Below are 72,089 nucleotides of genomic sequence, written 5' to 3' on the forward strand. Positions count from 1 at the left end.
ATTGCAAACTTTTTCACATCCTCTCTCTCTCTCTCTCTCTCTCTCTCTCTCTCTCTCTCTCTCTCTCTCTCTCTCTCTCTCTCTCTCTCTCTCTCTCTCTCTCTCAAGGTTATCTAGGTAATGCACATCGACCGCAGTAATAATAACACACAAGGTAAATACACTCCCCCTCCCCCTTACTCCCTCCAATAAAAAAGAAACCAAAAAACACCGGGATGGTTTCTCGATAAGGAACTGGAATCGATCGTGGGCAAGGAGCCATGTTGCCTTCCTTATTATCATTATCACTATTATTATTACTATTATTATTATGTCTTGTCCCTGTGCTTCCCTCAAGACGAACACTCCTCCTGGTATGATAATAAGACGCGAGAAGCTTGAATATTCAGGTGGATTAACAAGATCACCAGAGTCTTGACTTAAGATTCACTCAGCCGTAGTCTTTTAAACATTTCTTCAGCGCCAACGCACACACATTTGACAAGGCTTTCATGGGAGCTGTCGGCCCTTCCATGCGTAGTTTTATGACCTGATGGGAGTTTGAGAAAGCTTCTGTGCCATGAGCATGAAAAAACAGATTGATGAGAACTAGATAAATCTGTTCGGCCTTTGGAAGTAGTTGATGCGAGAGGCGGAAATGTCTGAGAATAATGAACTTAGCCTTGCACGATGTACCTCTTTATCTATCAAGGCAACAACACACACACCCCTGCAGTCTATGTTTATCTATCAAGGCAACAACACACACATCCCTGCAGTCTATGTTTATCTATCAAGGCAACAACACACACATCCCTGCAGTCTATGTTTATCTATCAAGGCAACAACACACACATCCCTGCAGTCTATGTTTATCTATCAAGGCAATACCCCACACACCCCTGCAGTCTATGTTTATCTATCAAGGCAACAACACACACATCCCTGCAGTCTATGTTTATCTATCAAGGCAACACCACACACATCCCTGCAGTCTATGTTTATCTATCAAGGCAACAACACACACATCCCTGCAGTCTATGTTTATCTATCTAGTCAACACCACACACATCCCTGCAGTCTATGTTTATCTATCAAGGCAACAACACACACATCCCTGCAGTCTATGTTTATCTATCGAGGCAACAACACACACATCCCTGCAGTCTATGTTTATCTATCAAGGCAACAACACACACATCCCTGCAGTCTATGTTTATCTATCAAGGCAACAACACACACATCCCTGCAGTCTATGTTTATCTATCAAGGCAACACCACACACACCCCTGCAGTCTATGTTTATCTATCAAGGCAACAACACACACATCCCTGCAGTCTATGTTTATCTATCAAGGCAACAACACACACATCCCTGCAGTCTATGTTTATCTATCAAGGCAACAACACACACATCCCTGCAGTCTATGTTTATCTATCGAGGCAACAACACACACACCCCTGCAGTCTATGTTTATCTATCGAGGCAACAACACACACATCCCTGCAGTCTATGTTTATCTATCAAGGCAACAACACACACATCCCTGCAGTCTATGTTTATCTATCGAGGCAACAACACACACATCCCTGCAGTCTATGTTTATCTATCAAGGCAACAACACACACATCCCTGCAGTCTATGTTTATCTATCAAGGCAATACCCCACACACATCCCTGCAGTCTATGTTTATCTATCGAGGCAACAACACACACATCCCTGCAGTCTATGTTTATCTATCAAGGCAACAACACACACACCCCTGCAGTCTATGTTTATCTATCAAGGCAACAACACACACATCCCTGCAGTCTATGTTTATCTATCAAGGCAACAACACACACATCCCTGCAGTCTATGTTTATCTATCAAGGCAACAACACACATCCCTGCAGTCTATGTTTATCTATCAAGGCAACAACACACACACCCTGCAGTCTCTGTTTATCTATCGAGGCAACAAACCACACATCCCGTCAGTCTATGTTTATATATCACGCCACCAACACACACACCGCGGCTGTCTATGTTTATCTATCAAGGCAATACCCCACACACATCCCTGCAGTCTATGTTTATCTATCAAGGCAACAACACACACATCCCTGCAGTCTATGTTTATCTATCAAGGCAATACCCCACACACATCCCTGCAGTCTATGTTTATCTATCGAGGCAACAACACACACATCCCTGCAGTCTATGTTTATCTATCGAGGCAACAACACACACATCCCTGCAGTCTATGTTTATCTATCAAGGCAACAACACACACATCCCTGCAGTCTATGTTTATCTATCGAGGCAACAACACACACATCCCTGCAGTCTATGTTTATCTATCGAGGCAACACCACACACACCCCTGCAGTCTATGTTTATCTATCAAGGCAACAACACACACATCCCTGCAGTCTATGTTTATCTATCGAGGCAACAACACACACATCCCTGCAGTCTATGTTTATCTATCAAGGCAACAACACACACATCCCTGCAGTCTATGTTTATCTATCGAGGCAACACCACACACACCCCTGCAGTCTATGTTTATCTATCGAGGCAATACCACACACACCCCTGCAGTCTATGTTTATCTATTGAGGCAATACCACACACACCCCTGCAGTCTATGTTTATCTATCGAGGCAATACCCCACACACACCCCTGCAGTCTATGTTTATCTATCGAGGCAATACCCCACACACCCCTGCAGTCTATGTTTATCTATCGAGGCAATACCACACACACCCCTGCAGTCTATGTTTATCTATCGAGGCAATACCACACACACCCCTGCAGTCTATGTTTATCTATCGAGGCACACCACACACCCCTGCAGTCTATGTTTATCTATTGAGGCAATACCATACACACACCCCTGCAGTCTATGTTTATCTATTGAGGCAATACCATACACACACCCCTGCAGTCTATGTTTATCTATTGAGGCAATACCACACACACCCCTGCAGTCTATGTTTATCTATTGAGGCAATACCACACACACCCCTGCAGTCTATGTTTATCTATTGAGGCAATACCATACACACACCCCTGCAGTCTATGTTTATCTATTGAGGCAATACCCCACACACACCCCTGCAGTCTATGTTTATCTATTGAGGCAATACCACACACACCCCTGCAGTCTATGTTTATCTATCGAGACAATACACACACCCCTGCAGTCTATGTTTATCTATCGAGGCACACCCCACACACCCCTGCAGTCTATGTTTATCTATCGAGACACACCCACACACACCCCTGCAGTCTATGTTTATCTATCAAGGCACACCCACACACCCCTGCAGTCTATGTTTATCTATCGAGGCAATACCACACACACCCCTGCAGTCTATGTTTATCTATCAAGGCAATACCCATACACACACCCTGCAGTCTATGTTTATCTATCAAGGCACACCCACACACCCCTGCAGTCTATGTTTATCTATCAAGGCATACCCCACACCCCTGCAGTCTATGTTTATCTATCAAGGCAATACCATACACACCCCTGCAGTCTATGTTTATCTATCGAGGCAATACCCCACACACACCCCTGCAGTCTATGTTTATCTATCGAGACAATACCCCACACACACCCCTGCAGTCTATGTTTATCTATCAAGGCAATACCCCACACACCCCTGCAGTCTATGTTTATCTATCAAGGCAATACCCCACACACACCCCTGCAGTCTATGTTTATCTATCAAGGCAATACCCCACACACCCCTGCAGTCTATGTTTATCTATCGAGACAATACCCCACACACACCCCTGCAGTCTATGTTTATCTATCGAGGCAATACCCCACACACACCCCTGCAGTCTATGTTTATCTATCGAGGCAATACCCCACACACACCCCTGCAGTCTATGTTTATCTATCGAGGCAATACCCCACACACACCCCTGCAGTCTATGTTTATCTATCGAGGCAATACCCCACACACCCCTGCAGTCTATGTTTATCTATCGAGGCAATACCCCACACACACCCCTGCAGTCTATGTTTATCTATCAAGGCAACACCACACACACCCCTGCAGTCTATGTTTATCTATCGAGGCAATACCCCACACATCCCTGCAGTCTATGTTTATCTATCGAGGCAATACCCCACACACATCCCTGCAGTCTATGTTTATCTATCAAGGCAATACCCCACACATCCCTGCAGTCTATGTTTATCTATCGAGGCAATACCCCACACATCCCTGCAGTCTATGTTTATCTATCAAGGCAATACCCCACACACACCCCTGCAGTCTATGTTTATCTATCGAGGCAATACCCCACACATCCCTGCAGTCTATGTTTATCTATCGAGGCAATACCCCACACACATCCCTGCAGTCTATTATTTCGCTGCATTCTCGTATGTCTTACTTTTTCTCCTTAGGCTTGCAGGTAGAGTTGGGGGCATACGCTATAGCTGCGCGTTGCCTCGGTGCTCATTTCTGTCGCATTGGCCCTTGAGCCTCTCACATAATGTACGAACACGACATCGAATTGATAAGTTCTTATTCTTCCTCTTCTTTTTTTTTTTCTTTTTTTTTCTTTTCTTTTTTTTACGTTGCTGCCTATTGCACCGGTAGGCATCTTCCAGGTGGGGCCTGATGGTCGGCCCAGCCCGTTCTGGCGCAGGCGATTGTTTATAGTGGCGCCTCTTCTTTTTTTCTTTTTTTTCTTTTTCTTCGGCTTTTCCTTTCTCTTTTCCTTCCTCTTTTTCTTCCTCTTCTGTTTCTCGTAAAAGACAATCAAGTGAAGCAGCTCCTAAGCCTTGTGTGACGATGGACATAGGGAGCTCCCTCAAGGTAACTATCTGGACCAAAAATGAGGCTCTTTTTTTATCAACGAATATATGTCATCGCGATCCAATAAGTCTCGTAAAACATGATCAAGAGTGAAGGAGCTCCTAAGCCTTGTGTGAGGGTGGACGCAGTGAACCTCCCTAACCATATTGACCCAAAACTCTTGTCAGCATGATGAAAAGGATTTATTAACTCCACATCCTGCCTCTGTCGGATGATGACTATTGAGGGACATCATTAGCACAGGTAACTCAGCTTTAGTTTAGACCTTCATCAACGCTAATAATGTCTTCCCACCCCCACGAGGCAAACAGGCAGGAAGTACCGCGTTTATTAAAAAAAAATGAGCAAATCGATTAATATCATCCTAGCACGAGGCATGAATTAGAAATCAGGGCAGGAGCACACACCCACGCCACCCCCTTCCCCCTCACCCCCTCCACCACCACACCTTCCACGGACAGCGCCGGAGCTTATCAGAAGAGAGGTAGAACAAAATTTAATTAAAGCAAACAGGAAAACCAATTCTCATAACTGGGCCGCCGCGACGCTCCAAACTTCCTGCCTCACGCTCTGTTTATTCCCGTCAGGAGTTTTCGGATGACAAGCGTGGCGGGGGGAGGGAGGGGGGGGTCGGTGCAGGGGGGGGGGGAGACGGGGAGGCGGTGCGGGGGGAGGAGGGGGGAGGCTCGTCGTCACTGTTCTAAAATTAACATCGCGAGTCTCTCATTACCACTAAATTAATTTCCAGCTTTCCCCTTTTACATGAGCACAGGGACGTCATATACAGAGAATACGGCTTTTTTTTATATATATATAGTGAAGGAAGCAGCTCGGGCAAAAATAAATAGGAACAAAAAAACCCGATAATCACTGCAAAATGTCCATAAAAACAGTGTTAATAAAAGTTTTTCATTTCTCATTCAGAGAGAATACATCACTGCAAAAATCGTACACACATTTATTTATCTATACATATAACATAGAGAATAAGTTAGCGCAAAATTCATTTCATAATGCATCAGCGAGAGCATTTTTAATTTTTTCACACAAAGAATGATTATTTTAACAGACAACTATCCATAGATAATACGTTGAACTTATCTCAAATCCAGAACATATAAAAGCAAAATCATAAACTTTACATTTATGCTGTTTGCAGACTGAGAATACATAGCACAAAAGGTCCACAGGGAATACTACTATCACTACATAACTACGCATGAATTGAACGAAACCATTAGTACGGAACCTAGGAGTCGCTGGTTTTAATGTGCGGTGAAAACAGACTTAAATGTTTACTCAGGGGTTGCCAGAGATTGGAAAATCGTGATGTCTCTAAAATATGAAATGGCTGGGACGAAGGATGAGAGAGAAGGGGAGGTTCCGCGTGTGTTTAAAACTGAAAGGCGTGCAAAGTAAGAAAACGAAGTAAATAAAATACGAATAGGATAACTGAAATAATAATGAATGACGAATAATAAAGAAGAAAATACAAAGAAAATATGAATAGAGTAACTGAAGTAATAGTGAAGAATAACGATTAATAACAAATAACGAAGAAAACACGGCGAAAATACGAAAGAAAAGTGAAATAATTAATAAAAACAATCAATAACGAAAGAACACAAAAGAACACAACGAAGAAAATACGAAGAAAAAGTGAATGAAGAAAAAAGAAAAAAAAGGAATAACAACGAAGGAAATACGAAGAAAAAGTGAATGAACAAAAAAGAAAAAATAAGGAATAACAACGAAAAAAATGCGAAGAAAAAGTGAATGAAGAAAAAAGAAAAATAAGGAATAACAACGAAGGAAATACGAAGAAAAAGTGAATGAACAAAAAAGAAAAAATAAGGAATAACAACGAAAAAAATGCGAAGAAAAAGTGAATGAAGAAAAAAGAAAAATAAGGAATAACAACGAAGGAAATACGAAGAAAAAGTGAATGAACAAAAAAGAAAAAATAAGGAATAACAACGAAAAAAAATACGAAGAAAAAGTGAATGAAGAAAAAAGAAAAATAAGGAATAACAACGAAGAAAATACGAAGAAAAAGTGAATGAAGAAATAATAAAAATAAGGAATAACAACGAAGAAAGTACGAATAAAATGCGAGTAGAATAACTAAAATAACAATGAAGAATAACGAATAATAACGAATAACAACCAATAGAATAGAATAACTGATATAATAATGAAGGGTTAAAATATATAACTGAAGGGAGCGTTGGTGGAAAGAGAAAATGTATGTAATGTCTGATTAAAGCGTTTTCGTCAGCATAAAGATAAACAAATAAACAAATAAACAAATAAATAAATAAGTTCAAACAGCAGCAAACGTCAGCACCAGAGATTAGCATGTGCTCTCCCTTTCCCTTTCCTTTGTAATCATTAATCTTGTTTACATAAATAATAATTTTCCTGTTCAATGATAAACGCGTCCTTTTGAACAGCTCTAGAGAAATAAGGGGTGGAGGATATACTCTCTCTCTCTCTCTCTCTCTCTCTCTCTCTCTCTCTCTCTCTCTCTCTCTCTCTCTCTCTCTCTCTCTCTCTCTCTCTTGTTTACCCCAATCCCTATGAGTTATTTCTTTGTTTACCGGAAGCTTACCGTACCTACACCGCCATTACGAGAGAGAGAGAGAGAGAGAGAGAGAGAGAGAGAGAGAGAGAGAGAGAGAGAGAGAGAGAGAGAGAGAGTTAATAACATCACTCACTCCCCCCCTTGTATACATTTCCAACACATTAATCACACATTTCATTAATATTCTCGGCGAAAATTACGAAAGGAAAAAGCAAATAAAAACGGAGAGGAAAACTGGAGAAAAATATGAGACGTGAACAAACAGCAGAAAAAAATAAATAAACTACAAGAGCTGAAGATAAAATATAAAAAAGAAAAAAATGTAAAAAGAAGCGAAAGGAAAAAAAATGAGATAGAAAATACTGCCAGACATAGACGAACATATAGAGAGGCTGATAAACAGTAATAGAAAGAAACACTGATAATCAAAATAACTGAGTATCCTTGTGTAAAATCAGGGTTGCCAAAAACCAATGGTTTTTATTTAAACAAAAAACATGTTTTTTTTTTGTTTAAACCAGGTTTTTTTTGGTTTAAACCAGGTTTTATTGGTTTAAACCAGGTTTTATTGGTTTAAACCACATTCTTTTTTTTCAGTATTTTTATTCCAGTAATTCTATCCGTATATACATATATGAGTTTGAAAAGGAATTATAGATAGATTTAGAGATGGATTTAGCAATATATTCATTTGATCTTCATACAATCTGTAAAAGAGGCAAAATGCAGCTTCTCTAACATGCTTTTTAATTGCAATGTTAAAGAGTAGTAAAACATGAAAGACCTCTTCTAATTTTCCAGTTGCATGCTACAAAAACAGAGAGAGAGAGAGAGGGGGGGGGGCGCTTTCCTGGCTATATCCCGCACCGCAGTCTGCTGCTGCATCGCGCTCCCCGGAGTTAGAGGCGCTGTTATGATGACTCAGAACAACAATGGCCGTCTTAGCATCCACAGACTGTACGTATGTACAATTTACAGTCCACAGACGCCAGTGTCACCATGCAACATGGACAGCATGCATCTAATACCTACAGTGCTAGAACCTAAGTAATACTTATTCTGAGTTATTAATGAGAATAGAGTCACTAGGACTGAAAGTCATAAGAATGGTGGTCCTGGCAATGGACCGTATTGGCTATACAGGCAGCGCCACGCGTGGCCAGTCAGTGAACTGTCTAAGCAGTACTTTCCATAGAATTCAAGTTATATACTAGAGTGCATCTGAGGCTGACTCCAGGATACAGTGCCTAAGTGCCGCCACCGCTCCAAGCCAACGACTGCATACACTTTACTCCTACCCGATTTCCTGATACTACTATTTGACATGGAGAAAAACTGAAATCGGGTAGGAGTAAAGTGTGTGCAATCATCGGCTTGGAGCGATGGCAGCACCATGGCCGTGTATCCCTGAGACAGCCTCGGACGCACTCTAGTCTATAACTTGAACTCTATGGAAAGTACAGCTTACTTACACACTCTCCATTGCACAGACAGCCAATCTTCTTCTTACCCCCCCCCCCCTACACACACACACAGACAGCCCTTCATCTTCACCATCTTCACAGACCCCCAGACAACCTATCATCTTCAATCTTCACAGACCTCAAGACAACCCATCTTCTTCACCATCTTTACAGACCCCCACAGACAGTCTATCTTCCTCTCACACCCCCACAGACAGCCCTTCATTTTCACCATCTTCACCATTTTCACCATCTTCACAGACATCCACAGTCAGCCCATCATCTTCATCATCTTCACAGACCCCAACGGACAGCCCATCTTCCCTTCAGCCCCCCACACAGCCCATCTTCCCTTCAGCCACAGACAGCCCATCTTCCCTACAGCCCCCACAGACAGCCCATCTTCCTTTCAGTCCCCCACAGACAGCCCATCTTCCCTTCACCCCCCCACAGACAGCCCATCTTCCCTTCAACCCCCCACAGACAGCCCATCTTCCCTTTAGCCCCCCACAGACAGCCCATCTTCCCTTTAGCCCCCCACAGACAGCCCATCTTCCCTTCAGCCCCCACAGACAGCCCATATTCCCTTTAGCCCCCCACAGACAGCCCATATTCCCTTTAGCCCCCCACAGACAGCCCATCTTCCCTTTAGCCCCCACAGACAGCCCATATTTCCTTTAGCCCCCACAGACAGCCCATCTTCACTTCACCCCCCAACCGACAGCCCATCTTCCCTTCAGCCCCCCACAGACAGCCCATATTCCCTTTAGCCCCCCACAGACAGCCCTGCTTCCCTTTAGCCCCACAGACGGCCCATCTTCCTTCAGCCCCCACAGACAGCCCATATTCCCTTTAGCCCCCACAGACAGCCCATCTTCCTTTAGCCCCCACAGACAGCCCATATTCCCTTCAGCCCCCACAGACAGCCCATATTCCTTTAGCCCCCACAGACAGCCCATCTTCCTTCACCCCCACAGACAGCCCATCTTCCCTTCACCCCCCCACAGACAGCCCATCGTCCCTGCAGCCCCCACAGACAGCCCATCTTCCCTTCAGCCCCCCACAGACAGCCCATCTTCCCTTCAGCCCCCACAGACAGCCCATATTCCTTCAGCCCCCACAGACAGCCCATCTTCCTTTAGCCCCCACAGACAGCCCATCTTCCCTTCAGCCCCCACAGACAGCCCATTCCCTTCAGCCCCCACAGACAGCCCATCTTCCCTTTAGCCCCCACACAGTCCATATTCCCTTCAGCCCCCCACAGACCGCCCATCTTCCCTACAGCCCCCACAGACAGCCCATCTTCCCTTCAGCCCCCACAGACAGCCCATCTTCCCTTCAGCCCCCACAGACAGCCCATCTTCCCTACAGCCCCACAGACAGCCCATATTCCCTTCAGCCCCCCACAGACAGCCCCTCTTCCCTACAGCCCCCACAGACAGCCCATCTTCCTTCAGCCCCCACAGACAGCCCATCTTCCCTACAGCCATCTTCCCTTCAGCCCCCCACAGACAGCCCATCTTCCCTACAGCCCCCACAGACAGCCCATCTTCCCTTCAGCCCCCCACCTCACCCTCCGCACCCTCCCTCCTCAGTCTCCTCCTCTCTCCTCGCTCTCTCTCGTGCCTTCTCATCCCCGCCCAGTCCGCCGCTGCCCATCAATTTTGTGTGTTTAAAGCGCAGCGCCTCGACCACCAGACCAATACCTGGCATTTTACCGTCCCTTGATGAGAGAGAGAGAGAGAGAGAGAGAGAGAGAGATGCAAGCTATTTCGATTCCTAGTTGGTGTAGGCTATCGAGAATTTCGTTTCACTTCTCGTCTTGCTTATTTGGGTTTGCGTATAGCCTTTGAACGAGTTGCGTATATATATTATTTTGGTTCTTTACAGTTTTGAGCCGTGAAAATTGAAGATAAAGTGTCGTCTAGCTAAGGAAAAGGCTAATGAGAAGAACTTAAGGCTGAAAATTGAGCTCATCTTCGTTTACATGTTCTTTTCGTTAATAAATACGAAACTAGTGGTACTCTTAATTGACTTTATAGAATGTCAATAACAGGTTTCCCTCCAAGTGCTCCGATATCCAAGTATGAAGGACAGCAAAGACAGGCAGTGGACTCTAGTTTTCCATTCATATGTGTGCGAGCCCCACAGTTCCAGCGCTGGGAGTGATGAAAAGTAGATAGACAGTATGTTTCGTGGTTTTCCAGTCCGGTTTATACATACGAGCCTAGCGGTCCCGGTGGCCTGAAGGACCTGGGAACGTCAAAGCCGCTAAAAGGCTTTATCCTGACGCGCTCTATCTGTGGGTATGTTCCGTGGTTTTGTTCGTGTTTTCCTGCACCTAAACAAATTTTCTCTCAGTAAAATATTAAAACATATAAATAACAAGTATAAGCCTTGAAGAAGTCCCGATACAAACAAGTCATTAAATACAACGTTTGCATCTTAGTGGTGTGCCTTGTTATTACAGCTGCATGCCGTAATTTCAGCAGTAATTGCAGCTGTGTACCACGGTGGTCAATTACTTATTTTAAAAGAACAAAAGCTGCATAAAAGACGAATTTATCTTATTTATCATTAACATGCATGATTTCCGCGATAGATGTAACGTACAGTAATTAAGTCTTCCTTGTAAAAATGACTCAATGAACGAATGAATGAATCCTTTCGCTAATAGTGCTATCTGTGTTAGCAGTGACTATGTAAAGAAAATATAACCATTATTGTCATAGGTCGATAAAGTGGTACCCGGGCAAGGTAAACTGTGGTAACCCGGATGTCTCACCTGCCGTGTCCCAGAACAATGGCTTCTTGCCCCCCACAGGTTCAAGGGACAATGAGACAGAGAGGAGCACCAAGGTCACGCGCAGCTACAGCGTATGCCTTCAACTTTATCATTATTGCAATTATCATCACTGCTATAGTCATTACATAATCACATTCAAAACAAACTATTCAGTATATACCCCAGAGAACAAGGCCTCCAAATGTACACGACACATTATATTTTTAACCGAAAGGAAGACCCAGAGTAGGCTTACAGGAGAAGCATAAGCCTATGGCATTATCAGGCATTACCTACAGGTAGCTCAAATTTAAATCTCTCTCTCTCTCTCTCTCTCTCTCTCTCTCTCTCTCTCTCTCTCTCTCTCTCTCTCTCCTTGATCCTGACCCCCATTCGAGGCCATAAAGAAGGCTCCCCTCCTGGCAGGAATCGCCACGCACTGATTCGCGGACGAGCGCCTATCAAAGGTTAACGGCGTGTGAATCCATTTTATTTGTGTTAATGCCCCGCCAACACGCGTTAATGGCGAGCCTTATAATTTATGACACCGCCTGGGAAATAAAGGAAACTTTTTTAATGCTTCCCGTAATAAAGGACATTTAATTCGCATGATGCTTTCAGGACTCACGCCATTGTGTCACCGCGCGCCGCTACTACGACCGACAAGAGTTAATTTCATGTTTCATCAGTGTGGCCGCGAGCTGAAGCCGGCAATTATTAAACGGATTTATGTTTAATTACTACTGAGAGATCCGCGCATCCCGCTTGTTAGCTCGGCGCGCGTGTCATCTTAAATACACTAATAAGCGACACGTTAGCGACATCTACTTTGCATTACCGCGGGTGACGCTCAGCGGCTGGCCGGCTACACACCTGAACACACATGCTGCCGCTAACGAGTGACTGACGAAATAGCAAAGCAGCTCACACCTTTCTGATGCCTTTCCAAAGACTTTATTCTTCGACAAGTGGCGTTCATATAAGGCCACCCGCAGATACTTGTGTCGTGAAAACATTCAGTGCCTTCATTTTAGTTACTACTACGCATTTCAGCAGCTGTGTTACCTCCATATTCTGGATTTTCTAGGTAACGAAGTGTTGGATCACTATTATACTTTGCCACAGTTTATTTCACACCTTGCGCTAATTTCTGACTGCATAGTGCATTACCAGAAGTGTATGAGTAAGCTACATACTCTTGACACTTGAAAGCCAAGCTGGCTTCATTTCTGTGACGTCATGTCCTCAATTCCACCCAAAACATTGTCCTATTGGCTGAACGCGCGACACCCACACACCTCAACATTTTGTCTCCATGCCGGCTTGCTCTGCCTTTGGTCACACCCACAGAGGCAGGGATGGTAGCATAACATTTCCTCGGTAAGATACACTGATTTTTGTAGCGAAACATTACATTAGAGGCGAAAAAAATGGGCTAGAAAAAGAGCGACACAAAAGAATGCGAATGATTGCCCAGTAGATATTTCAAGGAAATCATCAGTAATTCCTTTTCCATGGCTTTTATACACAAACAGATCAAATTGCTAGAATGTAGAGGTCTTTGGGTGCTATATCAGGAATGCTAGGAGCACAAAGTTATCTTCCAACACATGTGAAATAAGTACAATTGGTAGGACCAAGTCTCGCCTTCAACCACATATTCTCTCTCTCTCTCTCTCTCTCTCTCTCTCTCTCTCTCTCTCTCTCTCTCTCTCTCTCTCTCTCTCTCTCTTTTTCTTTCTCCAACATTTTCTCATTCTTTCTGACATTCTTTCTCTCACATTCTCTCATTCTCATTCTTTATTCTCATTCTCTCAATCTCATTCTCTCTCTCTCATTCTCATTACCTCTCTTATTCTCATTCATTCATTCTCATTATCATTCTCTCTTATCTCATTGTCCCTCATTCTCATTCTCTCATTCATTCTCATTTCCTCTCGATCTCTCATTCTTATTATTATTCCCTTTCTCTCATTCTGTCATTCTCATTCCCTCTCTCGTTCTCATTCTCATTCTCTCTTCTTCTCATTTTCTCTCTCTCATTCTCATTCTCTCTCATTCCTATTCTCTAATTCTTATAATCTCTCTCTCATTCTCTTTCTCATTCTCTCTCATTCTCATTTTCTTTCTCTCATTATCATTCTCATTCTCATTATCCTTCCCCCTCATTTTCATTCTCTCATTCTATCTCTCCCTCATCCTTATTCTCTCATTCTCTCTCTCATTCTCATTTTCTTTTATTCTCATTCTCATACTTTTTCTCTCATTTCCATTCACTCTCATTCTTATTCTTGTTCCCCCTCTCATTCTCATTCTCTCTCTTATGTTCATTCTGTCTCATTCTCACTCTCATTCTCATTCTCTCTCATTATCATTCTCTCATTCTCATTCTTATTCTCTCATTCTCATTCTCTCATTCTCATTCGATATCTCTCATTCTCAGTCTTATTCTTATTATCTCTCTCTCTCTCTCTCTCTCTCTCTCTCTCTCTCTCTCTCTCTCTCTCTCTCTCTTACAGGAGTTATCTTCTATTATTTATTCCACTCTTGTAAGCCTCTTTTTTTCATCACTGGTGATCAATTCATCTCCGCCACTCCACAATCATTTATCTTCCTAAAAACATGTAACCATGCAACCCCTCTCAGTGATTGGTGCCTGACCTGTATGTTGCATTTTCTCCAGTTACTGGTTAATATACCTCTAACAATGACATGCATGATTATGTTACACGGTTGGTTGACGTCGAGTCAAATACACTTACTTGCGTATGGATAAGTTTTTCTCCTTCCTGCCCCAATACTACCTTCTGTTTACTCGTCGTGAGTTTTGATCAGATCTGAGACTCTCTACACAGATGGCTGTACATGTTTTTACATTACAAGTAAGACCATGGTCAATATATAATGAACATTATACAGAGGAAGTGTGAGGTATCAAGGCGGGTGTGGAACATTTTTTCTCAGCTTCTACGAAATAAAGACAAGGAAATGCTGGCGTTTTCTATTAAAACCTGTACATACATCCTTAGTGCATATACTGCAGCAGTTGAATAACTAAAAACATATGATATGTGGAAGAAATAAGGCAGACAAGCTCATTTACGCCGACGATCTGGGAGCGAGAAATGCAATGTTTTGGGTGGAATTGCTGGCTCCGCCCACCGGCTAAGCTCCGCCGCCCCCTACCCCCCTGGCTTCACCTCACAGTGAAGAGCGACCCGCTGAGGGCCGCTCCATGTATTATTCTTCCAAGATATTTACTGGCGAGTGGCGACTGTTGTTGTTTGAACTGCCCATTGCATTCCCCGTTTTTAACCCCATATTGTCGCGCCCACACAAAATTATATTCAATTATACTTTTTTTTATTAAAATCATTGATCAGTGATATTTTTTCGAATCGAAAGAATAAATTACGTTCCCAAACCTGAACTGATTATCGTATTTTTAAATTATTATCGCGCATCAAGGTGCTCCCACCACGCGGGCAAAATATGGCATATACAGCCCCATTTCCTTTATCATATTCTCCTTGGATATGACCGGCCTCAACACGGGTCCTTGCAGCCCAAAGCGACCCACATCCAATATGACTCTAATCCGAGTTGATATGATTTTTTAATTTTATATTAAGCTGCAGTTTGCCTCGCTTTTCTCACCCCTCACCTAGAGAACCTCACTTCCCGTCTCGCTCCCGCTTAGATGTGTCGCGATACACAAAAACCTGTGCTGCACCGGCCAAGGAGAAGCCAATGTGGCGGCGAGGCGACTGAAGCGAGCCGTTGCCAGCCCAGTTTTTCCCGAACATGAGTGACGAGCCTGATTCCCCGCGCGGCAGCCTGTGAGGCCCCGGGAACGGCACGAGTGGCTGCACTCAGGTTAATCCTGTGTGTGTGTGTGTGTGTGGAGAGAGACGGGGGCAAGGGGGGAGACGCGTGTATACCAACTGACCATTAGGACGCCGCTGCCCTCACTCACTAGTTTCTCAAACATTTCAAAGATCATAAGTGTCCTAACTATCCTGATTTATATTAAGTTCAGTGACTTTAATGTGTTCAGATCGTCGTAACACACACACACACACACACACACACACACACACACACACACACACACACACACACACAGGGAGGGTGCAGGCTGGGGACCGCGAGTTCAGAGCGTGATCAGACCATGGTGAATTCCACAAACACAAAATCACATTATATGGTTATGTATCAGATCACGGCCCACCATAATATTTTTACGATACGTTCAGTATTGATGAAAACATAAAACAGACTTTTTTGAAAAAATGACAATTAACTTTTATATGCGAATAATCAAAAATTTATTAACCACAAATTTATGACCATTTATATTAGTGGGTCATTTCGTGACCAAATTACCCAGTGTTGAAATATTGTACAAAGGTCTCAGCTGAGCAAAACTAATCTAGGACTCTCTCTCTCTCTCTCTCTCTCTCTCTCTCTCTCTCTCTCTCTCTCTCTCTCTCTCTCTCCTGCTGTGAGGTAGTTTGTAAAGTGACGCCAAAACTCCGCCGCTGTGAAACTCGCAAATTAAAGTGGACCAGAGCAGTTCGCGGGGTACCACCCCATCTCTCCCCACCCCATCCCGCCCCGCCACACCCACCCTCATCCAACCAACTGTTAACCAACCTCCCGAGACTAGATAGTAGATGCAAATTCACGTAAAGTTTCAGCCAGGTAACCTCTCGTCCTCTACAACGCATAAAGCACGAAACTAACGCGCGTGATATTCATTCGTTGGGCATGGTTAGGCTAGGTGGTGGAGATTCGTTTTGGTTTTCTCATAAAAGGCTCCGACAGAAGGTAATTTTTCCCAATTTTGGGTAGAAATATAATCAGCACACAAGTGAATCTCTTGGACATGTATTATTTTGAGATTGAAGCCGAAAATAAAGTAGCTATCCAAAAATGCGCCTTGCAAGATCACGGGGCAAGATTTAACTACACAACACTTCTCGTTTTCTTAAATTAACAGAGCCCCATGCACGTCAACCCAATGGAAAGAATCCTATTGCCTCAAAAAAGTAACGTATCACCGCTATAATATGGGTTCTAACCTAACGCCGCTAAAATAAAAGCTAACCTACTGACACGAAGCGAGGGGCCGAGAAGACTGGCGCAGGCAGGAGGCAAGAGTGGAAGTGGCGAGCGGGTGAAGAGTCGTTCAGATACTCGCGGTATTATAAAAGCTTACCAGATTATTACTTCCATCATTCATACCAAAACAAGACGTGTCCAAATGACTCTGATATGAGCTGATTCGATTTCTGCAATCAAAAATAGTGAAAAATAACCTCTTAACAAAACTTAGAGGGGCCTAAAATGAAACCTAATTAGCAAGGTAAAATAGTTACTTCCTACATTTATCATAAAACAAGACGTGTCCAAACGACTCTGGTGAGAGCTAATTCAATTTCTGCTCTCAAAATAGTGGATAATTACCTACTACCAAATCTTAGAGGGGCCTAAAACGAAACCTAATAAGCAGGGTAAAACATGGGGGAGGGGAGGAGCACTACTTTACATATTAACTGGACGTTCCCCAACACAGCCATTATTACCGATCTACATTTAATGATTGGTTCAGTGTGTAGTACTTTATTTACTCATCTCCAGGAAAGACAAAAGAAAATGTGGATTTAAAAGCTTGGGCAGTGATAAGTTACTCTGCTAAGTTAGGTTAGAAAGGCAGGTCTGGTTAGTTTCATTTGATAACAGGTACTAATATATAACGGCAATAGGTCACCAGCCACTGGTAGGTTAGGTTTAGTTAGGTAAGGCAGGAAAGTTTGTTCCAGAGCCACGTTAATTGTAATTTTTCTCTGTTTTATATTGTTTTGATGGGCGTATTATGGGCTAGACACGATGCAAAATTTAACCATTCCCTCTGAGGACCAAGAGAGGGAAGTCTTGCACTTATCTTGGCAAAAATTAACCATTCACTCTGGGGAGGAAGTCTTGCATAGCTCTTGGCAAAACCAGTGACATACAATCGAGATCCTTCACCCTTTAATCAGAATAACTCTAAGAACAAACAAACTCCACAATCACCTCACGCCCTAAACCAGAATAAACCTACACAGAATAAACCTCCACAAGATAAACAGAATAAACAAAATAAACAATAAAAATAGGCAGAATAAACCTCCACTAACAAAACACACAAAAAAATAAAAAATAAAAATTAACACTTCACAGAATAAACAGAATAAAGAATAAACCTCCACAAACAAAATAAACACAAACAAACAAATAAACACGAACAAAAATAACCAATAAACCTCCACAAACACCCAACGCCCCTAACACTGAACCATCAAATCCCCGCCCAGCGGAGGGCAGCGCCGCGGCACACCCCACGTGGCCGCCGCGCAGCACGCCCAGCACCACACTCTTCGCCTTACCGTGCTGCTGGTGCCTCTGTGGACGGTCCTGGATGCCTCGCCGAGAAGACACACGCGCCTGGACACACTGCAGGGCTCCGATGACACACAATTTGACACAATACACAATAACCGAGTACTCCCCGCGGCCACACGCGCACCAACACTACACTGACCAGGGGCTCAATAAATATGGGTTGTACAATCGCAAATATTACATCTTCGCTTTATTGTAATAACTGGTGACTGTAAAAACATAGAATGAGACTTTACAAAGATTATAATAGACTATTATTTCGACTGTAAGCGGTCTTTGGTTTCATATAAAAATCATTTACATTACAATACTCCGGAGCCTCGAGTCCGCCCAGCTGATGATGACGTCACGGGCAGGGTCCCTCCCCGCCTCCCTGCCCATCCTCACCCCTGGCAGCCCCGTGTTTGGAACGACTTGCCGGCGGCTTCCCTTTCCAATCAGACATTTTATAATGATAAGTAATACCTTCCATGGCGATACAACTTTCATGAAATTACATCACGCACAATCAATGTAAAGTAATTACATACTACACAATATGAATTTGATAATTCAGTGCATTTAGGTATATCTAATAATAATGATTATTTGTACTAAATCAGAAAAAAAATATGTTCACACGACCTGACGCACATCAGTGTGATGTCAAGGAGCATGATGAGTGTTATGTCACCGCCACCACCACCACCCCCACCAGGGCCACCATCACTAGTGTGCCAGAGAGCACCACTGCAAGGCACCACGCAGTACAACACACCATCACTGCAGGGCACGGGGGGCAGTGACGCACGCCCCTCGCATAGCAAGCAAAATCATTTCCAAGGAAGAACCAACATTGCGTTGCTTCGGATGGCAGGGCCTTGGACAGGGCTGCTTCAGACGCACCCACCGCCCCCCACCCCGCGGCCCTCGTCCCCCGAGGAGTAACTGTTGCCGCGGGGAGGCGTGATGCTGCCGACCACGTCCTGTTGGTAACCAGAGTCAGACTGCGTTGGAGATTCATCCTCCGTTTCCCCGGTGGCAGCGGAGGTGGCTGGGTTGGAACTGCTGACGCTGGTGGTTATGGTGGTTGTGGCGGATGCTATCTTAGGAGCACGCAAGAAGACTGTCCTCATCCCTGCGGCCAGGTTGAAGGACTTACACTTGAGGAGGCTGCAAAGGATGTTGTGGAACTCTGGGCTGATGAGGAAATACAGGACAAAGTTGGACACGTTGCCCATCATCTGCAGGAGATTGGAGATACCGGCAAAGGTGAGCAGCCTAGAGGCCAGGTGCTTACCGCAGTGGTCCTGATTGGTGTGTAAGAAGCCCAGGTAGTACACAATGACCGGCGCGTTGAAGATGTAGAAGAGCGCCGTGAACCAGAACAGCAACAGCACCAGGCGTCGCTCTCGTTCCCGCCTGGTCGCCGGCACGCCTCGGCCGAAGCCTTCTTGAATGCTACGCAGGTGCCTCAGGCGCATCGTGATACGCACATTGCAGAAGGTGATGACGACGGCGGGCACAAGGCGGGAGAATATTTCCCTGAGCCAGGCGTAGGCCGGGTACCATGCGTGCCATTGGTGCTGCTTGGAGTAGCCGTCAGTGGGCAACCAGTCTTTGTCAACTCTGTCCACGGTACCCACCACCATGGTGGGCACGTACATCAGCAGCACCACAATTGTGGCCGTGACCACGCCGTTCCGATACATGCTGTCAGTCTGGCTGCGCGGGTACAGGTCATGGCGACACACCGCCAGGAACCTCTCGAAGGCGAACATTCCCATCAGGTAGAAGCTGAGGATCTGCGCCGCGATGCTCAGCGACCAGCCGAAGTGAGCGTAGTAACCCGCCAGGGACCGAGAGCCAAGGGGAGTGATGCCGCCCTTGGTCAGGCACACGGGCACGGTGAGCACACACAGGGACAGGTCCACACACGCCAGGGCGCGGAGCCACCTGCGGGACCACCATCACCACACTGAGCAAACCGTACACACATACACACACACTTTGGGAACATTAATATGATGTTTGAGTTTGTACATTGTTGTACGTGCATGCGTAGGTGTATATGTGTGACATGTGTGATATGATAATGCACATGACACAACCCTTCCCCCATCTTCCCACCCCCACGACAGCCCCAACAGAGCCACCTGCCGCCACGCACCTGTAGGTCCTGACGCACACAAACAAATAAACACGAACAAAAATAACCAATAAACCTCCACAAACACCCAACGCCCCTAACACTGAACCATCAAATCCCCGCCCAGCGGAGGGCAGCGCCGCGGCACACCTCACGTGGCCGCCGCGCAGCACGCCCAGCACCACACTCTTCGCCTTACCGTGCTGCTGGTGCCTCTGTGGACGGTCCTGGATGCCTCGCCGAGAAGACACACGCGCCTGGACACACTGCAGGGCTCCGATGACACACAATTTGACACAATACACAATAACCGAGTACTCCCCGCGGCCACACGCGCACCAACACTACACTGATCAAGGGCTCAATAAATATGGGTTGTACAATCGCAAATATTACATCTTCGCTTTATTGTAATAACTGGTGACTGTAAAAACATAGAATAAGACTTTACAAAGATTATAATAGACTATTATTTCGACTGTAAGCTGTCTTTGGTTTCATATAAAAATCATTTACATTACAATACTCCGGAGCCTCGAGTCCGCCCAGCTGATGATGACGTCACGGGCAGGGTCCCTCCCCGCCTCCCTGCCCATCCTCACCCCTGGCAGCCCCGTGTTTGGAACGACTTGCCGGCGGCTTCCCTTTCCAATCAGACATTTTATAATGATAATTAATACCTTCCATGGCGCACAACTTTCATGATAATTACATACTACACAATATGAATTTGATAATTCAGTGCATTTAGGTATATCTAATAATAATGATTATTTGTACTAAATCAGAAAAAAAATATGTTCACACGACCTGACGCACATCAGTGTGATGTCAAGGAGCATGACGAGTGTTATGTCACCGCCACCACCACCACCCCCACCAGGGCCACCATCACTAGTGTGCCAGAGAGCACCACTGCAAGGCACCACGCAGTACAACACACCATCACTGCAGGGCACGGGGGGCAGTGACGCACGCGCCTCGCATAGCAAGCAAAATCATTTCCAAGGAAGAACCAACATTGCGTTGCTTCGGATGGCAGGGCCTTGGACAGGGCTGCACCCAGACCCACCCTGCCCCCACCCCGCGGCCCTCGTCCCCCGAGGAGTAACTGTTGACGCGGGGAGGCGTGATGCTGCCGACCACGTCCTGTTGGTAACCAGAGTCAGACTGCGTTGGAGATTCATCCTCCGTTTCCCCGGTGGCAGCGGAGGTGGCTGGGTTGGAACTGCTGACGCTGGTGGTTATGGTGGTTGTGGCGGATGCTATCTTAGGAGCACGCAAGAAGACTGTCCTCATCCCTGCGGCCAGGTTGAGGGACTTACACTTGAGGAGACTGCAAAGGATGTTGTGGAACTCTGGGCTGATGAGGAAATACAGGACAAAGTTGGACACGTTGCCCATCATCTGCAGGAGATTGGAGATACCGGCAAAGGTGAGCAGCCTAGAGGCCAGGTGCTTACCGCAGTGGTCCTGATTGGTGTAAGAAGCCCAGGTAGTACACAATGACCGGCGCGTTGAAGATGAAGAGCGCCGTGAACCAGAACAGCAACAGCACCAGGCGTCGCTCTCGTTCCGCCTGGTCGCCGGCACGCCTCGGCCGAAGCCTTCTTGAATGCTAATCGCAGGTGCCTCAGGCGCATCGTGATACGCACATTGCAGAAGGGTGATGACGACGGCGGGCACAAGGCGGGAGAATATTTCCCTGAGCCAGGCGTAGGCCGGGTACCATGCGTGCCATTGGTGCTGCTTGGAGTAGCCGTCAGTGGGCAACCAGTCTTTGTCAACTCTGTCCACGGTACCCACCACCATGGTGGCACGCATCAGCAGTACATCACACACCATTGTGGCCGTGACCACGCCGTTCCGATACATGCTGTCAGTCTGGCTGCGCGGGTACAGGTCATGGCGACACACCGCCAGGAACCTCTCGAAGGCGAACATTCCCATCAGGTAGAAGCTGAGGATCTGCGCCGCGATGCTCAGCGACCAGCCGAAGTGAGCGTAGTAACCCGCCAGGGACCGAGAGCCAAGGGGAGTGATGCCGCCCTTGGTCAGGCACACGGGCACGGTGAGCACACACAGGGACAGGTCCACACACGCCAGGGCGCGGAGCCACCTGCGGGACCACCATCACCACACTGAGCAAACCGTACACACATACACACACACTTTGGGAACATTAATATGATGTTTGAGTTTGTACATTGTTGTACGTGCATGCGTAGGTGTATATGTGTGACATGTGTGATATGATAATGCACATGACACAACCCTTCCCCCATCTTCCCACCCCCACGACAGCCCCAACAGAGCCACCTGCCGCCACGCACCTGTAGGTCCTGACGCGCATGAGTGGCCGCGTCAGCACGATCAGGTTGAGGGAGTTGGTGACGATTCCGGTCGCGATGAGCACCGGGAACATGTAGTGGAAGATCACCGTGTACAGCTCCCCCACCTCCTGCCTCGCGTCCTCCAGGCACTTCGGGCCCTCCGCCATGGCCCCGCGCGTAACTCCTCTCGTCAGCTGTGGACCAACGTTGTGTTTTAACAAGAGCCATTCAAAGCCTGTCCCTCGTTGCTTCTCGCTGCTCCCCTTCCACCCCTCGTCCTCCTTCAATTATCCTCCTCCCAAAACCGTGTAATGCCAGTACACAAATTGCCGCTTATCTCTCTCTCTCTCTCTCTCTCTCTCTCTCTCTCTCTCTCTCTCGTGTGTGTGTGTGTGTGTGTGTGTGTTAGTATACGTGTCACAGCCTGCATGAACGCTCTGCTGAATTAAACTACTCCCCTGATCCTGCTTCCACCTCATTATTATTATTGGTGACGCGCTTCCCGCAGAGCCAGAGGAGGAAAGTAAAAAAAAAACGTCCCATGACCATCTTGACAAGTGTTCTGGACAGACACAGATAAAGGGATGCCCAGTCCCCTGCCTCACCCTGCTGTGGAGTTCGAACAATGTGTCCCTATTATCGGTTAAGTGGATCAAGTGCTGGAATATAGTGACATGTATTCATAATCCTCGTGTTTAAAAGGTATCAAGTCCACTCGTGCATAATGTTGGTGCATAAGTAAAGAAGGAAATGGGTGAATGAAGTGAGAGAAAATATCTAAATATGTTCAATGATAAAAAAAAAATGCGAAACAAATGAAATGAAATAAAATGAAACAAAACAAAAGAAAGTAAAGTCAGCACACACACACACACACACACACACACACACACACACACACACACCGGGCTGCAAGGCTTCAAGGCCACACAGGCGGCGGTTCGAGTCCCGCTCAGGCCGGATTCTTTCCGCTGACTTTTTTTTTTTTACAGCTACGGAGACAGTTCAAGGGCGTAATGAAAAAAAAAAAAAAAAAAGCACGCTACTTACTGCTCCAGAGCAGGGGTTAAAGGAGTGTTCAAAATCAGAGGTCAGTTTCGGGAGGAGAGGTGTCCTGATACCCTCCTCTTAAAAGAGTTCAAGTCATAGGCAGGAGGAAATACAGATGAAGGAAGATTGTTTCAGAGTTTACCAGCGTGAAGGATGAAAGAGTGAAAATGCTGGTTAACTCTTGCATAAGGGGTTTGGACAGTATAGGGATAAGCATGAGTAGAAAGTCGTGTGCAGCGGGGCCGCGGGAGGAGGGGAGGCATGCAGTTAGCAAGTTCAGAAGAGCAGTCAGCATGAAAATATCGATAGAAGATAGAAAGAGAGGTAACATGGCGGCGGAATTTGAGAGGTAGAAGACTATCAGTATGAGAAGGAGAGCTGATGAGACGAAGAGCCTTTGATTCCACTCTGTCAAGGAGAGCTGTGTGAGTGGAGCCATACGAGGGCGGACAAGGCCCCTGTAAATGGACAGCAACTGTGCGGAGGAGAAGAACTGGCGGAGACGGTACAGAACGCCCAGCCTCGAGGAAGTTGATTTAGTAAGAGATGAGATTATGAAGTTTCCAGTTTAGATTTTGAGTTAAGGATAGACCGAGGATGTTTAGTGTTAAGGAAGGTGATAGCTGGGTGTTGTCAAAGAATAGGGGATAATTGTTTGGAAGATTATGTCGAGTGGAGAGATGGAGAAACTGTGTTTTTGAGGCGTTGAAGGACACCAGGTTCCTCTTGCCCCAATCGGAAATAATAGTAAGGTCTGAGGCTAAGCGTTCTGCAGCCTCCAGCCTTGAGTCGTTAAGTTCCTGTAGGGTGGGTCTATTATTAAAAGAAGTTGAGTAATGCAGAGTGGAATCATCGGCATAGGAATGGATAGGACAGTTCGTTTTGGAAAGAAGATCATCAATGAACAACAGAAAGAGAGTGGGAGATAGGACAGAACACTGTGGGACACCACTGTTAATAGGTTTAGGGGAAGAACAGTGACCGTCTACCACAACAGAAATAGAACGGTCAGAAAGGAAACTGGAGATAAAGGTACAGTAGGAGGGTAGTTTGGAAAGCAAAGATTTGTGCCAGACCCTATCAAAAGCTTTTGATATGTCCAGCGCAATAGCAAAGGTTTCACCGAAACGGCTAAGAGAGGATGACCAAGAGTCAGTTAAGAAGGCTAGGAGATCACCAGTAGAACGCCCCTTGCGGAACCCATACTGGCGATCAGATAGAAGGCCAGAAGGTAGAAAGGTGCTTTTGAATCTTCCGGTTAAGGATTGATTCAAAAGTTTTAGATAGACAAGAAAGTAAACCTATAGGACGTTAGTTTGAGGGATTGGAACGGTCACCCTTCTTAGGCACAGGCTGTATGAAGGCATACTTCCAGCAGGAAGGAAAGGTAGATGTTGACAGGCAGAGGCGAAAGAGTTTGACCAGGCAGGGTGACAGCACGGAGGCACAGTTTTTAAGGACAATAGGAGGCACGCCATCAGGTCCATAAGCCTTCTGAGGATTGAGGCCAGAGAGGGCATAGAAAACATCATTTTGAAGAATCTTTATAACAGGCATAAAGGAGTCAGAGGGGGGATGAGTAGGAGGCCCAGAATCGTCCAGAGTGGAGTTTTTAGAAAAAGTTTGAGAGAAGAATTCAGCCTTAGAGATAGATGAGACGGCAGTGTTGCCATTAGAACTGAGGAGTGGAGGGAAAGATGAAGAAGTGAGGTTGGAGGAGATGTTTTTGGCTAGATGCCAGAAGTCACGGGAAGAGTTAGAGAAAGTAAAGTTTTGGCATTTTCTATTAATGAAAGAGTTACTATACCATGTTCAATTAATTAAGCTAGATTCCTGGCGCCTAGGCAGGTTGGTAAGCTTGCAGCTGATTGGCTGTACCGCTCTCTCGCAGACACTCATGTCGGACCACATCTTGCATGCTCGAGTGAGACATGTTTCTATATTGTATGCCATAGCTCACCTCATATACGAGATAGCCAGTTTTGGTTGACACCATCAGAATCAACAGTGACTGTAGAATCAAGATGTATTGTAAAAACTCGACAAAACAAAAAAGACAATGGTATTACGATGAGCTGAACCGTGAATATGTTAAAAAATTGTTTATAACATGTTTTACTTATGCTCGTTGTTTTCAACAGTTGCTCATTTACTGCAGAAATATGTTATCACGTTACGTAGGAAAATCTCTCGTGAACACGATAGAGTGATCAGAATACAGATAAAGCTCCACATATTGAAAACACAGAGTTATTTATAGCAACATGTCACTCGCCGCAACCATCACGGCGCGCGCGACACTCGGCGTGTGGAGGCAGTGAAGTTCGACACTAAACAACTGATGATCTCCCGCTCTGTTGGTGTGCAGGTGGCACATTTTCTTTTCACAAAATATCAGAATGTCACATGTAAGTGGTATTGTCAGTGATATGTATTTTCATGCTCTAGAACACCAACTCCAAAATCATTGCTCCGTTTTGGGTATTTGCAGCGATACTTTCATACATAAAAGGTGTTCAAAAGGTAGAGTACTTAGTGTGTCCATATTTATTTACAAGGAAGGAAAAACAAAGTCACAGCTTCATCATAAGATTCATCATCATAGCAAAATACACGAGTAATGTCAAATACAAAATAAAAACGAGTAAGGATAAAGATGTACATAGTATTTTGAATAACATGTTATGTAGCAATAACTGTAGCCTGCTTCTGTATATATCTTTCTCTATTCCTTCTGATTTTACTCAGAAGATAATGGCGTGTTACATACATTCATCGTCAGTTTCCTCATCATCAATACATACAATAAAACTTTCTAATCAGTTGTTTAGTGTCTAACTTCACTGCCTCCACACGCCGAGTGTCGCGCGCGCTGTGATGGTTGCGGCGAGTGACATGTTGCGATAAATAACTCTGTGTTTTCCATATATGGAGCTTTATCTGTATTCTGATCACTCTATCGTGTTCACAAGAGATTTTCCTACGTAACGTGATAATATATTTCTGCAGTAAATGAACATCTGTTGAAAACAGCGAGCATAAGTAAAACATGTTTTAAACATTTTTTAACATCTTCACGGTTCAACTCATCGTAATACCATTTTCTTTTTTGTTTTGTACATCTCGATTCTACAGTCATTGCTGAGTCTGATGGTTTCAACCAAAACTGGCTATCTCGTATATGAGGTGAGCTATGGCATATAATAAAGAAACATGTCTCACTCGAGCATGCAAGATGTGGTCCGACATGAGTGTCTGTGAGAGAGCGGTGCAGCCAATCAGCTGCAAGCTTACCAACCTGCCTAGGCGCCAGGAATCTAGCTTAAGTGAACCTACTTTTTTTATAGGAGTGGTTACTGTCCCCCCTTGAGCAAGGGGATGAGGTGTGTGGTGTGGAAGATCCTGGCAGTACCCAGAGATCGACAAGAATGAGCACTTACTCACGTAGTGAGGGTACCTGCTGGCGAAAGCGAGTCCAACTTGTGATCAGGCCGTGGTGAATAACACACACACACACACACACACACACACACACACACACACACACACACACACACACACACACACACACACACACACCTCACGAATTTTTAGATAATGTAACAAAAGAGATGCAACCCCCCCCCCCAAAAAAAAAAAAAAAAAAGAACACAGAACACAAATTCACACAGCACCGAACACACCCACGTCAGTCCCTTGCCCTCTGCCGCCTCGCCCACGCCCCTGCCGGACCAACAGAAGCACCACGCAGAGCTCTTCAGCAGCTCGACCACCTCCCTCTCAACAGCCCTCCCGCAAGTCGCCCAAGACACTGACAAGAAACACGAAAACCCAGGCTAAACAGATATAAAAATTAACAAAAAAATATAACAACATACATCCTCTCTCCTTATCCTACTCTGCCTTCTACTGTCCCCCCCTCCCTCCCTCCCTCCCTTCCCTTCCCTTTCCTGTCCTCCTCCTCCTTCACACGGGCTAAGTTGAAATTTCCTTTTTTGTAATCCGTCAGTGATACCAGATTACAAAAAACAAATCAACTTAGCCCGTGCACTGCTTCCCCCTACGACCTGGGACCAACTTGGCATCACCGACAATACAATCGACAACGCGTGGAACGTCTTCAAAGATAAGCTGTTGCAAGTAGAGAAGGCTACAGTGCCTACGAAATCCAGGCGAGTAAATGGGGCCGTAGATCCACCGTGGATGACCAGATAAATAAAAAGGGCAGTAAACCTAAAAAAAAGGAATTATAATTTGATGAAAGAGAATGCTACGGCGGAAGCCAGCACACAGTACCACAACAGCCTCAGAGCTTGTCGCAGCCTTATTCGGAGTAGCAAACGCAACTATGAAAAGCAAATAGCGCGCGAAATCAAAACTAACTCCAAGAAATTCTTCACGTACATAAGATCGAAAAAGAAAAGAAAATCCAATATTGGTCCCCTGACAGACGAGACTGGATCTGTAACTCAGGACAGTAAACAGATGGCCAGAATCCTCAACAGTAACTTCGCATCCGTATTCACAGTCGAGGACAGGACATCGAAACCATTCCCGAGAGTGGCAGGAAAAATACTCGAAAAGATTATTAGAGATAAACTTGTTAAGTTTCTAGAAAACAATAATATAATCTCCGACACCCAGCATGGCTTCAGAAACAAGCGCTCCTGCCTAACGAATTTATTAGACTTCTTCCAAGGTATATATAAGAACTGGGATGCCCACATCCCCAGTGATGTTATATACCTGGACTTTCAGAAAGCCTGAAACTGCACTCGGCGGGCATCGGAGCCAATCTGATCGCGTGGATAAGAGATTGTCTCACCGACAGAAAACAACGAGTACTACTCAACGGACAGCCTTCCGATTGGCTACCAGTCACTAGTGGAGTGCCTCAAGGGTCAGTGCTGGGACCCATCCTCTCTATCATATATATCAATGACCTAGAATCAGGACTGAAATCCATAATATCGAAATTTGCAGATGACATCAAGGTGGGTGGAGATGCCCTCACAAAGACCGACTGCGAAATCATTCAGAAAGACCTCAATCACATTATCGAATGGTCGGAAAAATGGCAAATGTCTTTTAATGTTGACAAATGCAAAGTCATGCACATTGGGTCCCAAAATAGTAACCACACATACATCATGAATGGGAGACCTCTGCAAGCGATGCAGGAGGAAAAGCAGGAGGAGAATCTTGGAGTTACTATCAGCAGTGACCTGAAACACGCGAATCACTGTAAAAAAGCATACAACAAGGCCAACATTATGCTCGGGTTCATAGCGAGGAACTTCGAGTGTAAAACACCAGACGTGATGCTATCCTTGTATAATTCCATGGTAAGACCGCACCTCGAGTATGCAGTGCAGTTCTGGTCCCCCAATTACAGAAAGGACATTGCTTTACTGGAAAGGATTCAACGACGCGCCACAAAGATGATTCCAACCTTCAGTGCTCAACCGTACGAGGAACGACTCAAGCGATTCAATCTCTTTACATTGGAGAAAAGACGCCTACGAGGGGATATGATTCAAGTCTTCAAGTATCTAAAAAAGTTCAATAACGCCGATTACTCCAAATTCTTTGAACTGCAAACCAACTCAAGAACTAGAAATAACGGTTTACCCATTCAGTCGAGTCGATGTAACACAGACATTGGAAGGAGTTTCTTTTCAAACCGAGTCATCCGCCACTGGAACAATCTTTCCTCAGAAGTAGTAAATGCGAATACCATCAACTCCTTCAAATATAGAATCGACCGTCATTTCGCTGCGTCAGGAGTAAACTGAATAACGAGGGGCTTCCATCTGCTCCTCAATATCGAGGTGCTTTCATCTGCTCACCAAGCCCCAAGTGGCGGTCGAGCAGATTAAATCACCCAAGCGGGCGACCTCGTAATGAGCCAATAGGCTTTCTGTTGCCTGCATTTCCATGTTTCCATGTTTCTCCTCCTGTGCTTCCCTCCCTCCCCGCGTCATACATCCTCTCCCTTTCCCCTACTCTACTTCCTACTGTCCCTCTCTCCCTCCCTCCCCCTTTCCCTTACCTCCTCCTCCTCCTCCTTCTCCTCCTGTGCTTCCCTCCCTCCCCCCGTCACATACATCCTCTCTTCTCCCCTACACTCTCCTACTGTCCTTCCTTCCGTCCCCTCCCCCTCGCTCCGCCCCCCCATTCCCTCCTCCTCCTTTTCCTGTCCTTTCCCCCCGTCCCCCTCTGCCTCCTCCTGTCCTTCCCCTCCTCCTCCTCCTCCTCCCCCTTTCCTCCTAGCTCCTGTCATTCGTCGGGGGAGCAGAGTTGTCAGGTGGCAGATAAGTGACTGAGCAAGTACTACTATCATATCCTGCCTACCTTTCTGCCGCCGCTGTTCAAGTTGTTTTTTCTAATAATATATCTTCGTCTCTTCCTCCCGTGGGAAAGGAAATTACATGTGCTGAGGCGAGATTGCTAACGTTTATTTTTGTGCTTTCAACGATAGCTGTGTTTACTTGGAGCTAGGCTAATAAGGTTAAAGAAATGTGAAGAACTCTATGGTCCAAACAGTCCCTACCCCAGTCCAACCAGTCCACAGTCCCTATCCCAATCCAACCAGTCCACAGTTCCTCCTACAGACCAGCCCCATCTATAACTCAGGCACACTACAGGCACACCATCAATCCAGTCATACTTCCAGCCCCTCCACACCCTAACCACATCCCAGATTCTTCCACAAACCAGCCCCATCTCAGCCCCATCTATGACTCAGGCACATCACGGACACACCCTCAGCCCAGTCACACCCCTAGCTCCTCCCATAGCCATACATAACCCCTCCCACACCTTAGCCATATCACGGTCACTTCCACAACCCTGCCACATCTCAGTCCTCTTCACAACCCTGCCACATCCCTTCCACATCCCAGTCCCTTCTACAGCCCTGCCACATCCCAGTCCTTTTCACAACCCTGCCACATCCCTTCCACATCTCAGTCCCTACTATAACCGTACCACATCCCAATCTCTATCACAACCCTGCCACATCCCAGTTTCATCCATGACCACATCCCAGACCCCCCCAACCATACCAGTCCACACCCGCTCATTCATCCACATCACAGTCCTCTACACCAACACCCAAGATGTTTTAACCAGTTCCTTCTGCATCTCCTTATACGGCCGCTTCTCTCCCCCCATCCTTACCCCCTCGCCTCCCCACACACCAGGGTACAGAGTGTTGCAGAAGGGGTACACGGCGGCGCCCTACGTGGTGTGTGGAGGTCCCGGGGGAGGATAAGGCGCCAGGCGGGGGTGTGGAAGAGACTAATGAGGAGGAGAAGGAGGAGGAGGAGGAGGAGAGTGGGTGAGAAGCGTAACTCTTCTCCTCCGCTACTGTGTCACCGCCGCCGCCTTCTCCACCGCCAGCTACAGCGTGAACAACAGACGCTCTAAGAGTGGTGGTGATAATGGCTGTTGTTTGGGGAGCTGGTGGTGTACTGTGGGTGTTGTGTTGATAGTGGTGGTGGTGATATCGGTGGTGTTAGGATATAAAAATTGTGTCTACTTTAGTTACTGTTTCTGGGATAATCAAGTTCTCTGCCACGACTACTACTACTATTACTACTACTACTACTACTACTACTACTACTGCTACTACTACTACTACTACTACTACTACTACTACTGCTACTACTACTACTACTGCTACTGCTACTACTACTACTAAATGAACGACAACCATAGCAGTCACCATCACAACCAGGAAACATCACCATGATCCATGATCCATGACAATGCAAGATGGCGCCACTATAAACACTCGCCTGCGCCAGAACGGGCTGGGCCGACCATCAGGCCCCACCTGGAAGAAGCCTTGGGCCGACCATCAGGCCCCACCGGGAAGATGCCTACCGGCGCAATAAGCAACAACGTAAAAAAAAAAAAAAAAAAAATGATCACCACAACCACCACAACCAACATCCACCACTTACCTTCAACAGCACCACTACCACACACGACCACACACACGACCACGACTAAAAATGACCAACTCTTATTTTCACACGACGTTCCTTTATTCTTGGACACTTTTTTTCCGTTCGTCCGTGGGAAAGACAAACGAACAGAGCACAGACACACCACTAACCAAACCCTGTAGCCTCATACCCTCTCTCCCCTACCCTCCTCTCCCTACAAGCTTTCCTCTTCTTTCACACCCTCTCCCCAGCCCTCTATCACCCCTCCTATCACCCCTCCCTCTTTAACATTACCCAGACCGCCCCTCACGTAATGCATGCCACGCCCAACACGGTATTACAAGGACAGAATGTTTCCTTTTCTCTCGACTTGTTGGTTTGTTTATTTTCTCTCCATGTAGGAGTTGGCGGTCAATTCATCTGTTCAGTTTTCTTTTTTTTCTTCTTCTTTTGCTTGGTTTGCGTTTGTATATTTTCTTAGGATTAATTAACCTTGTGTGTTTGTGTATGTAAAGTGAGATGCAAAAATAAAGATGAGGCATAGCTATGGAGGAGGAGGAGGAGGAGGAGAAGGAGATGAAGCACGTTTAAACAGCGGTGAACCTTTGACGATGATGATGATGATGATGATGATGATAATGATTAAGAGGAAGAGGAAGAAGAGAAGGAGGAAGAGGAAGAGGAGGAGGAGGAGGAGGAGGAGATGAAGCACGTTTAAACAGCGGTGAACCTATGACGATGATGATGATGATTAAGAGAAAGAGGAAGAAGAAGAGAAGGAGGAGGAGGAGGAGGAGGAGGAGGAGGAGGACAATGCTGGTGACTACTATGATTATAATGATGGTGGTGGTAGTGATGGAGGTGGTGCAGGCTGGAGGATGTGACACTATCAACACCTATACTTATCTTCCAACGCCACCACCACCACCGACACCACCACTACCACCGCAAACATCGCCATCATCACCATACCACGATCTCCTCACCATCATCAGCACATCCCCATACAATAATCACACCACTTCATCATTACCATTACCATCACCATCACCACACCATCACTATAACACCACGGTCCCCTCACCATCATCAGCACATCCCCATACGATAACCACACCACTTCATCATTACCATCACCATCACCACACCATCACTATAACACCACGGTCCCCTCACCATCATCACATCACCATACGAAAACAACACCACTTTATCATTACCATCACCATCACCACACCATCACTATAACACCACGGTCCCCTCACCATCATCACCACTTCCCAATACAATAACCGAACCATTTTACCATTCCTGTCACCATCATCACACCATTGCTATAACAACACCACGGTACCATCACCAATATCACCATACACGCACTATAACCACTACAGTTTCCCATTACCACCTCGCTATATTTTCCTTCCACTGTAATTGATCATCACCACGCAACAGAAACACCACTATCTCATCACCACATCACTCGCCACATCACTCGCCACATCCTCTCACCTCCTCGAGCACACTCTCATAAAACGATAACTTCAAGAGACGCTAAGCCGCAGGTGAGAAATGTTTGTTTTCCTTTCAAGATAATTACCAAGAAGAATGCGAATGTTTTTATTTCACAATGATTCTAGTTTTTTTTTTTCCATATCCGTGTTTTTTTTCTCCGTAAGTGTCAGGTAAATGCTCATCTGGTAAAATCTCACAGGTGATACTGATAGTGGTGGTGGTGGTGATGGTGGTGATGGTACTCGTGCTGGTGTTGATGGTGTTGATGGTGGTAGGAGTGGTGGTGAGTGAGATATCATCTGTTATAACCACCCTTCAAACCATGGCACACACACACACACACACACACACACACACCACCAACAAACTTATAATGAAAACGTGAAAAAACCTGTCCAGCATTCGTTTGACAAATCAACCTTCCCGCGCCCCATAAACAAAGACAAAAGGCAAGGAAAAAAAAAACTACTTCACAGAATAACCACATGAATATCCTACAGCACAAACACTTCATATATAATTACGTACACCTCCCAAACACTTCACTTCATAATCAACACACCCTCCGCCAAGACACTCAACGCATAATTAACACACACACACACACACACACACACACACACACACACACACACACACACACATATGACGCCACCACCACCACTACCACCACCTACACCACCACCTCCTTCACCTGTTTCCGCCTGCTTCTGCCCCTCGTCGCCCGCCAGGTAGCAGGTCACCTCATGTCACGCCGCCGTCACATCAGCCAGGGAGGGACCAGGCACCGCTCGCATGGTCCTCGCCGCGACTCAACATCTGCTGCCGACGCGAGAACCTCTGACTGGGCACTGGCTACTGACCCTGAGGCACCCCGGCTGGCTCTCTCTCTCTCTCTCTCTCTCTCTGACTGCTAGCCCCCACCCCTCCCCAGCAGCGTCATGTGCCACTCTTGTTTCTGATTCTTTCCTTTCTTTGTCTTTCCTTCCTCTTCGCCTTGACATTTTTAAACAAAGTCTTTGTACAACTTTTCCTTGATGCCTCTTGGAGTTCTATCTTCTGCTCCTGATGATGATGATTCACTACTACTACTTACACTACTACTACTACTACTACTACTACTACTACGTATACTGCTATTACTGCATCATTATCATAAACAAATACCATCGCATAGACATTTCATATTTAACAAAGAATCAATTATTATCATTGCCCATTTTCACCAACGCCACCGTCATCACAAACAACAACAACAACAACAACAACAACAACAATAATAATAAACCAGCAGCCGTTCCATCACTCTGTTGTGCATTTAATACATTTACATTTTTCATCGAACCCACTCTAGACACATACATAATACATTCAGTTCTATGTGTGCGGGTGTTGTTGTTTTTTACCATACGCTATACTATGTTTATCTTCATCCGTGTACGTGAGTGTGTGTGTGTGTGTGTGTGTGTGTGTGTGTGTGTGTGTTGCTTGACGTCATTCCTTGTCAGCATGTGTTTTTTCCTGTTTAGTATCCCATCATGAATGTGTGTGTGTGTGTGTGTGTGTGTGTGTGTGTGTGTGTGTGTGTGTGTGTGTACTTTCTTACTTCCATTCCTTCCGTCTGTCTGTCTGTTTGTCTTTCTGTGCGCTTGTGTCTACTCTAGCTACTAATTCTCTCTCTCTCTCTCTCTCTCTCTCTCTCTCTCTCTCTCTCTCTCTCTCTCTCTCTCTCTCTCTCTCTCTGCGCGGATCGTCTGTGCTGAGAAAACATCCGCAGCGATACAGAAGCCGGTTCAGGATGACCACGTGGGGCGCCCTACACACACACACACACACACACACACACACACACACACACACACACACATATGATCCCCCTCCCACTCTCCTTTCTCTTACATTATCCCTTATTCCTCATCTTCCTTGTTAATTCATGTTTCTTCTGCTTCCTCCTCCTCCTCCTCCTCCTCCTACTTCTTCCTGCTTCTTACACACAAAACATCCGACGTCTTCATTTCCTCTTCTCTTCCTTCATTCCTCCACCTAGCCATAATTAAACCTCCTCCTCCTCCTCCTCCTCCTCCTCCTCCTCTCTTTCTTTCTTACTGTCTTCCTTCTTTTCTGTCTTTTCCCTCTTACCTCCTACTCTTCTTTATTAACTCCTCCGTTCCTGGTTTTCTTTCATGCTTCCCTCCTACACATAAATATAGGACTCCACTTATATTCCTTTCCTTTTCCTCTTTCTTTGTCTCTTCCTCTCTCTCTTCTTCCTGTTACTCCCCCTCCTCCTCTTCCTTCATTTATTCCTCCTTTATTTTCATACCTTTCCTCTACACATAAACAGACTGCCCCTCTTCCATCCCCTTCCTTTTCCTCTTTCTTCAATGCTTCTTTTCTCTCTCTTCTTCCTGTTGCTCATCCTCCTCCTCCTCCTCTTCCTTCATTCATTCCTCCTTTTTTAATTATTTTCATGCTTTTCTCCTACACATAACACAGTGCCCCTCTTCCATCCCTTCCTATTCCTCTTTCTTCAATGCTTCTTTTCTCTCTCTTCTTCCTGTTGCTCATCCTCCTCCTCCTCCTCCTCTTCCTTCATTCATTCCTCCTTTTTTTAATTATTTTCATGCTTTTCTCCTACACATAACACAGTGCCCCTCTTCCATCCCTTCCTATTCCTCTCTCTTCATTGCTTCCCCTCTCTCTCTTTTCTTCCTGTTGCTCCTCCTTCTCCTCCTCCTCTTCCTTCATTCATTCCTCATTTATATATATTTTTTTCATGCCTTTCTCCTACACATAACACTGTGCACCTCTTCCATTCCCTTCCTTTTCCTCTCTCTTCATTGCTCTTTCTCCTCCTCCTCCTCCTCCATACAACAACACAAACACCAAACAACCTCCTCCATCTCTTTCCTTCGTTCCTAAAACATCTACATTTTCTTTTCCGTTTCCAAGGCCGCTGTGCACCGTTCCTCCCTCCACCCATCCTTCTTGTTTTCTTTCTTTCTCTCTCCTTTCGCAACCATAATTATATTCCTGACTCTTTATTTTCTTTATGCAACCCCCAAGCTCACGTTTCTTCCTCATGCATTCTTTCTTCCTCCTAATGTTACCTTCTTCTTTTTTTTCTCTCCTTTTATTTACCCTTGATCCATCTCCATATTTCTGTTTACCTTCATTCTCTTCCTTCTTCTCCCTTCATTATCTTGGTTTTACTCCTTTTCCCGTTCGGTTCATCATCCCTCCTTCATTCATTTCTTCGTAACTCCTTGGTACTCACTTTTCAATCTCTATCTTCCACTTCCATTCCTTTCTCACTTCCATCTTCTCCACCCTCCTTTCCTCTTCGCTTTCCCATTAACTCTGTCCTCTTCCTTCTCCTCCACCAACCTGTACTTCTCTTCCGCTCTCGTTCTTTCCGTTTATCCTTTCTTCCATTTCCAACACTCTTCTTATTCTTCCTTATGCTTCGACCTCTTCTTTCGTCTTTCATCCATTTACCCTCCTCCTCCTCCTCCTCCTCCTCGCGTTCTCCTTCCTCCCACAAAGCTGTTTTTTTTTTACTCTAATACAAACAAAGTCTACTTTTCATCCGCACATCTGCTTCCCTCCTCCTCCTTTTCCTCCTCCTTTTCCTCCTCCTCCTATTTCTTCCTCTTACTTCTTTCTTTTTACCCTACTTCTTTTTCGACATAATCCTTCCTGTCATTCCGCTGGCCCTAAGGAAATATTGATAAAGTACATTACACCGCTCTCTCTCTCTCTCTCTCTCTCTCTCTCTCTCTCTCTCTCTCTCTCTCTCTCTCTCTCTCTCTCTCTCTCTCTCTAAGTAAACGTTGGGTAATTTATTCGCGTCTTTCCTCACAATTGAATTATCCTTTTCCTACGCTCATTATTATTATTATTATTATTATTATTATTATTATTATTATTATTATTATTATTATTATTATTATTATTATTATTATTATTATTATTATTATTATTATTATTATTATTATTATTATTATTATCATTATTCTCCTTATATTAAGTTCTGGACGATAAGCTGCTCCGTTGTTTTGGTACACGTTTCTTGGCAGTCTTCTTTGATAGCGGCTTCCGTTGTGTTCGTATATAGTGATATCATGCTTCTTAACATGTATACACGCTCTCTCTCTCTCTCTCTCTCTCTCTCTCTCTCTCTCTCTCTCTCTCTCTCTCTCTCTCTCTCTCTGATGTGTTCCCTCTTTTCTTAATCTACTTAAAAGATACAAATTAAGTAAGTCTGCCCTCTCCTGTAATTCCTTTCCTTCAACCTAACCTCTTCTGGCATTATATTAAGTCATTGTCTTTGTGTATTTTCCTTTGTCTTCCTTTGGGGGGAGTGTTTTGAGTGTGTGTGTGTGTGTGTGTGTGTGTGTGTGTGTGTGTGTGTGTGTGTGTGTGTGTGTGTGTGTGAGGGGGAGAAGGGGGGGGGGGGCGTGTATTCTTCGAGTGTCCATTTTTCCCTTTGATTCCTTTCCCTCACATACTAAGAATTTTCCTTTGTCTTCCTTTAGGTGTGTGTAGGGAGGGTGTGGTGGTCTGCGTGTGTTCTTGAGCGTCTTCCTTTTCCCTTTGGTTTCTTCCCTTCAAGTACCCAGAATCCTCAACGCGGGTCTTCCCAGCAAAAAGTTGGAAAGTTTCGTTCAGTCGGCGCAACATCTGTGGTCATATGCCAGAGAGGGACAGAAGGGGAAGGAATTATAGGAGAAGGAAATAGATCCCAGGAGACGGGACACAACCCACGATTAATATCTGGTACCCATTCACTGCTGGGTGGACAGCGGCGTAGGGTATCGGAAAAGCCGCCCAAATTTTTCCACTCCGCTCGGGAATCGAACCCGGGCTCTCTCGGTTGTGAGGTCTTCACAGCATATCCTCTCGTTTTTCTCCTATGTATACCCAACGACGACAGTATGCTTCCGTTGTTCTCCTTACTTGACTGACATTATAAACGTTCCGACAGCACTTATTTTACTATTGCGTCATTTTTTTCTCTTCCGTTCCATAACCTTCAACAATATGCCCGTTAGTGTTCTCTTAAATTAAAACATCAATTATTATTATTCACAAATCTTTTCAGCATTTGTATCATTATCGTTCTGCTACTTGTTTCCATCACTCATACCTATTGCTATTTCGTCCTCTACTTCCTAACGGCTAACTCCTGAAATTGACCTCTTTTTTGGATACTCTTCTGCACTCTTTTTACTTGAACAGTGATTTGCGTTTTCTTTTTCTGATATTTTTTTTTCCCTTGAGCTGCTTCTTGTGCTGTAAACAAAAAAAACTTTCCCAGTATACTAACACTGATACGTTTCTTCAATCTTTATCTTATCATTATATCATCCTGTTTTCATTTATTTTCATATTATACTTCAACATTCCGCACCTCTGTCTTCCAATCTTAATTGACTCGTAACAACATATCCACCACTTAATAGAAAGAAAACACTAATTACTCTACAGTGTTTATCTTCCTATTCTACTATTTTTTCCTCTTTTCGTCCCCTTTGCTTCTCTAACGACTCGTAACAACATAATCTCCACCTGATACAATAAACACGCATTACTCTCTACAGTTTTTCATGGTATTCATATTTTACTATCCTATCAATTTTCCCTTTTTTCATGTCCTGTAAAATTTCGTGCCTCTTTCCTAACGTGATTAATTCGTAACAACATAACCACCACTTAAAGGAATATACATTACTTACTCTATGCTCCTTCTTTTCTTTATACTCTCATTTGTCTTACCATCCTAGCATTTTACCCTTCTTCTACGTGGCCTGATAAATTTCGCACCCTTTACTTCCCTAACTTGATTGACTCATAACAGCATAACCACCATTTAATAGAATAAACGCTAACTACTCAATACACTTTCTCTTAACATTTGTCTTAGTATCCTCTCATTCTCTTCTTTTCATCTTATCATTTTCTTCTTTTTCACAACCTGTCAAATTCTGAATCCTTTACTTTTCTACAGGATTGACTCGTAACAACATAACCACCACTTGCAGACTATACACATCGATAACCATTTGTCTTACGATCCTAACATACTCTTTTTAATACCACATTGAGTTTCGCACCTTTTACTTACATAACACCACTGGCTCGTAACAACATAACTATCATTTAATAAGCACTAATTACTCTCTACTAGACTTCTTAACATTTGTCTTTCTATCCTCTCATTCTTCTTGTTCGTACTCAGATAACTTCCGCACCCTCTATTTTCCTAACTTGACTCACCCCTAACACATAACCTCCACTAATAGAATAAACACTAATTACTCTGTCAGACTTAACATTTGTCTTTCTATCCAATCATTCTATTCTTGCTCGTGCCCTGCTAAATCTCGCAACCTCTATTTTCCTACCATGATTGACTCCCGACACATAACCACCAATAACAGAAAAAAATACAAACTACTTAATCCGCTTTCGTCTTAACGTCTTACTGGAACCCATTAAAGAGGAGAGGATCAAGACACCTCTCCACTCGAAACTGACCTCTCTTTTCGCCTCTCGTTCTTCTTTCTTTTCTTTTTTCCTTTTTTTTTTTTTCGTTCGTTGCAGCGTTTAGTTTTTTTTTTTTTTTTGTCCCCTTGTGCTGCCTCCTTTGCCGTAAGAAAAAAACAAAATCTATACCCTTCTTGTTCTCACGCTGCTATACTCCACACCCTTTATTTTCCGAACTTGATTGACTCGTAACCACACAAGCACCACTTAATACAACCAGCAATTGCTCGCTCCACTAACCGGCATGACCACTCACACGTCCACACACTCCGCCAATGCTCTCCTTGATCAGCGCTTCCTATGGTTCAGCTTCCCGTTGCTGTTATCTTTGATACACGTGCAGTCACTTCTTGGCCCGTTTTCTTTCGTTGCTTCTCCTATCTGGGAATTTGAATAAACTTCCTGTATTGATATTACTCCCTTCGCGCATAATTATTCATTCATTAAGCTACTTCTTCAGCCACTAGTGTTAAAAGTAGTTGTAGTAGTAGTAGTAGTAGTAGTAGTAGTAGTAGTAGTAGTAGTAGTAGTTGTAGTAGTAGTAGTAGTAGTAGTTGTTGTAGTAACGTTAATATCAGAAGCAGTATGAGAATATGACCAAACAGTACAACTACTAATATACTTCTCCATTTACGTATCAGTATTCATTCTTTAAGCCTCTTCTCGAGCTAGTAAAGTCAAAAGTAGCAATAGGATTAGTTTTAGTACATGTATAAGTGATAGTAATAGCAGTAACGTTAGTATCACAAGTAGTATAAGAACAAGATTGAATACTACTAACCCTACGCTCATGGGGATTCCAAACGCTTCAACTTATCGACTCTCTCCTCCCCTTTCCCTTCCTTCCTCCTTTTTATCTCTCTCCTCATCCCCTTCCCTTCCCTTCTTTTTTCTCTCTCTCCTCATCTCCTTCCCTTCCGCTCTCCTCCTCCCTCCTTCATAGCGGTTTTACATGCAGACATAACGAAAGGAAACTAAGAGGATAATAATAACAATAGAAGTACAAGTGAATATGATGTTAAACGAGATGAAAAAAAGAAAATCATATAACTATTAGAGCCATAGAGTGCTTGTTATTTCTGAACGAGGAGAGCAACGACCGCTGCTTGTCATCGGTAATGCCATTCAGTGCGTCGGGTGTTCTGTTGCTATAATCGTACCTCACGTGCACCGCCGGTCTGTTCACCTTTCAGAAGTCAGCCGCACTTACTCGCGCTCCCCGGCCGGCTATTAATAATCCAGCTGCAAACAGAAACACTGCGACTTTTTTTTTTTAAATATTTATTCCCTAGTATCACTAGGGGAAACGGGCTTAGGAGACAGAGACAGTGCAAAAATGCTCCCTCCCTGCGCGGGGGAGCACGGGCTAAGCCGATTGGCGGCCCGTAGCAGGATGCCGAGACTGACTCTATCGGCGATCGAAATCTAGCCGACCGAGTCGGTCTGTCGACGAGGACTGGGCTGTCTCTGACTCGTTCGTTCGTTCGTTCGTTAGGGAGTTACCCCCTAAAAAGGGGGAACGGGCCTTTGTCGATTGACGGCCCGTCGCAGGGGGGAACCCGCCGCTGGCGTGCGGCGGGTGTGGGGAAGCCTCCGCCGCCGCCACAGCCACGGGTAGAAGCCGGCGAGCAGCGACGGAGGCACGGGCCCTCCGAGCAGGCGCTCAGGAGCAGCCCGTAGCTGAGCCGAGCGAGCAACTCAGCAGTCTATAGTTGGCCCAGAGGCCGGGAGAGTTGCTCGCTCGACGAGTGCTGGCAGTCCACTCTGCGACCTATCAATGATGCTGTTTACACTAACGCTTCCGTCCTCTCTCTCTCAGATGTGCATTACGATCGAGTTCAAAATGATAAACTGAAAATCATCATCATAGTAGTATTAGTATTAGAATTTGTATTAGTAGTAGTGCAGATGAAGAAGGGAAGGTAGATGAGTCAGGAAGAGGAGGTAAGAGCACAAGTAGGAGCACAAGGAGGGGGGAGATGTTGCCGAGCCCTCCAGCAAACATTTGATCTGCAGACACGTGAGTTGAGATTACCTGACGCCCTCGCCAGGTGTCCGCCCCAAGCGCCTGTCAGTCCCTGTTGCTTACCTGTCCGCCGCCCCGCGTCCGACACAAGCACTCAACAACTTATTCCAGGACTGCTGAGAGGAAGGGAAGGGAGCGAGGGGAGGAAGGGTGTGCAGAATGCTTCAGTCACTCCTCCGATGCTTAGAAATCATGGTGTATGTGCTTGGATAGAGAATGGAGGAATGTTTTGGTACACTGCACTGGATGGGGCTCCCGGGATCGCTCATGATGATGAAACGGTCACGTTCTGGTGCTCACATTAACATTGTGAGCCTCCAGGGCGTCAGGGATTATTTATAATCCACGATGTAATTCCGTGATGCGGCCCTCGCTGTAATGACATGTCAATATTCATTATAATAAATCGTCCACTGTGAGGCGTTAAAATGTCAAGGAAATCAGTTCATAACAGAGTTTGCCGGAGCTCGTAATGCTTGTAAAATGTGATGCTGATGACAAAGGGACTAAGGGAGGACACTGAACTATTCACTTGTAAGTATGATTTCATGGATCCATGTACAGCAATAAGTATTATCTATGAATCCATTACATATATATATATATATATATATATATATATATATATATATATATATATATATATATATATATATATATATATATATATATATATATATATATGATGGAGGAGTCGTATATTTCTAGGTCACTAGATAACATATTATGATAATATGCACGATAGGCCCACACGAAGGTCAAGGGGAAAACAAGGTTGGCGGGAGGCCGCCTGTACACCGAGCAAAAAGCTGATGGAAAAAGACCACTTGGCTGTGTGCCTGCACCTCGACAAGTAACCTGTGTACCTTTGGCCGCCTGGTGGGTGCCTCGAGGGCCCCGCACCGTCTGGGATCCCTGTGACCGGGGAGTGAAGGGAGTTGGGTTGTATGAAGGCGATGCCAAAGTATATTGGCAGGTATTGACAGATATTGGAAATCAACGACTCGGAAGAATAGTTCTCGAAACACCTTGAACTCTTCTTCCTGAGTCTGGCTCTCAAGTCTGCCCTGACTAAAAAGACACAAGAGTTGAACACGGACACGAGACTTAGTCCAATAACATCTTTATTGTATTTGGTGAGTAACAACAAATAGTGAAGGAGCTGACGACGAGCGGGGCGGGGCGGGGCGGGGCTGTCTGGCACGGCACCGCTCGTGTGTGCGGTGCCGGGCCAGGCAGGAGGGTGAGGGTACGAAACACCGACACCGTGACTACTTCTGGGCACTGGTGGACACTGCACCTGCTCACAGCATAGTCCACACACACACACACACACACACACACACACACACACACGCACGCACACACACAACACGTCCCCGGCGCCCACACCCCCTGGGGTGGGGGAGCCGCCGCCCTTCACACCGCAGGTCGCGCGGCCACAAAAAGCGTCCAGCCCTGAACGAGTCTGCGCCGCGGCCAAGCACCAGTCAACGAGTAAACACACACTGGGCGGCCCCTTCAGGGTCACGCCGCGGCACTGCACGCAAGACACATAAACACAAACTACACCCACACCTCGACAGGCGGAGGAGTAAGGAGACGTAGAGAGGCGTTGCTTTACCTCCACCATCACGTGTCTACTCGTCATCCTTCCTCTCGCAGATGATGCCCCGCCGGCGAATAGTGTTCTTGGGCGGGAAGGGGAAGAGCATGATGGTGTCAAGGGTCCTGTTGTAGTGGGCACTCATCCAGTCGTACTCCAGGTTGCCGCGCGCCGGCCCGCCAGCACCGTCGGCAGGCAGCTCCACGCCCTTGTGACTGGCGTGGCGGCGGGAGGGCACCCACACGCTGCCCAGCCTCTCCGTTTTCACGCAGTCTGGGGACGAAAGGCGAGAGTTAGAGCTACAAGCTAAGGATATTATAAGAATACAGAAGGAAGTACTATAGTCAGATAGCTGGGAGTACACAATATGATAAGGAACACTAAAACATACACCAATAACAGTTAACAGCGCCTAAGTTTTCGCCCATTCACTATTCTAACGTTCGTAAGGTGGTAAGTATTTTGGGGGTGGCGACTGCATAATTAAGACCAAAGAAATAACTACACTAATAACCGGAGAGGGAAGGATAATTACGATCAAAAGGGAGTACATTTAACAACACAAAAGGAAATACAAGCAAGACCCCCCAAAAAAGAAGAATATCATAAACCAAACAGCGAAGTACGCTTGAAGAACAAATATAAAAGTAAATTTACGACTGAAGGGGGAAAAAAATTAGAAACAGAATGGGAAGTATTTTAGGAACAAAGAGGGGAGTAGAGTAAATCAAAACACTAACGAACCTTGCCCACACACACAAAAAAGAGAAAAAATCGAGAAGTTACACAGAAACTAAAACACACACAAGCTGAGAGAGAAAAAAAGAAAAAAACTACCGTCCACAAAGGAAGGTTCTCCGGGACACTCAGCGGAAAGAAAAGCCATCCAGAAAAGAAAGGAAAAAAAGCAACACCAACAAAAGATTACGCTAACGATCTCCCAGAGCTAAAAAAAAAAAAAAAAAAAAAAATTGTATATAAAAAGACTCTACCACCAGGAAGAAATTAACTATATAACGACCTATCTATCAGTGTCTATTCATCTATCCTTCCATTATTATATCTATCAACCACTCTCTACCTCCCTATTATCTATTTTTTTGTCTACTCATTCATCTCTACATTTATCTATCTGTCTATTTATCTATTCCTTCATTAGTGTATCTATCTGCCTGTCTATCTATATCTAACTACCATCCATTTTTTGTCTATTACTTCATCTCTACATCTATCTGTCTGTATGTCTAGCCAACAGTCAATGTATTATACCTATCTGTGTCTCTCTATCTACCTGCTGTTTCTTTATATAAATCCATCAAGTCGTCTGCCTCTTTTATCTATCTGTCTCGAGGCTTTTCATGCAGAGACATTCTTCAAAGTGGGAAGTCAACGCCGAAGTCTCCACCTTTCCCCAACGTCCGTCTGCTTGCCTGTCCACTGCCTGCCTGTCCAATGCCTGCCTGTCCGCTCCCTGCCTGCCTGCCCGCTGCCTGCCTGCTTCTCCACTGCCTGCCTGCCTGCCTGACCTCCTGATGCCTGCCTGCTGCCTGCCTGTCCGCTCCCTGCCTGCCTGTCCACTGCCTGCCTGCCTGCCTGCCTGTCCGCTCCCTGCCTGCTTGCCCTCCTGCTTCCTGCCCGCCTGCCTGCCTGCCTGTCCACTGCCTGCCTGCCTACTTGCCTGCCTGTCCGTTCCCTTCCTGCCTGCCCGCCTGCCTGCCCCTGCCTGCTCCGTCCTTGCTCTCTCAGCCTCTCTCTTGCTCTCTCTTCTCTCTCTCTCATTCTAAACTCTCTCTCTCTCTCTATTTTGCAGGTGACCTCTCTCTCTCTCTCTCTCTCTCTCTCTCTCTCTCTCTCTCTCTCTCTCTCTCTCTCTCTCTCTCTCTCTCTCTCTCTCTCTCTCTCTCTCTCTCTCTCTCTCTCTCTCTCTCTCTCTCTCGCTGACCAAACTACCTTAACGTGTTGTATCTGGTCGTGTCTCTCTCTTTCCCTTCGTGGTACATTATCTCATATTTATCAGTAATTGAGTGAATGGCGTACGTGTTAGTTTACTTCTTTATATTTCACTAACCTCACCATTCTTTCTGCTTTCATCTATTTTTTTTTTATCCGCTCAAGTTTATTCTTCCACATTTATCAGTTATTGTGAATCTGTTAACTATTTTTTTTCACTAGCTTCACTATTTTCTCTTCACATCACGTTTTCTTTCCAGATGAAATGTGTGTGTCGCTTTGGCGTGTCTCATTTCCTACGTCAGTGGTGGCAGATTTTATACTTTTCATCGACTCACTTTTCACCTTTTTCCTCGCTGTCTGTTTTTCCATAACGAGCCTAAGGGATCAAACCGCCCTTTACCTTCCTCTCATGACTCTCTCCCTTTGTTTAGTCCTCCGGTACCTCTCCTTCTTTGGACATTAAACTGCGAGCCAAATTCAGTCGCTCAACTGAAACCTTTTCATATGTCTTTTCTCTTCACGTCATATTTACCTTTCAGATACAACGTTTGCTCCTCCAATCCTCGCCCTTTGACTGTCTTTCCATGCCAGCCTCTCAAACACACGAAGTTCTAGCATCCATCAGTCCTTTTCACCTCTTTTCTTTTCCGTTTGTTCAGCTCACAACCACGGCATAACACCCTCGCCCCTTTCATGGCATCTCTCTCTCTCTCTCTCTCTCTCTCTCTCTCTCTCTCTCTCTCTCTCTCTCTCTCTCTCTCTCTCTCTCTCTCTCTCTCTCTCTCTCTCTCTCTCTCTCTCTCTCTCTCTCTCTCTCTCTCTCTCTCTCTCTCTCTCTCTCTCTCTCTCTCTCTCTCTCTCTCTCTCTCTCTCTCTCTCTCTCTCTCTCTCTCTCTCTCTCTCTCTCTCTCTCTCTCTCTCTCTCTCTCTCTCTCTCACACACACACACACACACACATTCTTGTTCACCATATTTATATCCTTGGGAATGAACTTAGAGTGAACTTGTCCCCAAAGCAGACCAGTCCCTGCACGCCCCGCAAACCTGTTCCCAGTGGGCGAGGTGAGCACAAGTGCAAATGGGCCGCTGAGGTCAGGAGCAGCGGGTCACTTCATGAACAGGTGGATATAATAATGATATTGATAAAAAATAATGGGAATAATAATAGCGAGAAGATAATGATGATGATGATGATGATGATGATGATGATGATGATGATGAAAAAAGGAGGTAGAAGACGAGAAAGCTGAAGACAAAGAAAAAGTATGAGAACAAGAAAGAAGAACAAGAACAAGAACAAGAACAAGGATAACAAGAACAAGAAAACGAAGAAGAATCTAATCCGCTTTCTTCTTAATTCCTGAGGTTAACGCGCTCAAAAAAAAAAAAAGATCCATCTATTTACATAAAGCAACACAAGTCTCATAACAACAGAATCTGAGCACTGGATACACAGGTCGCAAAAAGTGTAACGCGAATAAAACAATACACACAACGCCAACGCAGCCCAACGCGGCGCTACATACAACGAGTCTGCAATTTGTGGAGACTTGTGGGGCGTGAAGGGACAGTTTTACCTCCACACAATTGAAGACACGCGGACGGGACACACACAAACGAGGGGGGGAAAAAGGGGACGAGATGTTTTCATTTAGGGCGAGGACATCCCCCCTCTCCCTCTCTACCCCTTTCTCTCTCCCAGCCACACATTCTCCTCTTCTCACATTCCCCCGCACACTCTCTTCCCTTCTCACACTCCCACACTTTTCTCCTCCTCTCACAGTCTCCCACGCACTCTCACCCCCCCCAACTTTTCTCCCCCTCTCTCACCCTCTCATCCCCCCACACACTCTCTTCCCTTCTCACACTCCCACACTTTTCCCCTCCTCTCACACTCACCCACGCACTCTCATCCCCCCAACTTTTCTCCCCCTCTCACCCCCCCCCACACACTCTCTTCCCTTCTCACACTCCCACACTTTTCCCCTCCTCTCACACTCACCCACGCACTCTCACCCCCCCAACTTTTCTCCCCCTCTCACCCCCCCCACACACTCTCTTCCCTTCTCACACTCCCCCCACACTTTTCCCCTCCTCTCACACTCTCCCACGCACTCTCACCCCCCCAACTTTTCTCCCCCTCTCACCCCCCCATTTCTCCCCTTCGTGCACCCTTCCGGCGGTCAATTTCCATGCTAACACACCTGCCCGGCCTAGTGTCGCAGCTCGAGGTGTTATTCCGCGGCTGGAACATAATGCGACCGATTTATTGACGGCTGGCTATGTAAATGGGAGGAAATCTGCATACCTGATGGATAGATAAGTCCCCCCTTACACCCCTGTCCTTCTCTCTCTCTCTCTCTCTCTCTCTCTCTCTCTCTCTCTCTCTCTCTCTCTCTCTCTCTCTCTCTCTCTCTCTCTCTCTCTCTCTCTCTCTCTCTGTGTGTGTGTGTGTGTGTGTGTGTGTGTGTGTGTGTATTCTTCTTCCTCTTGTATCCTTGCCTCACTCCCCAGTCGTCCTTTTCTTCACCTTTCTGCTTCCCTATTTATCTCTCTCTAGATGCCCCTTCGTGGTGCAGAGGTTGGCATCACTAACTACGAATCTCCCGGCCTCAGCTGTTCATCCTTCCTCTAGAGAGGGTCGACTAAATGGATACCTGGGGAAACCTGTGAAGGTAAGCTGTGGCAACCCGGATGTTTCACTGACCCTGTGTCGAGTAAATGGGTTCTCCCCCACCACACGCTCAAAGGGCCAACGTGACGGAGACGAGCACCGCCGCCACGCGCAGAAATAGCTTATGCTCCCAACTCTACATTCACATTTTCACTATCCTTTCACACCTCTCTTTTTTTTGTGCATCCTTCTTCCACTCTTCCTTTTTCCCTTTCTTCATCTTTCTGTTACCGCATTCATATCTCCCGACATATTTCCAGCATCTTTTCCCCTTCCGTATCTCCATTCTTCTTGCCTCCTTTCACACCTCTCTTTTTCTTGTGCATCCTTCTTCCACTCTCCCTTTTTCCCTTTTCTTTCTGCTACCGTATTCATATCTCCCTACATATTTCCAGCATCTTTCCACTCTTTCCGTGTCTCCATTCTTCTTGCCTCCTCTATTTCCCTTTTTCTTTGCTGTCTTTTATTTCCGTGCCTTCATACAACCGCAGTCAGGCAAAGAGCTTCCCTGTCGTCTTATCCTTTGTTTCTTGTGCATATTTTCCCGGGATATTATTCGGGCAGACCTTCCTCCCTGCCTTCCCTCTCTTCCTCCCTTCCTTCGTCCTGCCTTCCGTCTCTTTCCTTTCGCTTCTGTTTTATATGATTTTGTTTTCCATTGGTTCTATTTTTCTCCTTCCATGGCTCTTTAGGTCCCTTTTCTTCCTCTCTGCCCTCCCTTTCTCATTCTCTCCCTCTCTCCCTCCCTCCTTCCTTCTCCTTCCTTTCGCTTTTGTTTTCCATGATATTGTTTTCCATTAGTTCTTTTACCCTCCTTTTTTTTTGGTGCTTCTTCTTCCTCTCTGCCCTTCCTTTCTCACTTTCTCCCTCTCTCTCCCTTCCTCCTTCCTTCTCTTTCCTATCGCTTCTGTTTTCCATGATATTGTTTTCCATTGGTTCTTTTTCTCTCCTTTTTTTTTTAGTTGCTTCTTCTTCTTCCTCTCTGCCTTCCCTCTCCCCCTTCCTTTCTCCTTTCAGCCTTCCTTTTCTTTTCTTTCGCTTCTGTTCTCCATAATTTCGCTTTCTATTGGTTCCCTTTCTCTCATGACTCTTCCCTTTGGTTCCTGTTCTCCGTTTTTTTCTGTTTGTTCCAAGAGTCGTTAATCTATTTTAGCTTCATATTTTTCCCCATTTCCCTTTCTCCGTATAAATTCCCGTCTATCCCTACCAGTTTATCAATATTCCTCTTCCTCCCTCCTCCTTCTCAGTTTAATATTTATCTTTCTTCTTTTCCTCCTCCTCCTCCGCCTCCTCTTCCTCGGTATAAATTTTCTTTCTCTCACTCATGGTTATTTTTGTTTTTGTTTTTCCTGATTTATGTATTGCTTCTCTTTTCCTTGATTTTCATATTTATCTTAGGTTTTGTATTTCCTTGAGAACAAAAGATCCTTTTTTTACGGGGTACCGTTCTTTCTTCCTCTCATTTATTTCCTTCCTCCTCTTCCTCCTAAACCGCCTCTTTTTTTCCCTGTTTTTCCCCTCCAGTCTTATAAATCTTCTACTCTGAGCTTAGAATTATTGCCAGTCATTTGTTTTCACCCCACTTGACCGACACATCCCGTTTTCTTTACGTTCCTCAGCTTCGTTTTCTTTTACTAGCCTTAAATGGGGAACTGAAGTAACTCCGAGGGTGGACTTCAGCCTATGCCTTCAGGATATATATACATTTACTTTTCCAGAAGGAAGAGGAGGAGGAGGCGAAGGAGAATGAGGAAGAGGAGTAAGAGGACGAGAAGGTGAAGAAGGAGATGGAGGAGGAGAAAGAGGAGGAGGGGGAGGAGGAGGAAACGTCGAAGAAGGTCAAGGAAAAATATAACAATAGAAAGGAAAGGAAAAATAAGTGAAATAAAGTATGATTCACGTTTTCTTCTTGATGCTTTCTCGTACAGATTTGTAAAGATGATGGAGAGGGAAAATGAAGAATTGACAGGAACATAACAAAGAAATGAGGGAGGAGGAGGAGGAGGAGAGAGGAGAAGGAGGAGGAAGAGGAGGAGGAAAAGAGAAAGGAGGAGGCCGAGGAGTGAAGGGAGGAAAAGCAACTGCCAGCACTAATGGAAACAGATGGAAAGGAAAAAAAATGAGGAAAGAGAAAATGTTTGGGGCCTAATGGAATACTTTTTTAAACGACGGCGACATTACCTTGAAACTTTAACTTGAATATTGCTTATGAAATTGACACTCTCTCTCTCTCTCTCTCTCTCTCTCTCTCTCTCTCTCTCTCTCTCTCTCTCTCTCTCTCTCTCTCTCTCTCTCTCTCTCTCTCTCTCTCTCTCTCTCTCTCTCTCTCTCTCTCTCTCTCTCTCTCTCTCTCTCTCTCTCTCTCTCTCTCTCTCTCTCTCTCTCTCTCTCTCTCTCACGGGAAAAATGTTGGAAGTCTTATATTTTCTTTCGCTTGTTGAAGGAAATTGATTGTTTATGTTTAGAATGTCAGAGTAATGGAGAAGAAGAAATAAACAAGTAAACATGACATGCTCTCCTCTCTCTCTCTCTCTCTCTCTCTCTCTCTCTCTCTCTCTCTCTCTCTCTCTCTCTCTCAACAGGTGGCCTCGCCGGAAGTCCTCCTCTGAGCTATGTCTGCCTTCATAACGATCACGGGTCCTCGAATGGCCTCGTTTGGGTCGTTAGTGGTGATTACGGGCCACGAGGCATCAGCACGACCACTCTCAGCCGTCCTCTTTAGTCCTCTTCCTCTTACTCTTACTCTTGTCTTTGTTCTTCTCTTTCTTTCTTTTCCGGAGGTCTTTTATATATTCCTCGTCTTCGTGTTCTTTTTCTTTTCTTTTTTTTTTGTTTTTTTTATATTCTTCCTCTTTACTCTACTTCCTCTTTTTTATTACTCTTATTCCTCTTCTTTACTCTTCTTCCTCTTTTATGTTTGTCTGTATATATCCTTCATCTTTGTTTCCTTTACCCTCTTTTTTCTAGTCTTTTTTTATATTCTTTCTCTTTATCCTGCTTCCTCTTCATCTTCTTTTCCCTCTTTCCTCTCTCCTGGTCGTTTCTTTTATATGTTCCCTCTTTATTCTCCTTCATCTTCATCTTCTTTCTTTCCTTTTTATCTCTTTCTCCTTTCCTGACCATTTCATATTCTTTTCATATCCCTAAATTTCCTCTTAAGTACTTTTTTTTCCTTTTTCTTCTCTCGTTTTTTTTTGTATAGTCTTCCTTTTTCTTTTCAGTCTTCGTCTTCATTATCTTTTTCTTCCTCTTCCTTCTCTCATGGTTTTTTTATATTCTTTCTATATCCTTCGTTTTCCTCTTCTCTTTCTTTATCTTTCTTCTCTTTCCTTTTTCTCTTTCTTCTCTCTTTTTCTCCTTTCTCATTCTTCTTCTTTTTCCTCTTCTTCATCTTCTCTTTTTACATCCTTTCCTCTTTTTTCTCCTTCCTCTCCCTATTCCTGTCCTTCTCTTTCTTTCCCATTGGTCTTTTGATATCCTTTCTCTTTCTTCTCCTTCCTCTTTCTCTTCTTTATCTTTTCATTTATTTGTTCTTTTTTATATTTTTCCCGTTTAATCAGCTTTCCTTCTCTTTCTTTTCCATTGGTCTTTTGGTATCACTTCTCTTTATTATCCTTCTTCTTCCTCTTCTTTATCTTCTTTTTTTTTCTTTTTATATTCTTCCCGTTTATTCTACTTTTTCTCCATTCATCGTTAGCTTTTTCTCTTTCTTCCCTCTCCGTGTTTTTGTATTTCTTTTATATTCTATTTTATTCTCTTTTTTCTTCCTCTTCTTTATTTCCTCTTTCTACTCTCCTTGGCTTTTTCATAATTATAGTTTTTTTTATACAATCTTTAGCTTCAGGGAATTAATGACTTCTTCAATCCTTCCTCATTACTCTCTTTACCTTCCTTTTCTTTGCCTCATCTTTCCCTTCTTTTTTTCGTCTCCAATTTCCTCTATACTTCCTCCTTTCCTATACATGGTTTCTCTTCACTATTTTTTTAACTTTCTTTCGTATTCTTATTTTTTTCTATTGCTCTCTCTCTCTCTCTCTCTCTCTCTCTCTCTCTCTCTCTCTCTCTCTCTCTCTCTCTCTCTCTCTCTCTCTCTCTCTCTCTCTCTCTCTCTCTCTCTCTCTCTCTCTCTCTCTCTCATTCCTCTTTCCCTTCATTTTTATATTCTCATCATTTTCTTCTTCATCTAATTTCCTGTCTCCTCTTTCTCTTAATATTTTATCCACTTCCTCCTCCTTATCTTCAGTTCCATTCTTAATTCTCCTTGTTTTCTTTACCAAATTATCTTTCATTCTCTCTTTTTCACATTTCTTCATCTTTCTTCCACGTTTACTCTTCCCTTTACTATAAATATCATCCCTCTCTCCTTTTCTTCCTTCCTTCCTTCCTCTTCTCTATTTCGTCTTCCTCTCTGCCAGAATCCTCTTTACCTCTTTCTGTCGCTAATCTTATTTCTCAAACTTTCCTCACTCAGCTCTACTTTTTCTCTCTTTCGTACCGGTCTACCTCTTATTCTAAAGCATCATCTTGCTCTTCCTCTTCCTCCTCCACTTTTTCTCTGCAAGCTTTTCCTTCCTCCTCCTCTACCCAGTTCTCCTTCCCACTTCTTCTTTTTCATATCATTCTCCTATCCACTTTCTTTTTCCCCTCCTTTAAACCTCCCTCCTTTTTTTTCCCTTTCGTCTCCCTCTCATCCTATTTATGCACTTCCTCCTCCATCAAATTCCACTCCATCCCCCTTTTGTTCCTTTGCTATTCATATCCTATTTCTTCCTTTATACCTTTACTTTATCCTCTTATGCATCTGCTAATCTCGCTTCCTCCTCCTCTTTTTCCTCTTTCTCCTCCTCCTCTTCCATTCTACTCTCCCTCATACAACACACCTTTCTATCGTTTTCTTTCCCTTTTTTATCTCATTTGCTGATTACTGCATCGCTTAATGGCCCTTCCCACTAAGAGTAATTTCACTTAGTTTTTTTAGCTTTTTTCCATTCTTTTGGCTTCATAATCCTCCCACAGTTGTTTCCCTCTCTTGGTTGTATTCTGAATTGGATGTTTAATTAATCTCTCTCTCTCTCTCTCTCTCTCTCTCTCTCTCTCTCTCTCTCTCTCTCTCTCTCTCTCTCTCTCTCTCTCTCTCTCTCTCTCTCTCTCTCTCTCTCTCTCTCTCTCTCTCTCTCTCTCTCTCTCTCTCTCTCTCTCTCTCTCTCGCTCTCAGTTCCACGACTTACTTTCAAGACGTCAATTTCTTGTCATCAATTAGTTCAAGGAACCAAAATTACTGGCGCGCAAACCCGTATTTCCAGCCTCCTTCTCCTCCTCCTCCTCCTCCTCCTCCTCCTGGCTCATGACCCCATTACCTGTCACCTGTCTGCTTCTACCTGTACACCTTCAGCTCCACCTCGTAACAACTCACTAAATTATTATTCTTGTCTCAGTAATTTATCACTTGCTTTCTTTTCTTTCCTTTCAGCTTGTTTATATGTTAACTGCTTACCTGTTACCTGCACTCCATACCTACCTTAATGAGTGTCTACAGGTGTCTCTCCCCTACCTGTATCTCCAATGATTTACTCTATATTACCTCCTTCTCCTTCCCTACTCATCTTTATGTTGTCTATACTTCTTATCTATTGATCTACCTATCTATCTATCTTTATCTATTGATCTACCTATCTATCTATCTATCAATCTGTCCGCCTATGTCACTATTCTCTTTTCTCCTTCTCTACTTATCTAAATGTTACCTATAATCCTTTATCTACACATCCATGCATCCATCTATCTATCTATCTTTCTATTTATCCAGGGCTTCGTTCCTTTGTTTTCCTTCCCTACCTATCAAAACGTTGCCTATATTACTTTCTTTATATTTGTGCATCTATCTATTACCTGTTTTTCCTTCCCACCTTATCTATATCTTACCTACGCTCCTTTTTTATCAGTATACTTTCTATCTATCTTTCTGTGTCTGTGTTCTATTCCCTGTACTTCTATTATCTGTACTTCTTTCTCCCTGTCTATCTACCCATCTATCTATCTTTTATCTGTCTATCTATCTATCTATTTATCTATCTATCTATCTGCTTATCTATATATTTCTATCTATCTGTATCTTTTTGTTACTCTCTATTTGTCTCTTTGCGTGCCGGAGCGACCTTCACCCCACCTCCTTCGCGCGTCTAGCCACCACTTTTTTGCGGCGCCTCGCCTCCGTATCGGTCGGCGGCGCAGTTTCATAATGGCGTTGCGTTTTGTCTCGGAGCGATGTAACAGTGCTTTCCGACTCTTTCTCTCGTTGGTTTGCCGATTGTGATTGAAGTATGTAGAGCCTGACTTTTTTTTTATGCCGTTCTTAACTAGAGGCGTTTTCCCTTCTTTTTTTACCTTCTCGATATCGCTTTTAATTAGGGACATTTTCTCTTATTTTTCATGGTATCGATATTTTTTTATTAGTAGCGACTTTTTCTTCTTCTTTTCATTAGTTTCTCGATAGCGCTTTTAACAAGTATCATTTTTTGTATTCTTAGTTTCCTGATAGCGTTTATAATTCCTGACTTTTCTCCTTTTTCTCACTTTCTCGATAATATTTGAATCAGTAACTTATATTTTCTTTCTTTTTCTTATTTTCTTGATGTCGTTTTACGTAAGTGACTTTTTCTCCTCCTTTTTCTTACTTTTTCCATAATGTTTTAACTTACATTTTCTTTCTTTTTCATACTTTCTTGATGTCGTTTTACGCAAGTGACTTTTTCTCCTCCTTTTTCTTACTTTTTCCATAATGTTTTAACTAGTAACTTACATTTTCTTTCTTTTTCTTATTTTCTTGATGTCGTTTTACGCAAGTGACTTTTTCTCCTCCTTTTTCTTACTTTTTCCATAATGTTTTAACTAGTAACTTACATTTTCTTTCTTTTTCATACTTTCTTGATGTCGTTTTACGCAAGTGGCTTTTTCTCCTCCTTTTCCTTACTTTTTCCATAATGTTTTAACTAGTAACTTACATTTTCTTTCTTTTTCATACTTTCTTGATGTTATACGCAAGTGACTTTTTCTGCTTTTTCTTAGGTTCACGATAACGCTTTTAACTAGTACATATATTTTTACTTACTTATTTTTTCATCTTTTTTCTTGGTTTCTCGATTAGGTTTTTAACTAGCATATGTATTTTTAGTGAATGCTTTTTCTTCTTCTTTTTATCAGTTTATTCTCTAACGTTTATAACTGTCTATTCTTTGTGACTTCTTTTTCTTCTTTATTTTTAGTTTCTTCTCTAACACTTTTAACTATATATTTTCTATGCCTTCTTTTTCTTTTCCTTTTACTTGTTGTTTTTTTCTCTAACATTTTTAACTTAATTTTTTGAGACCTTTTTTTCTTTTTTTTTAAGTTCATGTTTAACCACTTTTTTTTTATTCCTCGCATTTGTTATTTGTGTCGCTTATCATGTTACTTTTTTGTGTGTGTTTGTGTGTTTATGGATCGCTTTCTCCTTATATTCCAATTTCTCTCTCATTGTATATGCACTTAATGTTCTCTCAATACATGTCTTTCACTTTTATGTACCTGGGTCGTATTATAAGATATTTCGCCGCCCAATGAACACATATTTGACAAGGCTTTCGTAGGAGTTGTGGGCATTTCCAGTAGTTTTATGGCCCTGTTGGTAGTTTGACCATTCCTCTGTACCATGAACCTGAGGAAACACACATTTGACAGGCTTTCTTAGGAGTTTCCGGCATTTCCAGGAGTAGTTTTATGACCCTGGTGGTAGTTTGACCCTTCCTCTGTACCGTGAACCTAAGGAAACACAAATTTGACAAGGCTTTCGGAAGAGTTGTGGGCATTTCCAGGGGTAGTTTTATGACCCTGGTGGTAGTTTGACCCTTCCTCTGTACCCTGAACCTAAGGAAACACACATTTAACAAGGCTTTCGGAAGAGTTGTGGGCATAGCCAGGAGTAGTTTTATGACCCTGGTGGTAGTTTGACCCTTCCTCTGTACCCTGAACCTAAGGAAACACTCATTAGAACCCGACTGACTCCATCTTTGGCCTTTGGAAATAGGTGATGTGAGAAGCGAAACGGTCTTATAATACTGATCCCTCTTTGACTGCTCTTTTATTACTATTTTTATCGCGTAGTTTTCAATTCTTTTTTCTCTTCTGCGTGAACGTGATTTTTTTTCTTCAACGTTTTGCTTTTTTTTCATGTACTTTTTCTTCTGTTCTGTATTTCTTTTTTTTTTCACGTGTTTTGGGGGATGTCTCTCTCTCTCTCTCTCTCTCTCTCTCTCTCTCTCTCTCTCTCTCTCTCTCTCTCTCTCTCTCTCTCTCTCTCTCTCTCTCTCTCTCTCTCTCTCTCTCTCTCTCTCTCTCTCTCTCTCTCTCTCTCTCTCTCTCTCTCCACACACACACACACACACACACACACACACACACACACACACACACACTTATTCTCTGACACGAGTGATTTATTTTATTTCCTTTTAATGGGCACTCTTTACTTATTTTCCTGGACTAAAAGCTTTCTCTCTCTTCTCTCTCTCTCTCTCTCTCTCTCTCTCTCTCTCTCTCTCTCTCTCTCTCTCTCTCTCTCTCTCTCTCTCTCTCTCTCTCTCTCTCTCTCTCTCTCTCTCTCTCTCGCCGGAAACCTTTCAGTCTTTCATGCGGCTGTACAAGTTTTTATTTATTTATTTATTTATTTTACTTGGCGGGCGTTTCAATGCCTTTTTTGCCCCCCAACCGTTTTTCTGTGTATCGAAATGGCTGGCTTCTCCGTTTGTTTGCTCTCTCTCTCTCTCTCTCTCTCTCTCTCTCTCTCTCTCTCTCTCTCTCTCTCTCTCTCTCTCTCTCTCTCTCTCTCTCTCTCTCTCTCTCTCTCTCTCTCTCTCTCTCTCTCTCTCTCTCTCTCTCTCTCTCTCTCTCCCCCATTCTAACGCCACAATGTTATTCTATTTCGCACAAACGTCAGGAACACTTTCCATTCCTGTTTTTCTCTCTTTTTTTTCCTAATTGCTTGTCCTTTTTTCTATTCCTGCCCGGGGGATGTTGAGGGGGGGAGGGGGGGAGGGAGGAGGGAGGTAGTGTGTCAATTCCTTCACTATTCTTTTTTCATTTCTTCCTACCATCCCTTTCACTATTCTTTATCTCCATCTTTATATCCATTATCTCCTTAACTGCTCTCTTTATCACTATCTATCTCTTCCTTCACTATTTCCCATCTCTCATCTTCTTCACTGAACTCTTTATCATCCTCTCCTTTCACTATTCTTCATTTCTCCCTATCATCATCTTCACTGCACTCTTCATCAACTTGTCATTCCCTTATTCATTATTCTCATACGGTTTTCTATTCTGTCTTCAATCCTTTCCATCACCCACTCCTCCATCCATCCTCTACATCCCCCTTATAATCCTTTTCCTTCACCTTAATCCTTCCCTCAATTCATCCTATTCCCTCTTTCTCTCTTCCTCTCATCCTTATTTATAACCTCATCCTTCGTCATCCTCTCCTCCCCATTCCTTCTTGTTCTTCCTCTTATTCCCTTTCAATTCTATTCCCTCTTTCTCTATCTCCTTTTTCATCCTTATCACTTATCCTTCATTATCCTATCCTTGTTATTCCCACTAAGCTACTTATTCCTTTCTACTGTCCTTCCTCTGTCTCTCCTCCAATAGTTAATCTTGTCTTCCTTTCATTTTCCACTATTTTTCCCTTATTCCTCTCTCCGGCATTCTCCCTTGTTCTCTCTTTCAATACATTCGCTTACTCATCTCTCACTCCTTCATAAGTCATTCTCTTTTATTCTCTCGGTCAAAATCTTCTTCCCTTTCCTTTCACACATCTCTCCACCTTTATTCTTTTATCCATCTATCTATCTTCTATCTATCTAGCTCTCTTTATTCATTATCTATCATTCATTCCAGTATCATCCATTATCTATCTGTTATTCCACCTTTTTCTCCGTCATATATATATTTTATCTATCTTCTATCTATCTTATATCTAACATTGTATCCAGTATTCATCATCTATCATTCATTCCATTATTATTCAGTATCTATCTATCATTCCACTTTTTCTCTCCGTCATTATAGTCTCCCCTTCCTTTCACCCACCCACACTTCACCCATCTCCCCTTCTCCCTCCACATGCCTCCCCTGCCCCTATTCTCAGCTCCCCTCTTCCCCTCATTATATCCCCTCACCTCCCCAGCACCCTTCTCCTCTTCTCCCTTCACCTGCCTTCTCTTCCTCCCCTTTTCACTGCCCTCCCTTCCCCCATCACCTCCCTTCACCTCCCCAGCACCCTTCTCCCCTTCCCCCTTCACCTGCCTCCTCCTCCTCCCCTATTCCTTGCCCCCCTTCCCCCTTCCCCTATCCTTTGCCCCCTACCCCCATCACCTTCCTTCACATCCCCAGTACCCTTCTCCATTCACCTGCTTCCTCCCCCCCTAATCTCTGCCACCTTCCCCCTATCTTCTGCCTCCCCCCCAACCTCCTCTCCTTCCTTCCTTCCCTCCTCACAACAAGACACAGGAGAAGGACTAAACTAAGCCTTCTTAATGTCATCCTTTACTAGTGTTTTCTTTTATGCATGAGGAGCCTCGTTTCGGGCGTGTTATGTTGCTTTAAGGCCGTGTTTTTCTTGGCCTCTGTTCGCGTTTTTTGTTGTGTTTGTGTTTTTGTTTTTGTTTTTGTTGCTGGCGGTGTTTTGTTACTGCTGTTTATTTTTTATTGTTCTGTTAGCTTTTCTTTCTTCACCCCTCCCCCCCACCTCTCTCTCTCTCTCTCTCTCTCTCTCTCTCTCTCTCTCTCTCTCTCTCTCTCTCTCTCTCTCTCTCTCTCTCTCTCTCTCTCTCTCTCTCTCTCTCTCTCTCTCTCTCTCTCCCCACGAGGAGGCGACCATGGTCTAAAAACTTCGGCAAATGTCATAAGTCATCTTCAATGAGCGCATTAACACACACACACACACACACACACACACACACACACACACACACACACCCACACACACACACACACACATACACACACACACACACACACACATGCCCTTGACTCGGACAATAAAAGTTCTCTAGCTCTGCACTAACCAAAAAGAAAACAAAAAAACATATAGGTATTGTTAATTAATGTAGTGCTGTTCCGCTAAAGGTAAGGCAGCAGAGGGATGGAAGGGGGAGGGAGGATGGGAAGGACAGACGAATGGGCAAAACAAGAATAAGAGCAAGAAACTACTCCAATACCTCACGAGTTATTCCTAAAAGTGCAAACAAGAGAAGTGGTGTTATCCATTCCTATACACACAAAAGGTGATGTAATTCATTCCAAGAAGTGCAAACAGGAGGTTTTGTTATCCATTCCTAGAGGTGTAAACAAAATGTGCCGATGTCCATTACTATATAATGTGCAAACAAAAAGTGATGTTATCCATTCCAAGAAGAGCAAACAAAAGTGATGTTATCCATTCCAAGAAGAATAAACAAAAGTGCTGTTATCCATTCCAAGAAGAGCAAACAAAAGTGATGTTATCCATTCCAAGAAGAGCAAACAAAAGTGATGTTATCCATTCCAAGAAGAGCAAACAAAAGTGATGTTATCCATTCCAAGAAGAGCAAACAAAAGTGATGTTATCCATTCCAAGAAGAGCAAACAAAAGTGATGTTATCCATTCCAAGAAGAGCAAACAAAAATGATGTTATCCATTCCAAGAAGAGCAAACAAGTGATGTTATCCATTCCAAGAAGAGCAAACAAAAGTGATGTTATCCATTCCAAGAAGAGCAAACAAAAATGATGTTATCCATTCCAAGAAGAGCAAACAAAAGTGATGTTATCCATTCCAAGAAGAGCAAACAAAAGTGATGTTATCCTTTAATTGTAGCAGCTGTAACTCTCAATCAAAGAACACGTACGCTATGGCAAAGTACTGTGGCAAAAGTATATAAAGTATTATTATTAGAAGTGTGAACCAAAGAAGCGAGGTTATTCTGAGTTACATTCAGCACGAGTGGGTCCACACCTTGATTATACAATTCAGTTCTGGTCTCCTTATCCATTACTGGGCATTAAATATTTAAACTGCATGCAGGGATGACTCGGGAAAAAATATTCATGGGTTAAAAAGTCATGCAGGAAAATAACCTCAATTTGCATTCCTCGCAAAGGCGTAGCGCGCGCAGGAACCAGACTCACATGTGGCAATAGCTGATGCAAGATAAGCCAAGGTTGAAAAATGGGGCACGCAGAAGTGGGCTCAAAAAATACACTAGAGTGGAACACGCTTACATGCCATCCACGTGAAGGGTACGAATATGACTAAACGATTTAAAGGAGAAGAGGGAACACAAAGAAACACAAAGGAAGAACAAACAACAGCAGACCTGCTGGTCCTTACGAGGTTGTTTGTGACAAGCTACACTAACTATCTAATCAAAAGTGGAAGATGAAGGACAGCAAAGGCGAAGGCTCCTCCCCACCCCCCCATCCCTCCAGCCAAAGCTGGCAGGAAAGGAAAAAGAACCATGCAGCATGGAAAAACTGCATGGAATTTATGTAGGAAAGAGGAAAGAACTACCATTACTGCTACCACTAACCCGGCGATAAAAGCGGACAAGGACACCAGTATTCGAAAGAACTTAACGTTATTACGACAATGAGTAATATCTTAGTTGCTGGTTGGATTCAAAACACTTGTCTTATCTATTCTTGAAGGCCGTAACTGTTGTACTATCAACGACATCACAAGGTAGAGAGTTCCAAACATTAACAACTCGATTGAAGAAGAAGTGTTTAGCTTCGTGCGACGAGAATCTTTTACCACTTATCTTCAAATTGTGATTTCTTCTTGTTCTATTTGATCGATCAATTGTAAAGTAATCTTCCGCATTAATATCACTGAATCCTTTGAACATTTTAAACACTTCTATTAGATCGCCTCGCATTCTTCGTTTTGATAGGCTGAATAAATTTACTTCTTTAAGCCTTTGTTCATATGACAAATTTCTCAACCTAGGAATCATCTTTGTTACTCTTCGTTGGACCCGTTCCAACTTTTCTATGTCTTTTCTGTAGTAGGGAGACCAAAACTGTACACAGTACTCTAGACGGGGTCGAACCAACGAATTATACAGTTTTAATATTACTTTTTCGGATTTATTATTAAAGACTCGTCCGATGAAGCCAACCAATTTGTTTGCAGTTTTAACTACCTCTGAACAATGCTGACCGGGCTTTAAATCGCTTGATATAGTGATTCCAAGATTCTTTTCTTTACTTACTGCAGAAAGTTGTTGGCCATTCATTATGTACCGAACGCGATTGTTATTTTTTCCGATGTGCAACACTTTACATTTGTCAACGTTAAATTTCATTTGCCATTGATTGGCCCAACGTGCAAGTCGATCTATATCTGATTGTAAAGCTTCTTCGTCGAGTGTCGCAGTTACTTTACTAGCAATTTTTGTGTCATCAGCAAATTTTGATACTTTGCAAGTGAGCCCATCATCGATATCACTAACATAAATTAAGAAGAGCATGGGGCCAAGCACTGATCCTTGAGGTACGCCGCTTTTGACATCGAGCCAATTAGATGTAACACCGTTTAGAACTACTCTCTGTTTCCGCTCAGAGAGCCAGTCCGCAAGCCAATTGTGAACGTTTCCCGAGATACCGTGCGCCAGTAGTTTGCTGAGCAATCGTTGGTGGGGGACCTTATCAAATGCCTTTTGAAAATCCAGATATATGATATCTACTGATCTGCTTTCATCGAACACCTCAAAAATATAGTGAAAAAAATCAAGTAAGTTAGCCAAACACGAACGTTTACTACGGAAGCCATGTTGCGAATTATTTATCATATTATTTTCTTCGAAGAATTTCACCATATTGTCGCGAATGATAGTCTCCATTAACTTACAAACAATAGATGTCAGGCTAATTGGTCGATAGTTTCCTGGATGAGACTTGTCCCCCTTTTTGAAAATTGGTGTGACATTTGCAAGTTTCCAATCCGACGGAATTCCGAGGGGAAGTAAAGAGATGAAAGGTTAGAAGTGGGAAGGAAAATGGAAGAGGAGAGAAAATATGAGGACGGGAGAGAAAAGGAAAACACAGAACAAGGGGAGAAAAGGGGAGGAAAGAGATGAAAGGTTAGGAGTGGGAAGGAAAATGGAAGAGGAGAGAAAATATGAGGACGGGAGAGAAAAGGAAAGCACAGAACGAGGGCAGAGAAGGGGAGGTAAGAGGAGACGAGAAGAGAGGCGAGGTTGGATAATTTAATGAGTAACAAGATAAAAATAGACTTACAGGAGCTAACATATGTATTCTAACCGACCTCTTGCAGACTCTTTATGTTTACAGGCCTATAGTCTTGCAAAAGCGTTGTAAATACGGGGCCGAGAACTGACATGGGTGGGGCGGGGCAAGGCCTAAACACTTGGGAAATAGGCAAGATGGAGATGGGTGGGGCAGGAACAAATGGGGTGGAGACTGAATAAGAGGGATGAGGCATGAGACAGGATGGAGATGGGTGAGGAAGGACGGAGAGAGGGGATGACAACGGAGAAAGAGGCGGAATGAGAGTGGCGTGATTGCAGGGTATGAGACAAGAGGAAGAGATGGAGTGGAGATGGAGTAAGAGGGATGAGGCATGAGACAGGATGGAGATGACTGAGGAAGAGCAAAGATGGGATGAAGACGAAGTAAGAGGTGGAATGAGAGTGAAATAATTGCAGAGTAAGAACAAGAGGAACAGACGGAATGAAGACGGAATAAGAGGAAGAATGGAAATGGGTGAGAAATGGCAGAGATGGGATGAAAACGGAGTGAGAAGCAGAATGAATACGGACAAACAAAGCAAAAATGGAGTGATTGCAGACGAGGAGACACAAGAGGAACAGAGAAGGGCAAGACACGAACTGAAGATGAGAGGACAATAGGAAAAGAACAGAGCAAACAGGAAGGGAAGAAGACAAAGGCAAGTGTGAGTGTTTGAAGGGGATAGGGTAGAACTGAGTGGGGGGAGAGAGAGAGAGAGAGAGAGAGAGAGAACAGGGGTGGGGAGAACAGGGGTGACGTTAGGTTGACCAGTGGCAAGAGAGAACAGAAGGCGAGGAGTGGGGTGGGGTCATGGGTCGATGGGGAGAGGGGTTGATGGGGTAAGGGCTAGTCTCTGCCTCTGCAACCCTCCCGCACCCCCCCCTTACCTTGCCCCGCCTTGCTCCAGGTAAACATTGTGGCGGCATTTTTTAAGCCTCTCTCCCCTCAAAGGTCGCGGCGCCGCCCTCCGTAAGCGGGTCACTGAGGCCGCTGACATTTGAGGGCATCGATACCTCGGCCTCTTCTGCGCGTCCATCTAGGCCTCCTCTTCCTCCTCCTCCTCCTCTTTTTCTTCTTGTTCCATCCTCTCTTATTCCTCTTCATTCTCATCCTCCTACTTTTTTACATCTTTTTTTTCTTCCTCTTCTATTTTTCTTGTTCCACTCTCGTATTCCTTCCTCTTCGTTCTTCTGCTCCTCCTTTTTCATCCATTTTCCTATTATTCTTTCACCTCCTCCTCCTCCTTCTTTTCTTCTTCTTTCTTCTCTTATTCCTGTTGCTTTTCATTCTCCTCCTCCTCCTCCTCCTTTTTTTAATAATCCTCCTATTCTTCTTTTTCCTCCTCCTCCTCCTTCTCCTCCTCCTCCGCCTGTGCTTCTTGTTCTACCTCTCCTCTTTTTTATTCCTCCTCTTCTTTTTTTCTCTTTTTCCTTCTTCTCTGTTTCTCGCTCCACCCACGCCTGTTCTTCTTTATTCTCCTCCTCTTCTTTCACTCCACTTTTTAATTCTTTCTTTGTATCTTTCTTTCTCTGATCCGATTGCTCCTTTTTTTCTTCTCTTTCCTCCAATTCAATTCTTCCTTCCCTCCCTCCTCCTCTTCCCGCTTCGTTATCTTCCTTGTAATCTCTTATCTCCTCCTCCTCCTCCTCCTCCGACTCTTATCCATTAGGGCAATTAGTGGTTAAAATTGTCTTCGTAACGATGTTCATTTTTACCCTCCAACACTCTCTCTCTCTCTCTCTCTCTCTCTCTCTCTCTCTCTCTCTCTCTCTCTCTCTCTCTCTCTCTCAGCCTTCACTATTACCTCATTATAAACTCCTAACGCACTTATCACCTAACGCGCTTATCATCGGGCAGGTAATTATTTGTAACACCATAATTACTATAATCATTATTTTTATTACTATTACTTTGATTATTGTTGCTGTTATAGTTTCCTTCATATCAGTTTTATGACCATTTCTCTCCCCTTATACAATTTAGCGAACTTTTCCCATAAAAAAGCACTAAAATACACTTCGGAAAGACCATAAACCCAGTGGACGTAACGTGCCTATCAAACGACAAACAGTGACATAACGACATATAAACAGACAGACAGAGACATTGATGAAGACAGACAGAACTACAAACACTGACTGAGGGATGACAAACAGATGGATGACAGACAGACTAATGGGGAGAAAGGACGACAACCATTGACATAGAGCGAGAGAGCGACAAATACAAACAAAAAGAGACAAAAGAGAGAGAGAGAGAGAGAGAGAGAGAGAGAGAGAGAGAGAGAGAGATAAAAGAGCAGCACCAAAGTCAAAGGAAGGGGAAGAGGCGAAGTTTGAAGTCAGTGTTATAAGCTCCTTCATGATGTGTCTGTGAGTGTGTGCTGACTGACATCATCTCCTCACCTGCCGCACATCTGTCTTCGCGACCCAAGGACTGGTGAGGAAAGGCGCGAATCAGGTGTGTGAGTGGGATGACAAGCTGATATTCATGTTGTGTTTTGTTTTATTTTTGTAATGTTATTTTCTTTCATTTTTCTTTATTTATTTTCTTATTTTATTTCTATTTTTTTGAAGTTTTATTTTTTATTTGCTTCATGTTTTTTGCCTTTTATTAACATTCTTTTTTCTTGTTTTCCCTTTTTTTTTTTTTTTACTTTATTTTAATCGATGTTTTCTTTCATCGTAGTTTTATTTAATTTTTTTTTTTTTTTGCCCGTATACCTTGGCCTTTCACTAGCCTTTTTTTCTTCCTTATTGTCTTATCTTTTTCATCATATTTTTTTTTATTATAGTTTGATTTATTTTTGGTCATGAGTGAAAGGGATGACAAGCTAATGTTCCTCTGTGTTGGCTTTTATTTCTGTTGTCTGCTTTTATTTGATTTTGTTTTTAGTTCCTTGTTTTCTTTCATAGTTGGTTTAGTTTACATGTTTTTGCCTGTCACTAGCATATCATTTTCATACTTTCTTATTTTCATGCTATTTTTATTTATTTTATTTTATTTTATTGTAGTGTTATTCTTTTTTTTTTCGTTTTGGTCTTTTACTGGCGTGTTATTTATCTTATTTTCTATTTTTTTATTTATTTGTTTTACTTTCCCGTATTTATTTATTTTTTTTGCTTTTTCGTATTTTTTGTTTTGTTTTTGTTTGTCTTGGTCTTTTAGGACTTATTTTTTTCTTATTTTCTTGTTTTCTTATTCACTTTTTATTTGTGTTTTCTTTTATCGCTGTCTGATTTTTTTTTGTTTGTCATGTGTGAAAGGGATGACAAGTTATTATTCCTCTGTTTGATTTTATTTTTGTTTTCTAGTCACATTTTTATTTATTTTGTTTTCTTTTGATATAGGTTTCATTTTGTTTGTTTTCTTTCTTTACATACCTTGGCTTTTTACTAGCATGATATATATTTTTCATGTTTTCTTTTTACTTTTTTTGTATATTTGTTTTCTTTTATCGTGGTTTTCTTATTTTTTTCTTTACATGTCTTACCCTTTTATTAGCATATTATTTTTTTCTCATTTTCTTATTTTTATTTTTATTCTATTGTTTTCTTTAATCGTAGTTTATTTTTTTCATATGTTTTGTTTTGTTTACATGTCTAGGCCTTCGAGTGGCCGTTTTTTTCTTCTTTGTCTTTTAATTAGTTTGTTTGCGTTCAATTTGTTTATTGGCTGCTTTGTTTATTTTCTTCTGATTATTTTAGCATTTAAACACACAAACAAACAAACAAACAGAGAAACAAACATCCTCTATTAATGTGCTACTTTGCTCTTGCTAATGATGTTATCTTTCCTGCCTCATCAACGTCTTCCTCATTCACCGTTTCGTAAGAGCATTTAACTCACCCTTCGCTTGTGTCTTCCTTTGTTCGCTTCTTCCTTCGCACATTCGCTTCGTATATTCGTTCCTTTGTTTGTTCGTTCACCATGTCCTCAAGACGGAGTGTGCGCATTCTGAAGCTATATAAGGAAAGGTGTGTGTACGTGTGTGTGTTTTTGATGCGGCTAACGGACACACGCGCGCGCACACACACACACACACACACACACACACACACACACACACACACACACTGACCAAAAAACTACACCGTTAAGCCCTGATAAGGTTCCACAACATACGTCATACATACATACATACATACATACATACATACATACATACATTCATACATACATAAGTACACACATACATTCCCCTTCAAAGTTAGCGGTGTCAGTGACCTTACAAGTAATTATTTTTTTTCTTCATAGATGACCTCTTCCTCTCTCTTCTTCCTTCCTCCTCCTCCTCTTCCCTCCCCGTCCATTCTCCTTCTCCTACCATGGTCTTCCCCTCCTTCCCTCCCCCTCCCTCCTCTCCCTCTCTCTTACGAACATTCGTTCCCTTCCTTTCCTTCCCCTCCCCCCAGCCTCCAATCTCCCTCCCTGCCTCCCCTCACCTCTCCTCTCCTCTCAAGCCTCTCACTCTCCCTCCCTGGCAATCTCCTCCCTTCTCCCTGACCTCCTCTCCCTGATATATTCCTAATCTCCTTTCTGTCTCCCTTTCCCTCCCTTTAGCATTCTCTTTCTCCTTCAGCTTACTCCCTCTCTCTCATCTCCCAGCTCTCCCCTCTCTCTCCCTCTCACCTGCCTTACCTGCCCCCCTCCCCCCCGTCGCCAGGTGAGTGTTTCCCAGGTCATTCACTTTCAGGTCGACTTTAGGGCTTACGGTCTCTCTCTCTCTCTCTCTCTCTCTCTCTCTCTCTCTCTCTCTCTCTCTCTCTCTCTCTCTCTCTCTCTCTCTCTCTCTCTCTCTCTCTCTCTCTCTCTCTCTCTCTCTTTCTCTCTCCTTTCCTCTCTCACCCTACCCCCTTATCTCCCCTCTCACCTATCTCTCACTCAATCCAATATGACTTTCTGCCCCATTCGATATGACCCCTTCCTTTCTCTCTCTCTCTCTCTCTCTCTCTCTCTCTCTCTCTCTCTCTCTCTCTCTCTCTCAGAATCTTTACCATTCAACTTCGCTGCTAACCTGAAATATTAAACGAAGCACACACACACACACACACACACACACACACACACACACACACACACACACACACACACACACACACACACACACACACACACACACACACACACACACATACGCAATAAAACGATGCAAAAAAAAAAAAAACCGATATGCTGATGTGCAAAAAGAGAAAGGCAAAAAAAAAAAAAGGAAAACTTGTATAGTTCCAAGAATTTTTGCCCAGTGTTCCGAAGGGTTATATTCTCTCCCTCCTTCCTTCCTCCTCCTCCTCTCTCCCTCTTCCTTCCATTCCTTTCCTCCCTTCTTTCCTTTTCCTCCCTCCCTTCCTGCACCTTCGCTATGAAAAAAAGGTAAACTCAGTGGCCAGGTGTCAAAAAGAGGTAGGGAAGAGAGAGGAGGAAGAGGAGAAAGAAGAGGAAGAAGACGTGTATAATACTAAGAGGTCAGTGTGAGAGGAAAGAAGAAAGAAAATGAGGAAAGGTGATACAAATTTGGTGGAGAAAATGGAAAGGGAGAATTAAGGAAAAGGAGGAAGAGGAGGAGGAAGAGGAGGAGACTATAGTAATGAAAAGGGGAGAGAGAGAGAGAGAGAGAGAGAGAGAGAGAGGCAAAAATATCATTACTGTAACGGAGGAGGAATATTCATAACTTAAAAGACACGCCAAAAAACTTTTATCAGGTGACCGGAGAGAGAGGGAGAGGGGGAGAGGGAAAGGGAGAAGAGAGGAGGAAGGGAGAGAGAGAGAGGGGGAGAACGAAAGGAAAGGGAGAGGCAGAGACATAGTGAGCAAAGAGGGAAGAGACACAGAAAAGGTGAGTAAAGAAAGGGAGGGAAATGTAGAGGGGATGGGAGCGAAGAGGGAGAAGGAAGAATGGCAGAGTAGAGAAGGGAAGGGAGGGAAGGGAGAGGACGGAAGAAGAAGAAAGCATGAGGAGAATGGTAAAGGAGGAAAGAGGGGAGGGAGGAAAGAAAGGAAGAAACAGTGGAGAGGAAGGGAGCGTAAAAGGAAAAAAAAAATAACTGAGAGAGGAAAAGAAAAAAAGATAAAGGGGAAGGAAGAGTACAGGGGGAGAGAACACAGAAAGGAAGGAATAGTAGAGAGGAAAGAAGCAGAGAGGGAAAAAGAACCGAGCAGGGAAGGGAGAAGGATGAAGGGGAAGGGAAGGGGGCAGTGGGAAGAGGAGAAGGGAGCCTGGATAAGTAGGGGAATATCAGAGGGAGAGGGAGAGTAAAAAGTTACGGGACGGCTATTCGGCAAAGTCTCTGATGTCAGTGATTAGTTAAGGAAAAGTTGAGTGGCCCGAAAGTATTGAAAGAAAGGCAGAATCATAGGAAGAGGAAGATATACATATATACTTGTGTACTAAAGACTTCATGTAGGAACGTTCACGATATACAAAAAATTAAGTGTGCGGCAAATATTATGTGTTCGTGTGTGTGTGTGTGTGTGTGTGTGTGTATGTGCGTGTAAGTAAAATGTTGTGTACACCAAAAAATATTACACCATGGCGCAGCATATTTACGCACATGTGTAAGTAAAAATTTGTGTACACTAGTGAATGGAAAGTTCGTGTTTAGGAGAGGCGTATAGGACACACACACACACACACACACACACACACACACACACACACACACACACACACACACACACACACACACACACACACACACACACACACACACACACACACACACACACACACACACACACACACACACACACACACTAACCAAAACGAAAATAACGGATTGATAGAAGAAAGAAAAGTTAAAAATTAAAAGCAAGAAAGAAAGAAAGAAAATATACAAAAGGAAAAAAGGCAAAGAAAATGAAGAAACAAAGCAATTCTCTCTCCCTCTCCCTCTCTCTCTCTCTCCCCTCTTCGTAACACAGTAGCCGGCCACACAAATTTACCTGCGACAAGTAACACCACCTGCAGCCTCCCTTAAAGACTGTACTTACCTTGATTACCTGTACAGCCGGCTAAATTATGCATCAGCCCCCCGGCATCCCCCCTTCCCCCTTTTCCTCCAGGCATGTATAAAGGTTTAGATGAAGTGGAAGGTGGGAGGGAATCAGAAGGGCGAGACGAGAGGTAAAAGATGAAGGGGAAGAAAGGGCAGAGATGAAGACGGTGAGGAGGATGGTAAAGAAGGAGAGAAATTTGATGAGAAAGAAGACTAAAATATGATGGGGGATAGATAGATGGATAGATAGACAGATAGATAGATAAACTGAGAGATAAGATAAGACAAGTGAGAGTGAGGAGAGAAAGAGATTTGATGAAAAAGAAAACACTAGAAAAAGGGGAGATAAATAGAAAGATGGATAGACAGATAAAGATAAACAGGTCGATAAGAGAGAGTGAGAGAAAGAGTGGAGACAAAAAGAGGGAGAAGTTTTACATTCTGAGGGAAATAAAGAAGGAAGAAAGGATGGAAGGAGGGAGAGAGGAAGCAGGTGAGAAAGAGGGGGTTTAGGAGAGTAAGGTGCGAGGGTTCAGGTGTGTGGATGCGTGGGAATTTGCGTGCGTGAGGAAAGGTATGGAGGAGGAGGAGGAGGAGGAGGACGAGGAGGAAGAGGAGGAGGAGGAGGAGGAGAAGAGAAGGGGGAAAAAAGAATAGAGGAAAAAGGATTGTGAGAAAATGAAACGTGTTGGATCATGTTTGTGGAATGGAAGGAAAGAAGAGGAAAGGAAAGGAAAGAAGGAAAGAAGAGAAGACAAAAGAGGAGTAAGGCAAGACGTAGGAGGTAAAAGGAAGAGCCAGACAGACAGACAGACACAGGCAGACGGGGACGGATAGATATACAAAGATAGACACATACATACATACATACGCATACAATGAAAATGGAACGGGATATGAAGTGAAAAAAAGGAAAAAACTGTACCGGGTGAAATACAAATAAAGCCGGAAATCCCCTCGAGTGCAGATTTTCAATGTGGAGCAAAAGACTCGGAAAACTTTGACTGTTAAAACGACGCGACGAAAAAACAGAAAATAAATAAATAAACCCAGAAACAGCCGCGCGATGAAACTGGCTAGAAAAAAAAAAAAAACAGTTCACAGCAACGCAATGAAACTAGTATACAAATAAAAAAAAGAAACGAAAAGCGCAATAAAACCAGATAATAAATGAAAAAAAAATACCGATGCGCAATCAAACTTTTTTTTAATAAGAGAGCCATGAAAAGACGCATCGTAACTTGTTAATAAGATAATAATAAAAAAGTGCAGTGAAAATAGTTGATTAAAAAAATATAACCGAGGCGGTGAAACAATAAAAGAATATCCGCGAGACACAAAGAAACTAGTTAATAAATAAGAATAATAACCGCGGTGTGATTCAACAATGCAAAATAACAACCTCACAGACAAGATATATAAAGACAAATAACCTTTTTATAATGATGATGTCTCTTTTAATCTCCCTCCTTCCCTCTCTCCTCACCTACCTACAAGTCTACTCACCAATTTATCTATTATTTATCTATCTTTCTATCTAGCTATCTACATCCTATCCGCCTTCCTACCAACTTACCAACTTCTATAATTTTTTCTATTTTCATCTATCTATCTATCTATCTTTTTCTCCATCTATCTATCTACATATATTTTTATCTATCATCACATCCTCCCAGTACTCACCCTTCAGAATCCTACGTAGAATATCGGCGTCCTCCTGAGTGTTGAGGAAGAAGGGCGTGGCTCCGTGGGCGTGGCAGGACCTCCGCGCCGCCCCCGCTCCCAGGCCGCCCACCACCAGCACCACCATCACCGCCCGCTCGTCCTCGGCGCCCACCACCACCTCACGCCCGAGCGCACACGGCCCTCTCGCGGCGACCTGCGGGGTGAGGACGAATAGGTGTGTTATTATTATTATTATTATTATTATTATTATTATTATTATTATTATTATTATTATTAGTAGTAGTAGTAGTAGTAGTAGTAGTAGTAGTAGTAGTAATAGCAGGAGGAGGAGGAGGAGGAGGAGGAGGAGGAGGAGACGAAGAAGGAAGAGGAGGAAGAGGAATTGTAATCTGAATAAGAGCAGTGAAAATAGACATACGAGAATAAGAGGAGGAAAACGAGTAGGAGGAGGAAGGAGGAAAAAATTATGATGATGATGGTGAGAAGGAGGAGGAGGAGGAGGAGGGAAAGAAAGAATATAAGAAGAGTAAAAAAAAAAAAAACGTAGATATATAAGAGGAGAAAAACGAGTAGGAGGGAGATAAGAGTAAGAAAGGTGAGGAAAATGAAGAATAAAGGGAGGAGTAGAAAGAGGCGTTGAAGGAAAAGAGAACATAAAAACGAGTAGGAGGAGGAGGAGAAAGGGGAGGAAAACGCGTAGGAGGAAAATGAGGAGGAGGAGGAGGAGGAGGAGGAGGAGGAAAACAAGTATATTAATAATAGTTATAGTGGTGGAAGTAATGGTAGGAAGAGATGGAAGAAAAAGACGGGAAATGAGGAGGAGGAGGAGCAGGAAAACAAGTATATTAGCAGTAGGAACAGTGGTGGTAGTAATGGTGGGAAGAGATGCAAGAAAAAGAATACAGAAAGAGTGCAGAAAACTACATAACAGATACAAAAGAGAAGGACATCAAAGCAGAGGTGAGAAAATGAAAGGGGAGGGCTGAGACGGTGAGACGGAAACGAGAAATACACAGCAAGACACAACAATAACAAAAATAGACGAGGAAAGCGACACACAAAGCGGAGAGAAAACGGAATAAGGAGAAAACGCAGGATGAAGAGAAAGAAGAAAAACATGACAGAAAACATTTAGCGAGAAAGAAACAAACAAACAGACACACACATCCTGACGGCGGGAACAATTACATATCATAAAATGTTACAA

At 43.8% G+C, this 72,089-nt stretch overlaps 2 protein-coding genes across 3 annotated transcripts in view; both read right to left on the reverse strand.

The window, feature by feature from the left end:
* Positions 1-18,648: 18,648 nt before the first annotated feature.
* Positions 18,649-33,933, reverse strand: LOC127006680 (uncharacterized). The gene is made up of 3 exons (XM_050876873.1): positions 33,766-33,933; positions 22,552-22,745; positions 18,649-20,025 (listed from the first exon to the last, which is right to left on the reverse strand). Exons 2-3 carry the CDS (start codon positions 22,716-22,718, stop codon positions 18,966-18,968), a joined length of 1,227 nt encoding a protein of 408 aa, XP_050732830.1. The 5' UTR covers positions 22,719-22,745; positions 33,766-33,933; the 3' UTR covers positions 18,649-18,965.
* An 8,801-nt stretch (positions 33,934-42,734) lies between these two features.
* LOC127006683 (uncharacterized) overlaps positions 42,735-72,089 on the reverse strand; it is a 91,448-nt gene continuing 62,093 nt past the window's right edge. For both annotated transcript variants that reach the window (XM_050876877.1, XM_050876876.1), the window contains exons 3-4: positions 70,880-71,075; positions 42,735-43,525 (exon numbers count right to left, since the gene is read on the reverse strand). In XM_050876877.1, the coding sequence (XP_050732834.1) occupies positions 43,287-43,525; positions 70,880-71,075 (435 nt within the window). In that variant the 3' untranslated portion in view covers positions 42,735-43,286. The remainder of the gene's footprint in view (positions 43,526-70,879; positions 71,076-72,089) is intronic.

The sequence above is a fragment of the Eriocheir sinensis genome, chromosome 33 (genome assembly GCF_024679095.1).
Source record: "Eriocheir sinensis breed Jianghai 21 chromosome 33, ASM2467909v1, whole genome shotgun sequence".
Classification (NCBI taxonomy): domain Eukaryota; kingdom Metazoa; phylum Arthropoda; class Malacostraca; order Decapoda; family Varunidae; genus Eriocheir; species Eriocheir sinensis.

Bases quoted from the DNA above. Each gene is read 5' to 3' on its own strand.
- LOC127006680 (XM_050876873.1), bottom strand. From the start codon at position 22,718: ATGGCGGAGGGCCCGAAGTGCCTGGAGGACGCGAGGCAGGAGGTGGGG. The intron at 20,026-22,551 runs GTGCGTGGCGGC...GTGGTCCCGCAG, and splicing joins ATGCGCGTCAGGACCTACAG to GTGGCTCCGCGCCCTGGCGT.